Source organism: Cricetulus griseus (assembly GCF_003668045.3).
Source record: "Cricetulus griseus strain 17A/GY chromosome 1 unlocalized genomic scaffold, alternate assembly CriGri-PICRH-1.0 chr1_0, whole genome shotgun sequence".
NCBI lineage: Eukaryota > Metazoa > Chordata > Mammalia > Rodentia > Cricetidae > Cricetulus > Cricetulus griseus.
This window is the reverse complement of record NW_023276806.1, coordinates 261,194,770-261,264,324: the sequence shown is the minus strand read 5'-3', so window position 1 is coordinate 261,264,324 and position 69,555 is coordinate 261,194,770. Positions and strand designations below refer to the sequence as shown.

General features: G+C 49.8%; 3 protein-coding genes across 3 annotated transcripts in view; all 3 read left to right on the top strand.

Moving 5' to 3' along the window:
- The window catches only part of Itgb2 (integrin subunit beta 2), a 21,420-nt gene extending 5,590 nt beyond the window's left edge, over positions 1-15,830 (top strand). Inside the window, exons 4-15 of the mRNA XM_035451913.1 lie at positions 159-329; positions 1,293-1,534; positions 2,477-2,632; positions 3,523-3,618; positions 6,816-6,905; positions 8,081-8,221; positions 8,639-8,826; positions 10,509-10,753; positions 11,221-11,440; positions 12,240-12,442; positions 14,962-15,128; positions 15,483-15,830. Of these exons, the coding sequence (XP_035307804.1) occupies positions 159-329; positions 1,293-1,534; positions 2,477-2,632; positions 3,523-3,618; positions 6,816-6,905; positions 8,081-8,221; positions 8,639-8,826; positions 10,509-10,753; positions 11,221-11,440; positions 12,240-12,442; positions 14,962-15,128; positions 15,483-15,545 (1,982 nt within the window). The 3' untranslated portion in view covers positions 15,546-15,830. The remainder of the gene's footprint in view (positions 1-158; positions 330-1,292; positions 1,535-2,476; positions 2,633-3,522; positions 3,619-6,815; positions 6,906-8,080; positions 8,222-8,638; positions 8,827-10,508; positions 10,754-11,220; positions 11,441-12,239; positions 12,443-14,961; positions 15,129-15,482) is intronic.
- A 9,056-nt stretch (positions 15,831-24,886) lies between these two features.
- On the top strand, positions 24,887-42,620 carry Pttg1ip (PTTG1 interacting protein). The gene is made up of 6 exons (XM_027394300.2): positions 24,887-25,099; positions 30,408-30,460; positions 33,335-33,443; positions 36,387-36,561; positions 37,688-37,734; positions 40,944-42,620. The coding sequence occupies exons 1-6, from the start codon at positions 24,994-24,996 to the stop codon at positions 40,979-40,981; spliced, it is 528 nt and encodes a 175-aa protein (XP_027250101.1). The 5' UTR covers positions 24,887-24,993; the 3' UTR covers positions 40,982-42,620.
- A 12,496-nt stretch (positions 42,621-55,116) lies between these two features.
- Positions 55,117-66,213, top strand: Sumo3 (small ubiquitin like modifier 3). The gene is made up of 4 exons (XM_027394301.2): positions 55,117-55,271; positions 58,539-58,667; positions 63,117-63,188; positions 64,926-66,213. Exons 1-4 carry the CDS (start codon positions 55,251-55,253, stop codon positions 65,034-65,036), a joined length of 333 nt encoding a protein of 110 aa, XP_027250102.1. The 5' UTR covers positions 55,117-55,250; the 3' UTR covers positions 65,037-66,213.
- Positions 66,214-69,555: the final 3,342 nt, after the last annotated feature.

The window sequence follows — 69,555 nt, the reverse complement described above, 5'->3', positions numbered from 1 at the left end:
TTGTTCTTGGAGTGAGCCCACAAACCTGAATCCAGTATCCTGGCCACAGGCCCTGCCAGGTCATAGTAAATGGGGAGGCAATAGGAATTTGGGGACTGCGTGAGGGCTGGCTGACTGCAGCCAGGCTCAAAGTGTCCCCTGCTCCTCTCCTCCAACAGGGCAGGCAGCTGCATTCAATGTGACTTTCCGGCGGGCAAAGGGCTACCCCATTGATCTGTACTACCTCATGGATCTCTCCTACTCCATGCTGGACGACCTCAACAATGTCAAGAAGCTGGGCGGTGACCTGCTCCGGGCCCTCAATGAGATCACTGAGTCTGGCCGCATCGGTGAGAGCCACAGTGCACACATGCATTCCAATCTTGGGAACCCCCTGCCACCACACACCTCCATCCTCACAGACCCTCGGGAGCAGAAGCTGGGGAGCTGCATACACAGTGTTTATGGGAACAGAATCAGCCCTGCATCAATACCATGGGCCACATCTGGGCTGCTAAGACCTGTGGACTCCTCCTCCAACCTTTCTCTCTTTATATTTTGATGTTTAAAAGGCAACAGTCCTGCAGTGTCAATTACTAAGAAGTGTGTCTATCTTATAGTAACCATGCCGTTAGCACGGTAATGGAAGCAAACTGCAGGGCAGGTCTCAGGGTGAAGGTTGCAGCACTGACCAGCTTCAGCATCTTCACCACACACATGGGACAAGGGGACAAGGCACCCCCTACTCAGTCCTGAACAACAGTACTTTGCCCTATCGTCTGTGTGAGGATGCCCACCTGCACACTTGAATGCAGGGTGCAAGCTCATCACAGTCTTGTATGCTCACACACTCATGCTCACATATGTCCAGGATCCCACACTCAAACACATTATTTGCATGTCCGTGTACCTGCCTAGCCACACATGTGTGCCTCTATGTCTGCATACACAAGAACACAAGCACGGCCTCCAAAGCCACAGAGAAACCCTGTCTCGAAACATGCCCCCCCCCAAAAAAAGAGCACACGTGTATATGGACACGTACTCACATGCAAATACTCACAGCCACACATGTACTTGACCGCATACCTATACACGCTCTGTCACACACACACTCATGCTTGTACATGACCTAGCATATACTCACCTACACGTGACACCGCACATGCTGGTACCACATGCTCCCCAACCATCATCTTGCTTTCTTCCTTGTTTGGGAAACTGAGGTTTGGCCCTTACCTCACTGTCCTTCCTGGAGCCCTGCCTTCTGCCTCTGTCTCCGGTCCCCCTGCCTCATGCCATGTAACCCTCAGGCTTTGGGTCCTTCGTGGACAAGACAGTGCTGCCCTTTGTCAACACACATCCTGAGAAGCTGAGAAACCCATGTTCCAACAAGGAGAAGGCCTGCCAGCCCCCATTTGCCTTTCGGCATGTGCTCAAGCTAACCGACAACTCCAACCAGTTTCAGACAGAGGTCGGCAAGCAGTTGATTTCCGGAAACCTGGACGCCCCTGAGGGTGGGCTGGATGCCATAATGCAAGTTGCTGCATGCCCGGTGAGGCCACTGTCCCTGTTCAGATCTCTCAGTTTCCTCAAACTCGGGAGCTCCACCAGTGCTGTGGGGCCACTTGCTCTGGTTGGTGGGCCTGTTCAGGGACTCACCCCATCTGACCCCATTCTGTCACCCTGGATCTTGGAAGGTGGCTCCTGGGTCCACGTCCCAGGTGGCTCCCAGCCTCCCAGATCAGAGAGCAAAGGAAGAGTGGCTGCATCGCTCTGAAAAACACATTTCAGCATTAGCTGATAGCCCTGGCTCTCTGTGAGCCAGGTCGGCATTAGCTGATAGCTCTCACAGCTCTCTGTGAGCCAGGCTGCCCAGCGGCAGTGGGTCTTCAGTGTGAAGATTGTCCTTAGCTCTCATGGCTCCTCAGCCACACCCCTGCCTGTCAGTTTCTGACTGTTTATAATGTCCTCATTGCAGCAAGCCAATCCCACCCTAGTCCGGCTCTCAGATCTCCAACTTTGTTGGGCTCACATTGTGGGCACACACATTTTACATTTGTGTTGGCTCATAGTACAAAGCCTGGGTGCGGCAAGTGTGTGCTCCTTCCATTGTTTCTGGCACTCAACTCCCCCAGGGACATCCTTTGATCCCCATTTTAGTGGTTGGGAGGTGTTTCCATTTTAATGGACACTTCTGCATACTTTTCCTCCTTCACAATTGTGTCATTGGAGTCTAGTTCAAGGTCTGAAGAAGACTATGGAAGATTTATCTCTTTAGATTCAGATGTGTGTCAGTTCTTACCTCACACTCCTGCATGGCATGCTGGGAGCTGTTGGTTTAGATGCTTCCTTCGCACTGGGTAGGCTCCCTCCCTCTCTCTCTCCCCCTCCCTCCTTCCTTCCCTCCTTCCCTCCCTCCCCCACCCCTTTCTCTGTCTCCTGAGGGCCCAGCAGGGAAATGGAGGCAAGTAACCTCTGTCTGCCTTCTTCCCAGGAGGAAATTGGTTGGCGCAATGTTACGAGGCTGCTGGTGTTTGCCACAGATGATGGCTTCCACTTTGCTGGAGATGGGAAGCTTGGTGCCATCCTGACGCCCAATGATGGCCGCTGCCACCTGGAAGATAACATGTACAAGAGGAGCAATGAGTTCGTAAGTTCTCTGCCTGCCTTGGCACATCGCAGTACCAAGACTGGTTAAAGGCCACTCAGGAATGACAAGAGGACAGGATGAGAGCAGGGTCACAGGCCTAGGTCACCCTAGCAGAACCCAGAGTCCTCTTAACACAAATAACAAGTCTCAGAGGAGTCCTCAGTGACCCTGGTGATAACGAGATTCCTGGCACTCACATCTGTCTGGAAGGCTGCTCTGGCTCTGGTCCTCACAGCAGAGGACCTGACCCAGCCCCACTCCCGCCCATCCATCCATCTCCCTGTCTCTATGCATGCCTGCTCCGCCTGTCAGGGCCCTGTCAGAGCTCCAAGGCCTGGACACTCTGGACACTCATTGCCTTTCCAAAGGTACCATGAAGGATTTTTGAGCCCACATCCTGCAGGGACCAACTGAAACCCACTGATTTGGAGTTATTGGCAGATAGAATCTAGGGGTCCAGACCCCAGGCAGAAGCAAGGCTATCATGTCCATTTGCCACCCCCATAATGTTGAATGACATGCCCATTTGCTACACATCATGGTGGTGAGGGGTGGAGTCTAAAATCTAGCCCTAGTGGAAACGCAGGTACTTCCCAGTGCCTATACAGCAGCTCCTCAGAATGCTGTTTGCACTGGGCTGGCTTAGCACCCAGAGTGGTAACTCACAGTAGCTTCCTTTACCTGGCATTGACCAAGAGAACCATCACAATTGTCAGTGGTCTCTTCATGTATTTCAAAGTAATTGGTTTCCTGTCAGTCCTGTCACATGCTTGTAAACCTACTCCAAGTGAGGCCTGCCCTGAGCAAGTGCCGATGCCCTGACAGCATGGACGCTTGCTTCCCCAAGGTGTCCTGGAAGGCTTGTCTGAAAAAATGTCCCCTCTCTCCAGGACTACCCATCGGTGGGCCAGCTGGCACACAAACTTTCCGAGAGCAACATTCAGCCGATCTTTGCGGTGACAAAGAAGATGGTGAAAACATATGAAGTAAGTGGAGCCTTGTGCAATGTGGGCGACAGGCCATCTCAGCTGTGAGTGACAAGCCAGGCCCTGCCCAATATTGCCTCAGTTCTGCTTTTCATGATGGCCTGTGGGTGGCCAGCCTGGCCAGTAGCCACAGTTTTCTGGGTGTGAATATCCTGGTGGAGGAAGCTGAGGCTACCACTGGGCCACACGGTGTCCACGTCTTGAAATTCTATAGTGCTGTTTGCTCTTTCTGTTTCTTCTGAAACGAAGCAGTTTAGAACTACTCCTCTCTCTCTCTCTCTCTCTCTCTCTCTCTCTCTCTCTCTCTCTCTCTCTCTCTCTCTCTCAAAGAGAAGCCCCTTTGGGTAACCAGCATTCCAATGGAGCCAAACTCGACATGTTGCTACTTCCTGAGGAGACCTCAGACCTCAGTTCTGCCCATGGGGGACACCTCCTTTCTCCAAAGCACCTCAACAAGCAAAAGACAAAACCAAAGCAAACAGGATCTTGGGTTTGGCATTGGCTTTGAAACAGTTGTCCATTCTCCTGGGGAGGAAGCAGCCATGCTTGCTCCTTGTAGAGTCAGGCCTGATGACCCCAATGCTTTGCATCCAGAGAGATGAGCCTCGAGGGGAAGGTAAAGTCCCATTCTTGTAGTCAGGAGACCTTTGGGCCCTTCAGTTCATACAGCAAGAATATCACTTCCATCCATTCATCTCTTAAGACAGGAGTAACTGGACCCAATGGTGTGAGAGCAAGGAATAGCTGCTGAGCTAGACAGTGTTTCTGATGGTCGGGTGGCTCTCTTTAGCCCCTTTTTCAAAATGCTACTTGAGGCTCATCCTGTGTTTCACTGCTGTTGTCATGCCATGTGTGTGTCCTGCCTTAGAAAGGAGGAGCAGAGGGAAAATCCTCCAAGGATGAGTTCACACAGGCAAGATTCTCAGGTGTGGTCAGGCTCCCAAGCCTTCTCCGTGGCTTAGTAACTTGCTGGACAGGCCTACAGATCTAAGCAAAGCTACTAGACTCCCAGTCGGTTTGCCACAGTGTCGGGGGTAAAGTCAGTAGATATAAGAAACAGAAAGGGAGAGAGATGGGCCTCAAACTTCCATGGCCCCTCCCCATGCAGGGATAATCTCTCATCTGACCAAGTCCTCCAGCCCCTCCTGAGAATGAGTAGATCTTTCATGGCCTGAAGACACCCACCTGCCAGGAGCTACTTCCCAGGGCCACCTTCCTTTGGAATGTGCAAGTTGTAGGCAGCCCACCTTTACTGGGCAGTGAGGCATCCAGGATTTACTAGAAGCAAGAGTACTACTCCTCCTCTCCTAGAAGAATCTCTACTCTAGGAGCTGCTCAGCATAGGGCCCTGGGCCAGAATGAGATGTGTATGCCTGTCAGGAGACCTGAAGCATGGAAGATGATGGCTGTACTCAATGTCTGATGGCTCATTCTTCAAGGTCAGAGAACCTTAGATCTTAGCCACGCTAGACACATCTAAAGAAGGGGCCCACCTTCCTCCTTGGTGAAGGGCAACGGTGCCCACTTGGGAGGGCCACTACAGAGACACTGAGCTCAGCTACCCAGTGACTTCAGAGAGCACCTGCCACCTCATCTGAGAGAGATCTCAGTTCCTCACAAGTCCCTGCCATCACTCTGTCTTCAAAGACACTAGCAAGTGTGAACCCAGGCTTCTTGTATCACAGCTCTGTGCAGCCATGCTGCTTCCAAACTGGTGGAGTAGAGGTTGGGCTGAGCAAGAAAGTGAAGATAGAAGAAAACACACAATACCTGGGCAGGTGACTTTTGTGGAATGTACCCTGCTGAATGAGAACTGGGGATCAGGTCGCATGGAAGGTCTTAGACAAGCCACGATGGCTAGGCTAATGGCCATACTAGCAGTCCTATTGCCAGGCTCCCAGGCTCCAAAAAGTGCGCAGTAGTTTGAAGAGACATTGGAGAGTAAGCTCCACAGACTGGACATACAAGAGCACAGCTCTCCTGGCCAAGGCTGGTCCCTGTGCCAGGGCAAATGAGGTGGTTTGCAGAGCCAGAGGCGTTAGTGGCTGGGCTATGATGGACTCATGGAAGGGACAGACTTTATTCCAGAGACTCAAGGAAGGGTGCTGAGCCTGAGTGGCTTGGTCATCAGTTATGTGGCGGTGTGTCAGAGGCCAATGAGCATTTCCTGTTCACAAAGTATGGCATGGCTATGAATAACACTAGGAAAGATGTGAGGAAAATGCAGGCTGTCTGTCACTCAGAGGCTCTGTCTGACCCACCTCCTCTGAGCAGCAGGCCTGTAACATCACAGTTTCATAACGTCACTATTAAATTGGAACTCTGAAACCCATTGAAATGGTCAAGGCCTACCACTTCCTGTGATTTTACCACATTTCACTGTTATCTGTGTATCATGCTGATGTGGTAGGAATACTGTCCCGTGGTGAACCAGGCATGTGTTCCCAGGTCAAAGACGCTATCAGGCTGAAATGTCTACTGCGCACATTCACACCCACGAGTGTAAAGTGTAACTTCCACTCAGGGCTTTGGAGCTGGTTTTCCTCCTTCCCTCCTTCCCTCCCTCCCTTCCAACCTCCCTTCCCCTCTCTTTTTCCTTTCTTCCTTCCTTCCTTTTACTTTTTTCGAGAAAGAGTTTCTCTGTGTAGCCCTGGCTGTCCTGGAACTTGCTCTGTAGACCAGGCTGGCCTTGGACTCACAGAGGTCCGCCTGCCTCTGCCTCCCGAGTGCTGGAACTAAAGGCATGCTTCTTTAGTTCCAGCTTTTCCTCCCTTTCCTACTCAGAATTTGAGAGTGAATCCATGCAAGGCAAGTGCTCTGCTGCTGGCCCACACCCTCAGCCCCCTTTTCACTTTTTCTTTTGAGACAGTCTGGATGAGTAACCCAGGCAGGCCCTGAACTTGTCATCCCCCTGCCTCAGACTCCCAAACATCTGGGATGAGAGGCCTGGGACACGAGACCCAGCTCCTAAGGGCTTGCTGCCCTTCCGCAGGGATGAGAGGCTGGGATACAGGTGCCAGCACCGGTCCTGGCTCCTCAGGGTTTGCTCCAAAAAATCTGCTATTGTCACTCAGCAGCACAGCACTGACTTACTGAACAATGTCATGAGGAATGGAGGCCCTGGGCATCCATCACAAGCCTCGTGGCTCTGGAGGGGCCTGTAGCACCACGTGCCAGCTTGAACTTCTCATCAACAGAAACTCACGGAAATCATCCCCAAGTCAGCAGTGGGGGAACTGTCCGATGACTCCAGCAACGTGGTACAGCTCATCAAGAACGCCTATTACGTGAGTCCCCAGCAGAGCCGGGTGGGCTGGCACAGCCCCCATGGGTCAGCAGATGAGTGGCATGGGGGACACCTTGCCACGCCCTACTGGGATCCTCACAGCTTCTGGACAGGCATGGCAGGGAGAAAGGAGGGATGTGCCAGCCCCTTCCCACGGCTTTGTGTCCTTTTGTGGCATGGCTGGCCTGTACCAGACCCTATCTGCTATTTCCTGAAACAGTGGCAGGCCCTTCTTATTGAGGCTCTTCCATGCTGGCTGACATGGAATAGTGGGCAATGGATGGCTGGCAGAGGTAGAATGATGAGAATGATGTGTCTCACGGTAGGAGACCCCAGAAATCATCACAGTGGCCTTGGGCCTTGTGAAGACTCCCTTGAGGTAGAGCACCCCTTGTATGCCAGTCCTCAACCTTATTCTGGGTGAGTCCTCCAAGACCCATCATCCATCATCCTCCCTCCCTCCCCCCTGTTAATGATGGCAGTCTGTCTAAATGCACCCAGATTTGCTTCCCTCAGAGGCCCAGGGTTCTGGTGAACACCAGTGTTCACCAAACACAGCTCAGGGCTCAGACACCATCCAGGCCCCAACCAATAACAGAACTCTACTCCCAGTGACAGGTGTCCCCAAAGTTCTGGCCTGCATCCCTGCTGCTGGATGTCTTGAAGTCTGGAAGCACATACTATCTGGGAGGCCCTTTAATACCACTGTTGCAGACTGGAGTGCAAGCCCAGGGACAGGGTGGGGAGTCCCGTTCCCTTCTCCAGCCTTGTGAGCTCCAGGAGCCCCAAGCAGGCTCCCACGCCTGGCCACTGCCCAGTCATGTCCAGCTCTGTCTTTACCGGGATGACTTGGGCGACGCCATCATGCCCACTCATTGGATGCCACCTGTTCTCCGTCTTTTTCCATCTGTGTCTTGTCTCTCCCATCAGTTCAACAATCCACCATTCCTCTTCCACTAACCCCGGGGTTCAACAGTGAGGGGATAGTCCTCACAGGGTTCATGCCTATGTCTATGCTGGTCTCAGAGCAAACCCGTGCAATCAGCCTGCTGTCCCATCCTGACACAATCACTAAGCTCCCAGCAGGTGTGCACGAGGGGTGTGAGAAGTGAAATGGCCGGGGCTCAGGGATGGCCCGATCTGTCACCCCTGAGCATAACTACTCTCTGTCTACAGAAACTCTCCTCCAGGGTCTTTCTGGACCACTCCACCCTTCCCGACACCCTGAAAGTCACCTATGACTCCTTCTGCAGTAATGGAGCATCAAGTATAGGCAAACCCCGAGGGGACTGTGATGGTGTACAGATCAACATCCCGGTGAGCCTGGCCTGCTGAGGGACCTGGGGTTCCCATACCAGTGTGTTGGAGGGTCCTAGGGAGATCCACAGGGTAAGCAAGGAAGGAATCCACTAGTGGCCAGCAGCCAGCCTCTTTTCCCTTTAAACAGCTGAGAGAGGCCAGATGTGACATCAGGGAAAGGGTACAGGGAAGGTACCTGACTGGTCTCAGCGGCAGGTTCACGCCTATCAACACAATGAATACCTGCAAATCTCTAGAGTGGTCCTGGGTAGACTGATGGGTATGGAATGACAGCGCCCTCTGGGGGCAACTGCTGGTCATGCACAGCTGCGCCAGTATCTGGTTGGGATAGCTGAGACTAGGCAAGGGGATGAGAGCAGGGTCGTTACCCTGTTCACTCACAGTCCTGAACTGAACCTCACCATTCTCCTATAGGTCACCTTCCAGGTAAAGGTCACAGCTTCAGAGTGCATCCAGGAGCAGTCCTTTGTCATCCGGGCACTGGGCTTCACTGACACAGTGACCGTGCAGGTCCTTCCCCAGTGTGAATGCCAGTGCCGGGACCAGAGTCGGGAGAAGGGTCTCTGTGGAGGCAAGGGTGCCATGGAGTGTGGCATCTGCAGGTGAGGAGGGTGCTTGTGACCCATGGCACATCCGTCCTCAGGGAAGGTGTCTGCAGATGAAATGGGCATGGCCAGCCCATAGCGTAGTGAGGCGGGCATGGTGAGGTGAGGTGGGTATGGCCATCCCACAGCATGCCAGCCCATGAAGCAGGTGTCTGCAGGGGGGTATGCCCAGCTCACCCAGGAGGTAGATGGCCTGCAAGTACTCCCATGTCCTAGCTCTCTGACCTCAGCAACTCTGAGCAATCAAGCTGGCAGCATGCAGCTACAGTACCACTAGGACAGGTGACCACTCCTGGCAGCCTGGGCCCTAAAGCCACTCTGTGAACATTTACGCACAGGCCTCAGTGCAGGATGCAATTGGGCTTGGATACTCTACGTCAAGGAGGAGGAAGGGAGCAGTATGCCCAGCAGAGAGACTGTATGTAGTTGGTGGCCTGGGTGCTAGACATCCTCTCCCAATTGCTTCCCTGGTTTCTGATATTTGGGGTGCTCTGTCCATGTCTCAGGCCTGCACTGACTGTATACCTTCTCCTGGGCACTCTGTAATAGTGGTGGTTTCAGTGGCCACCCCCAGCCAGCGGAACTGTGCCCTGGTCCTGAGTGTGCTACCCTAGTGGCCTCTCTACATAGCTGAGCTAACTTGGCTGGAGGATTGGACCATTGGTCAGTGAATTTCGAGGCTCTCTGCCACAGCAGGACATTGCAGGGCGTGACAGGGTTGGCTACTGACCTTCCTGTCTCACTAAGCTATGTCTCGCACCCCCATGTTCTTTTTCTACCTAGTGTAGTGAGTGATGAGGCATTGCTACCATGTCCCCACTGGACCCCTTTCCAGGTCCAGGTCAGCAGGGACAGATACTGGATTCTTAGAACAATCCATTAACACAGTGCTCAGGAAGCTCCCGGATGGGCCTGCAGAGGAATTGTCCTTGTCAGGGCTTCTATTGCTGTGATGAGACACCATGACCAATGGCAACTCTTATAAAGGAAAACATTTAGGCTGGGCGGGGTGGCACACGCCTGTAGTCCTAGCATTCGGGAGAGGCAGAGGTACACGGTTCTCTATGAGTTTGAGGCCAGCCTGGTCTACAGAGTGAATGAGTTCCAGGACAGCCAAGGTTACACAGAGAAACCCTGTCTCGAAAAACCAATGAATGAATGGATGAATGAAAACATTTAATTGGGTGACTTATGGCTTACAGCTCAGAGATTCAGTCCATTATCATCATGGTGGGACATGGTGGCATGCAGGCAGACACGGTGCTGGAGAAGGAGCTGAGAGTTCTACAGCTTGGCCGGCAGGCAACAGGAAGGGGTCTATCTCACTGGGCGTGGCTTTAGCATGTATGAGCCTCAAAGCCCACCTCCACAGTGACAAACTTCCTCCAACAAGACCACACCTACTCCAACAAGACCACACCTCCTAATAGTGCCACTCCCTTTGGGGCCATTTTCTTTCAAACCACCACAGGTGTCATGCTTATAGGACAGTCATCTGTATGCCCCTAGGAACTTCCTTGGCTAGTACATGGCACCTGCTGAGGAGACCTTTGGCAGCCGGTGTGGTGTGCCATACAGTACAGGTGTTTGGATGAGTTCTGGGCCAGCAGGAAGGACAGGAGGTGTCTCTCTCCCAAGGGGAGGACCTAAGCGCACACTCTCCTCCCCCATCACGCCAGGTGTGAATCCGGCTACATTGGGAAAAACTGTGAGTGCCAGACGCAGGGCCGGAGCAGCCAGGAACTGGAAGGAAGCTGCCGGAAGGACAACAGCTCCATTGTGTGTTCGGGGCTGGGGGACTGCATCTGTGGGCAGTGTGTGTGCCACACCAGTGACACCCCCAACAAAGTGATCTTTGGGCAATACTGCGAATGTGACAATATCAACTGTGAAAGATACGACGGCCAAGTCTGTGGTGGCCCAAGTAAGTGTTGGGAGCCACAGGTAGCTGGGGGGACTTTCTTGTCCATTTGTACCAGGAGATGTTAAGTGGGACACTGGGGACAGACAGATGGACAGACTAGCAAGCCTCTCCTGCCCAATCTGTTTCTGGGTCTGCGAGGGTCAGCATTGTCCCGAGAAGGCAATGGATGTGACAGCCATGTCCTGATCCAAGGGATTTTCAGATACAATGTGGAGGTCCCATCTGGCTCAATGGTGGCCCTGTTGCTGGAGGTGCAGGGCAGGAAGGCATCCCTGGTCCCTGTGGTTTTGTCCACTGTCCCTGTATGATGCTCTGCAGCTGTGTGAGGAGGGATAGGTAGAAGCAGAGGAGACCATAAGAACAGTCCTCCTTGCAAGGCACTATCAGGCTAGGGAGCAGGATGGCTGGAGGATGGCTGCCTGTTCCTAGCAGGGAAGTGAGTCATGGTCACCTCGGTTGTTTTCCAGAGAGGGGCTCCTGCTCCTGCGGCCAATGCAGTTGCAAAGAGGGCTTCGAGGGCTCTGCCTGCCAGTGCCGGAGGTCCACTGAGGGCTGTCTGAATACACGGCTGGTAGAGTGCAGTGGCCGCGGCCGGTGTCACTGCAACAGATGCAAGTGTGATGCGGGTTACCAGCCACCGCTGTGTGAAGAATGTCCTGGCTGCCCTTCACCCTGCAGCCTGTACATGTGAGTGTCCCCATTGCCCATACTGGTCTCACTGCTGGACAACCAGGGAGCCCCCAGAGACACAACTGTAGCATAGTTCTTAGTGGGATTCAGCAGGACCAGTGTCCCCGCCACCATCTGTCTCCTTGCAAGCCTGCAGGGTTCGTGGCTTCACAGGGGGTCTAGGCCTATGCCCCTTCAGCCCTTGAACCAGGTTTCTGTTAACACTGACCCTGCCTTCCAGACCCTCTTAGGAACACAATTTGTATTCCCCCATCACTCACATCATTGCGCAGAGTCCTGAGAGCTCCCGGACACTCCGCCTGGGACTACTTGGCAAGCCAATGCCCTTACTGCTTTCACGGCATGCACCAGACACACCTACGTGCCCTGAATCATCCAGGCCACCTTGAATAGCTCTACAGCCTGGTCCAGCCATGCATCCTCTCATCCCGTGTGCCCACACACACCAGGGCATCCTGACACACCCCTGTATGTTCATCTTCACAAACCTTGACACACTAGTGCAACTTTCCACAACCATGCATCTCTGCACACCTGTGCACCCCAGGGTCCTTGTACAGCAACATGCCACTTTGAACCAGGTGATGGTGGTGCACGCCTTTAATCCCAGCACTTGGGAGGCAGAGGCAGGCGGATCTCTATGAGTTCGAGGCCAGCCTGGTCTACAGAGTGAGTGCCAAGTCAGCAAAAGCTACACAGAGAAACCCTATCTTGAAAAAAAAAAAAAAAAAGATGCCATTTCACACCTCATGCCCTAACACCCTCTCAATACCCACTCCACCCTACTCCTCTGCAGCTCTTGTGCTGAGTGCCGGAAATTCGATAGGGGCCCTTTTGAGAAGAACTGCAGTGCGGCGTGCGCCAATGTGACGCTGCAGCTCACCCCTTTGAAGGGAAAACTCTGCAAGGAGCGGGACTCAGAGGGCTGCTGGATGACCTACACCCTGCAGCAGAAGGACGGGAAGGACACTTACGACGTTCACGTGGAGGACAGCAGAGGTGAGGCTCAGTGGTGCCTGACATGTTAACATGATCTGGTATGGGTTGAACATGATGGCATGATAACATGATCTGGTATGGCTTGAACATGGTGAATAGAACTCCGGCCATGAGGCCTTTGCAGACTTTTGCAGTGAGAAGACCACAGAGGAAAGCTCTTTCTTCTGTGGGGCAAGATAGGCCCAGCAGCAGTAAGTAGGAGAGCTATCCAGGGTACCTGGGCATAGCAGCATTTCAGGACAGGCTAGTAGCCATCCACTTTCCCTGCCCATGGCTCTCTTTCACACTGCTCTCCTTACCCGGCCCTGCCTGAGGAGATGAGTAGCAGATGGCTTTTCCTAGTGGTAACCACAATACATATTGGGTGTGATGGCATTGTAGCGCCACACTGCCTAGCCAGGGCATCTCCCATCCGATGGGAGGATCCTGAGGATGGTGTCTGTTGCTTCCTAGAGAGCTTCATAGAAGTGGAGGTGATTCCACCCCAAAGCACTGTTTACTGTCCCTCCACTTGTCTCGGGTCCTTGCCAGGCCCAGTAACACCTGTGAACTTAGAGATTCTGACCTGGTCTCTAGGTTCACATTTAAGGGAAGGGGGGCAGCTGGCTATACTCCAGACATACACCAATGCAGTGTGAGGCTGCAGCCGTCGGTGAGAGGTTCCTGGGGCTGGTTCTCCTAGAGAGGCAGATGAGACCATGAGACAAGGGGAAGCAGAGTGTCTGTGGTTGGAGCAGTTAGAACCCCATGATGCCCCATGAGTCCTGGAGGGATCCAGGCCTGTTCCTGAACATTCCAGGAAACTATTAGAAGTTTCCAGAATGAAAGTGGCCATACTGAGCTATGTTTATTTCCCCCCCCCCATAATTGTTAGTTCTTCATTGTTATTAGTGTGAGCATGTGTGAGTGTATGTGTGCGGATCAGAGGACAACCCCTGGGAGTTGGCTCACCCTTTTAAATTGTGAGATCAAACTCAGGTCACCATGTCTGCACAGCGAACACCTTTACTGGCTGATCCATCTCACTGGCCCCCAGATTGTGTTTTTAAAAGTCCACCTAGCAGCTCCCTTGCTGGGGTATAAGGTCGGCATTATCCTGTTGGAGCATAATGTGGATACCATCCTATTAGGAGGCCAGTGGTCACAGTCCTGTCTGGGAATGAGGTGGACATGGTCTTGTGAGGGTTCAGGTAAACACAGTCTCATCAGGGGATGGGACAGATATGGTCTTATTGTATAAGATGACTACTATCCTGTCATTAACCAAGTAGATACATCATGCAGTAGACACTAACAGAGGACAACTGCTGCTTGGACCTAACAAGAGAGGAGATGAGTGGGCGGGGCAGGTTGGAGTATTGATAGAGCCCCCCTTTGAATGAGACACGGGGGAGCTGCCAGAAACAGGTGCGGGGTACTGGGGTCCCCAACAGAGGGAGCAGGAAGTTGGAGTTGGAACAACTTGGAAGTTTGTTGAATAACAATGATCAAAGATGGTGGGCACGATGGATTTGGACAAAAATATATGACAGGGTTACCCTATAGGCTTAGACGAGCAGCCTTAGGATTCTAGCTATCTACCTCATTCAGACTCAGAGAGCCGAGGGGACCGCTGAGGAGGACATTCAGGGGACCATCAGAAGCTCAGGTCAATAGCATACCATGCTCATACAGGACTGAGCCCTGGAGCCCCTGAGCCCAGGTTCCTCTTCAAATCATGGACCCCATAAGAGGCAGGTAGGATGCCGATGCTATGAAGTACCTGGAGCTCGACCTGTCCTCTGGGTTGGGGGCTGCTGGCTCCAGCCTGCCAGAGCAAGGGCTCCTCCAGGTTACTTCGAGGGGCATGTTTGGGATTATGACCGGTTTTGTGCAACGTTGGCCAAGCTATTTAAGCACTGTGAAGACAATGGAAGGCCTCCCTGAAAAGGCCACAATGATAGGAGAGACTCTATGACAATGTTGTCGGTGACCCAGCAGAAAGAGATCCATGCAGATGGTACCTCCGCCCCACAGTCAGGGTCTGCTCTGTAGCTTACTGCATCCCAAGGCCCACAGCAAGGCAACCCAGCACTGGACCTAAGGGCATTGTCCTTTGCATCCTATGGCTGCCTCAGCCACCTGAGCACAGGCCTCTGGTTCCTGGCGTTGGTCACCATAGAATCCCTTTGCCTGGATGTGCCATCTCAGACTGTACTGCTTGTGCCCAGTCCCATACTGGACAACAACCCCAGCCTGAGCACCAGCAGATGGTGACCAGGGATGTGGACATGTCATCCAGGCTTTCTTCAGGTTGGCCACTGACCTGGCCTCCCCTGCTCTGTGAACAAGAGCCAGGCCAAGTGGCCTTTATGTCATTTGGAAGCCCAGGGCCTGGTCTGATTTCTGGTAGGAGTGAAGCTAGATTCCATCATCATCTACTCATGAGATGTGGCAAAGTGTGAGCCTCCTGTGGCCGGGGTGTGGCACACTGGCCACTGGAGGGAGGGCTGACACTTGGCTGTGTACTTCCTTCTTAGAGTGTGTGGCAGGTCCCAATGTGGCTGCTATCGTAGGAGGCACCTTGCTAAGTGTTGTGCTCATCGGTGTCCTCCTCCTGGTCATCTGGAAGGCCCTGACCCACCTGACTGACCTCAGGGAGTACAGACGCTTTGAGAAGGAGAAGCTCAAGTCTCAGTGGAACAATGTGAGTGGCCTCGCTTGGGGGATCCGCATGGTGCTCATGCTTCCTTTCCTCACTGACCTCTCACAGGGACAGTCTGGTACACTCTCTATCCCAGCCATGCTTGCGAGACCCAAATAGAGAGTCTTTCCCAACTCTGTTACTTCTCACAGCGGGACTGTGGCTGTCCTGGAGTAACGACACCATCCCTCACTCCAGAAGCTTGGCCTCCAGGCTCCCAGAGTGCTGTGGTGTGCAGGCTTAGCCTGAGCCTCAGGCCCTGGGAAGTCTTCCTCAGAGTGACCTCTACTCATCCAGTGGCTTCTTGGTCTTGACGCACTCCCTGTACTGACAAGAGCTTATTTGGTTCCTCTCTAGGACAACCCCCTCTTCAAGTGTGCCACCACAACCGTCATGAACCCTAAGTTTGCTGAAAGCTAGGGCGAGAGCTGTCAGTATCAACCAGATGAGATCCTTAGACCTCGCCTCCTCCCCTCTGCAACCATGATGTGGCTTACAGCTCACCACAGTGCTGCCAAGGACCCAAAGGCCCACTGTTTCTTTCCACCTTATGTCAAGACTGTCAGGTTTGCCATGAACTCATCGTCTGACCTGCACAATCTTGCCACAGAGCCTTAAGAATATCCCAAGGTTCCGCACACATTTCCTTGTTGGTAAAAGTGGCACTAACGTATTTATATTTAAACTTGTCAGGGTATAAAGCTACATCCCATTTTTTTTGTATTGTTAACATTCCAACTGTTGTATTATATATGGGTATAAAACTATATCCCACATATTGTGTTGTAATCATATGTGTAAAAATAATAAAGCTTCTATCCGCGCTGTCCACAGAAGGTGGGCTTGGTAGAGTCCTCTGGGGCAAGGTGGCTGAGCTCCAGGGTGTTTTGTCCCACCTGCCAATGGTCCTTTCACATCCTGAGGGTTCTGGTGGGCTCAGGGCCTTGGATTGGGAGACTTGGTTCTCTTCTTCCCTGCCCGTGACCTGCATATATGGAGCCTTCCCAGACCCAGTGCTAAATCCCATGTGGCTGCATAACGAAGGTGTCAGGTGACAGAAATGGCACCCTCCAGCTCCCAACTTCCTCTGTCAGGTTTAGTACAGGAAGATAGGGTGGTGGCCAGAACACAAACCAGGGGTTGGTTAAGAAGTTACTTTGTCCTAAGCTGCTTTTGGGGGTGACCTGGAAAGCATTGCTGACTCACATTCTAAATGAGTGAGTGAACCCAAGTTGTGCTCAGTGATGATGGTGTCCTTGGACCTCTGAGAGTGATAAGCCAACATACTAGGTAGTTTTTCTGGAAATATTTGTTTTGCCTCATGGTCTCAGACGGTTCCATTGCTGAGCCCCACCTGCTCAGCAGAGCTTTCTGTCCTGGGAGTATGCTGTCCAAACTGCGTACCTCATGGCATCCAGGAGCAGAGAGACAGAGCATAGCTAGTGACAAGCTACCCCAAGGATTGGCCCCCAAGGACCTATGTCTTCCAGCTAAAGTCCTACCTCCTAAAGTTCCCAGAACCTTCCAAAATAGTGACACTAGCTAAGCACCAGGGCCCCAATACAGGAGCTTTTGTAGAGGGACACTTCATATCCAAACCATATCACCCAGCCATGTAAATGGCCACAGCTTGTGTGCCCAAGCCATAGAGTAGGAAGAGCTAGGTGCAGCCAGAGAAGTCCTCAGGGGTTCTCACTTTTAGACAGAGGTACTCTGTTCAATGCTGCTTATTCACATGTGAGTGAAGTGTGCAGGACTGGGTGTCGAGTGTGTCCTGGAGAGTCTTCCCTGTGCTAAATGTATTTTCTTGTAGTTTGGGTTGTGAGCCTAACCTTTAACTGCTCAGCCATCTCTCCAGCCCAGCGAAATGCATTTTCAAATGATACTTTGCACTTATCTTTTCTTAAGAATATAATTGTTAAAAGTCCAGGAAAAAAAACAAAAAACAACTGTTGACGAAACATCCCATTCAGTCAAAAAGCAAATGCTGCATTTCAGGCAGAGTGAATGACACAGTGGATTTCCTCTGGCCTCTGAGATTCCCAGGAACTCAGCCTGCAGGGGAAGCTGGCTTTGTAGTTTGTTAGAGCCTGCATCAACACACAACTGCTGGGCCCTGTTCTAGCGCCACCTACTGGTGATGCTTGCTGCTGTCTGCTGTCCATGGAAACACTTGCTTCCATGGCGGGAGGAAGTCCCTTGCCAGTTCCTTGGGAGCAGCCCTGGCAGCGGCAGTCAGCTTGGGCATTTGTTCCAAGAGGCCTTGGAACATTTCCTGGACAATGTCCACTCCTTCGTGGGGAGTTCTACCTCAGCCAAGGCACCAGTCCTCCTCTTCGGAGCTTGACGCCTTGCTTTCCCGCCATGTTGTGTGTGTGGCTGGGTGGATGGCCAGTCTTTGCCTCCCCCATTCTACCTGGGGGTTTCCACCTTTCTGGCCACCTTTGAACATCACTTCTTGCTTGAGACTCACCCAGTGGTGCTGTGTGAACGTTGATGTCTGTCCCTATTTCACCTGTTGGCACTTACTCCAAAGACAATAGCAGTAGGGAGAAGGACCTTTGGGAGGACATGAGGGAGCTTATGAGAGATAAGGAGCTGTCTTGCAAGCAAAGCTAACCCTCAGCAGTCACCAAATCTACTGATGCCTGGATTCCCAACTCTAGAACTGTGAGCAATGGGTTTGTGTCACATATAAATTGCCCAGCCTCGGGTATTTTGTTAGAGCAAAAGGAATAGATTGAGACATGCTTTACTTTTTTTTATAAGTGTATTTGAAATAGTCACTGAAGATTAATTTTTACTCTCAGTCATGAAGCCTTGTCTTTCCACGTTCAGGAAAAGAATCTGGCTTTATCTTATTTATGTGAAACATTAAAAGGAACTGGAATTGCACATGGGGTGGAGAGATAGCTCAGCAGTTAAAAATGCCTACTGCTTTTGCAGAAGGCCTGGGTTAGGTTCCAGCATCCACATTGCATAATGGCAGTAGGCTGAGCCCTGGGGAGGAAGTTATAAGCAAGGGCACAGTGAAACCACCAAACTGGACTACTCCATGGGCAGAAAGGTTTATTGGGAACCAAATTGCTAAGGGTATCTTGGAGAAATGGGGCAGTGTTGTTTTTCTGTTGGCATAATAGCTGCCTGAATCTACTGATATTTTAACTACCGTCTGCACCCTGAGGGCCTGCAGTCAACACCCCACTATTCAGACCATGGCCTGGCCCCACTGGCACCAGCTTGGCCCGTGGCTGCCAAATGTAGGCTTTAACTAAGTCTCTATCATTTTGTTTACCAATAAAGATCTGGGAGTCAGATGCTGGCCTGAAAACCTGCTAGATCAGAGAAGTCGAAAAGCAACCAGCTGACCTTCCTTTTTGGAGACCCAGCAAGAGAAGCATCTCTCTACTCATCTCAACCCCAAAAGACCACGAATCTCTAAGCCCCTCCCTATTCCTTCCTGTGTGGCTCTCTATCCAGATTCTCAGCTCCTCCGTCCTCTCTATGACTAATTCCTGTCAATGATTCTCTGGCTCTGCCTCCTGATCCAAGGTTAATTTTGTTAACACTCTCTCTCGGAGTTTCGCAGTGCAATCAAATATCCCCAAACAGGGCAGAGAGAGGCAAAATGGTATAAAAGCAAGCATGTATATTTTATGTGTCCACAGGGTGGGGATCTGCCAGATGAAACAGGCTGTAGGACTGACCAGGAACTAGATTGCTTTGCCCAAGGTAGTTCGTCTTTGAGGTTGGATTAAGGGAGGTTTCTGGTAAACAGAAACCCACATTTAGGTTTCTGTTTATCCAGTCAAAGTCTTTCAGTCTAGGACATTGACATTAGCACTGCCATTTGTGAGGGCCACTTTGAACCTAACAGGGGTGAAACTCAAGAACAGCCCTGGGTCCCTGTCCAGCATCATGTCTTTGCTATGTTACTTTGAACAAGTTACAGCTTCCATCTTGTTGAAAGTACAGATGCAGAGGGCCAGAAAGCTGGTGTAAGGGCTAAGGGTACCCATTGCTCTTCCAGAGGACCAGCACCCACATCAGGGTTTATAACTCCAGCTGAAGTCGGGGAAGGAATCTGTGTCTTCTGACCCCTGCCATCATTCCCACACTCTTTGCATGCATTCCCAACGCCCACACACATATAAAAAAATAAAGTAAAAATTAATATTTAAAAACACACAGGTGCAGGGATCACTGAAGGACTGGGAGAAATTGGCTGCTCATCGGGGATGGGGAAACTGCTTTTCTGAATCCTGGAGCCTGAAAGGTCAGACAGCATGACCCAGGTCCTAAACCAGCAGAGCAAACAACCGCTCACCATCCCACCAGGGCCATCCCACATTCCAGAGTAACAGGTTCTTCATCCTTGCTTAATCCAACCATGGAAAATAGGCTTTGTCCCCAGGCACACCCCCTTCCGTGCCCCAGAGCTCCACTGACCTCTATCTCCCACAGACTCCAGCCCAGCTCTTTGCCATCACCCCTCTAGGAGCTCAAAGTCCCAACCCCTCAAGCAAGCAGATTTGTCCTCTCCTTGTGGAGCAACCCCAGTGGAACACCTGGTGACAAAATACGCTGTGACCCTGGAGGACGCTTCCGCAATTTTCACGCAGTCTGGATGGAATTCTGTGGCTAGCTAAGGAATGTCCTTCCACTTATGACAAACCAGTCACACAGATACTAAAATAAAACTGAAAATCCCCAACAGGTGACTCAGGTATCAGAAACCCTGATGTGTGGCTCTGGAAGTCCCATAACTGTTAGGCTGTGGCATCATGCCATGTGGCTGGGCTGGGCTGTGAAGAACTTTTCTGTGGCTGCCACTAACACACTTGCTCAGTGCTGATGCCATTCTGTGTCTTTTGAATTCTTTTTTTTTTTTTTCATTTATTTAACTTTTATTTTATGTGCATTGGCATTGGATTCCCCTGGAGCTGGAGTTACAGACAGTTGTGAGCTGCCACGTGGATGCTGGGAATTGAATCCAGGTCCTCTGGAAGAGCAGTCAGTGCTTTTAACCACTGGGCCATCTCTCCAGCCCCTGTGTCTGTTGACTTCTTTAACCATCTCCTTGGAAAAGCAGGCGCACTTTGACTTCCGATTTCATTGTTTCTCTCAATCATCTTCATTGCTTGTGCTTTCTGAACCACATGCTGTGTGAGTCGTTCCTGGGATGGAAGCTCTTGAACAACTGCAGAGGTACTTGTGAGTGTCAGATGTGTGGTCACATCAGATGCCCTTCTCCCTCTTGACTGCCATGTGGCTAAAGCAGGGATGTGGGCTGTACTTAAGTGTGTGTGTGTGTGTGTGTGTGTGCATGTGCACGTGGTATGTGTTTGCTGTTTCTGCTTCCCCTCCCCCAAAGTGCTGGCACTTAGCACAGCTGGCTTGGCATGCACGGGTCTGGGGATTTGAACTCAGATCTTCCTGCTTGCACATCAAGCAGTCTCACCCATTCAGCCATCTCCCTAGTCCTCAGGCTAGGCTTCTTAAAATATATATATACATTTTTGGGGGGAAGGAGTTCGAGGCAGGGTTTCTCTGTGGCTTTTGGAGGCTGTCCTGGAACTAGCTCTTGTAGACCAGGCTGGTCTGGAACTCACAGAGATCCATTTGCCTCTGCCTCCTGAGTGCTGGGATTAAAGGCACTACGGCCGGCTTAAAAAAAAAAAAATTTAAGCCAGGCATGGTGGCGCATGCCTTTAATCCTAGCACTCGGGAGGCAGAGGCAAGCAGATCTCTGAGTTTGAGGCTAGCCTGATCTTCAGAGTGAATTTAGGACAGCCAGGGCTACATAGAGAAACTACACACAGACACACACACAGACACAGACACAGACACACACACACACACACACACACACACACACACACACACACACACGTGCACGTGCTTGCTCTGGGCCTTCTGTGCCAGCTCATGACTACTGTCCATACAAGTGAGTTTTCAAGCATCTGTTTGCAAACAGAAGATCCCATGAGGGCTGCTTGCCCAGGAACATGTAGAGCAATCACTCCCTACTTGCAGATACACACAACAGAAGGGATTTTCTGCTGCACTAGACGTGAGACCTGCTTGTTAAAAGGTTTCCTAACATACCAACACACCGATGACCTTGTCCTTGAGCAAATGTGTCAAGGACAGACTTCGTGTGAATGCTGTGCCAGGCACTGAGTTAGCTCAGCTTTGGGACGCTGACCCTGGGCACTAATCATCTGACCCAGGGCAGCTGATCCTGTTCTGGTGTTTGTTTGCCGTGGCCACTGCAGCTCACTGGGGCTTTGAAACGTTGGTAGAGGTCATGGAGGCAGGAATGGGAAGAGCTGGGACTTTAACTCCTCATGGCTTCGTGGTGACTCAAAATGCAGACCTCAAAGGTAATGGGACAGTTTATTCTTGAGCCCAATATGAGTGACCATAGCTTAGGAACATAGAGTCAGGTTGTCCTGAATAACATGTCAATAGTTCAATAAGTTCTTAACAAAGTCATAAATCAAGGTATTTTTCAAATATATATTAGAGGAAACATCAAGTAGGTAGGATATAACAAAGCAGGAGAGTCTTCTATAGGTCTCAGGTTATCTATGGCATTCTTAGATTTGGGTTTGATGGAAAAGAATAGTCTGCCATGAATGCATTCCAGAGACTGCACCCGATAGGTCAGAGCCAGGCAGTGATGGTGCTCACTTTTAATCCCAATATGCCAAGGCAGAGGCAGGCAGATCTCTGTGAGAGTTTGAGGCCAGCCCGGTCTACAAAGCAAGTTCCAGGACAGCCAGAGACTCTTTTACACACACACACACACACACACACACACACACACACACACACACACAGAGAGAGAGAGAGAGAGAGAGAGAGAGAGAGAGAGAGAGAGAGAGAGAGAGAGAGAGAAACCCTGTCTTGGAAAAAAAAAGTATTAGGTCAGAGGTGGGCAATGATTGGCTGTTAAGGAAACTAAAAGGCCAAGAAAAATTGCCTCTGGGTCTGTGACAATCCAGTTCCCCAAGATTGTAAATCCTAACCAATCAAGTGACCTTGTAGAATCTTCAGCAAGAATGTGTTTCTTTTCTAGGAATTTTAGTTCACACCAGTCCCCTGTGAGCCCTCCTGGACCACGGGCAATCCATACCCCTTGGGTCTGGTTTCCCATTACTAATCTGATAGGACCTTGGGTTGGTCATTCTGCATAAGGTTTATGTATATTCATGAGGTGGTACCATATTCATAGGCGAATGGTGCTTTTTTTTTCTCTTTCAAATGAGAAGGCAGATCTTCCTTTTAGGGTATTTTCCCCATGATCCTTCTGTTTTAAAAAACCCAGAGATTGGGGCAAGGAGATCAAAACTACAATGCCAATGTCACTGTAACCAAGCCAGGCTCTCATGAGGATGCAGAACAGGATGAGGAGTGCATGACTAGGATGACCCCAATAGATCGTGAAGTTTTTTTTTTTTTAATTCTATTTATTTGTTTGCTTTTATGCATGAGTGCTCTGTCTGCCTGTACATGTGCATTCCAGGAGAGGGGATCAGATCCCATTATAGATGGTTGTGAAACACCATGTGGTTGTTAGGAATTGAACTCAGGATCTCTGAAAGAGAAGCCAGTGCGCTTAAGCATTGAGCCATCTCTCCAGCCCAACCTACCTCCCTTTTAACATTGTCTTTTCTTCTAAACACCTGTCCACAAGAACTTCAGATGATGGCTGTAAGATATGATACACAGGGCTGCAGAAAGGGCTCCATGGATAAGAGTGTTCATCCCATTACTCCAGTTGATGAGACCAGTGCTGGTAAAAGGAAGGTGCTAGCATAAAGGGCTCATGATCCCCATCCATCTTTGGGGCACTGACATTAGCTTTGGTTTACTAGAGGGGGGAATGGAGCAGGGCAAGGGAATTGCATAATTAACCAATCTTGGTCACACTGTATTCTGGCTGTTCACTGTCTCAGTTCTGGTCCTTCAAGGTGATGTCTAAGAAGCCCTAATTGCTTGGGGGACAAGTTAGTTATCTCGAGGTGACTGCTCCTTCTTAGGGGATGGAGCATCTGTCTGCCAATCCCTGTTGCTTTTTATCTCTTGGGAGCCCCTCTCACTCTCTGGAGCTTCCCTCCCTCCCTCCCTCCCTCCCTCCCCCCCTCTCTTTCTTTCTTTCTTTCTCTCTTCCTTCCTTTCTTTGTTTTTGTTTTTTGAGACAGAGTTTCTCTGTGGTTTTGGAGGCTGTCCGGGAGCTAGCTCTTGTAGACCAGGCTGGTCTCGAACTCACATATATCTGCTTGCCTCTGCCTCCCGAGTGCTGGGATTAAAGTGTACCACCACTGCCTGGCTCTCCTGTTTCTTTAATATCTCTTAATAAACCTTTCTCAGTTATTGTTCTGCTGTGGTGAAATACCATGAACATAAGCGACTTGGGAAGAGAAGGGTTTATTTCATTCATAGTTCCATATAACAGTCCATTATCAAAAGCAGTCAGGAAAAGAACTCACACAGGGCAGGAACCTGGAGACAGCAGCTGATGCAGAGGCCATGGAGGGGTGCTGCTTACTGACTTGCTCCTCATGGCTTGCTCAGCCTGCTTTCTTATAGAACCCAGGGCCACCTGCCCACGGATGACACCCCTCCACAACGAGCTGGGCCCTCCCCCAATCACTAATTAAGAAAACACGCTACAGTCCTGCCTCCCACAGTGCACTCTTAAGGAGGCATTTTTCCTGTTGAGATTCCCTCCTCTCAGATGACTCTAGCTTGTGTCAAGTTGACAGAAAACTAGCAGTCTCGAGCTTGTATCCTATTTTGCTAGGTTCGACAACTGCCCAGGTCTTTAGTGAGTCAAAGCACTTGGGAGCCACTGTTTCGCATTGACCTTTGGTGTCCCTCAGCCTTGGTCCCCGGTTCATGCAAAGAAAAGTACCCTCTCACTAAAAGCTCCTCTATGTCTAAGTTCGATTCTCCAACCATCGTGAATCAGGATCGTTTTGTTCTCTTTGAGCCAGGGTCTGACCGGCTGAGGAAGACCTTGAACTTCTGACTTTCTTGACCCCCGCCTCCCAAGTGCTGGGGTGACAGGTGTGCGCCATCACGACTGGTTTGTGAGGTTCTGAGGATGGAACTCGGAGGCCTTGTGCATCGGTTGCTAGGCAAGCAATTTACCATCTAAGCAAGCTACCTCCTCAGCTCTCTTAGGGACTTGAACCGCATTCCGTAACAGGTTCGAGGCAGCGTGGATGCCGTCTTAACGTGCCCTGTGAACACCCACGCGGCTCTGAGAGAGAATCCACAGGACCGGGAGAGGCCCTTCTGGGGGGTCGGGCAGGGTTGTCGAGGGTAGGGTGGGCTACGGAGCAGGAGCAACCCACAATCGATGCTGCCAGCGGCCCTACTCAAGGAGCTTGGCTGCACTTGAGGCCACCGGCTCGCTCCGCGCCGCTCTGCGGTCCCATGTCTCAGAGCCCCTCGGGGTCCCGGGTCTCTTACTGTCCCCAACGGACCTATGCGGAGCAAGCCGAGCTGCCGAGCCTCACACCCGGCCTGAGAGTCCAGCAGCTCCCTTGCTACGCAAGCGCCCCAGCGAGCCCAGCCTTGTAGTCTACTGAGCACGCGCGCTGCTCTGAGGCTCCCGTTAGACCGCCCTCGCGGCCCTTCCCACAGTGCGCAGGCGCACGAAGCCTCAGCGGCGCCCGGAGGCGGGGCGTAGGGCGAGGGGGCGGGGCGAGCCGGAGCCTGCGGCTGCGCACTCGCAGTCCCCCCGCCCCTCGGGTTTGCCCACGGAGCCTCGGCGCTTGGCGGTGCAAACGTCTTAGCTCAGCGTCCGGGTTGAGTCTTCGGAGGTGCTGGCCGCGGACGCCACCGACGCACCATGGCGTCTGCTGCTCTCGGGCTGACGCCGCGCTGGCTGATGCTCCTCGGCGCCGCACTGCTGCTGCTTCTGCCCATGGCCTCCGCGCAGGAGCCTCCGGCAATGGGTAAGGCCCGGGGGTCCCGGAGGAGGGCGGCTGGGTCGGATCCAGGGCGGAGCCCAGCCCAGCGGGCTTCGCCTCCTCTGCGCTCACGCCCTCCCTTGGAGCTGCGGGCGTGGCGGCCGCTCCCGGAGTTACGTCGTGCCCCGAGGCACGACACACAGGCCCAGTCGGAACCGGTGCCTTGGCACCTGCTTAGCAGCCGGCTGATTCGGGGTTCCACTGGCGAGCATCTGCTTTCCTGCCTGTATCAGATGCTGGGGGCCGCCACGATGAGGAGCCGAGCGAAGTCTTGCAAAATGCCTGACTCTAGCCCGGTACTGTTTCTTTCGGGGGAAATCGGGGAGCTGGCAGGTTGTGTCAAGGCCTGAAGCTGAGGGTTGGCTTGGCCAGCTTCCTGACCTTTGCAGCGAGGGCTGATGAGGCCCAGCTAGAAAGAGAGTATTTTTCCAAACCATGTTAGCTCGGTCTCTCTCATGGTGTCTTTATACTCTAGCCTGGCACGGTGTGTTTTCTCTTTGTGACCTTTTGTGTGTTGTCGCAGCTCTGTTTAAGTTTCTTATCTGCTCTCAGGTCTGCCTAGGGTCTGCGACTGCTGCACCCCAGTTATCTCCTCTGACTTGCGCCTCAAGGCTTGCTCAGCCTGCTTTCTTACAGAACCCAGGGCCACCTCCCCACGGATGACACCCCCACAACGAGCTGGGCTCTCCTCCACCAATCACTAATTAAGAAAACGCGCTACAGTCCTGCCTCCTACAGTGCACTCTTAGGGAGGCATTTTTCCTGTTGAGATTCCCTCCTCTCAGATGACTCCAGGGGACTTGGGGTCAGATTCCCCAGGCAGAATGTTGGAGAGCCTGTAGAGACACAGGACCCCTTCCCAGTGGCTCAGGGGTGTCTGCACATTGGTGGGATGCTCTAATGAGGACAGCGCCCACATCCTCCATGTCTTACCACAGAACATGCTGGTTGTGAGATTTCTACTAGCTGACATTCTGTAGGAAGATGACTGATGTTTAAAACAATATGTCTTTTAAGGATACTGCATAAATTTAAAGAATACATCACAGTGGCCCCAAACTCCCCTTTTTGTTATTGTTTGAGACAGGGTCTCAATAGGCCAGGCTGGCCTTGAACTCAGTATTTGCTTGCCTGTGCCTCCCAAGTGCTGAGATTAAAGGTGTGCAACACCAGGTCTGGCAAAACTCACCTTTTAATATATATATATATATATTTTTGTGGGTGTGTGCTTCGTGGGTGGGTTGACATCTGAACCTGTAATGGGCTAAAGGGCCTGAGAGTGAAATTCCTGAAGTTGAGGGCACTTTGGTAGGGCTTTTGTACCCTTCCTAATGGTGTGTGGAGTCACTGTCTCAGAGCTTCGTCTTGGGGAAAACAGTCCCTAGAAGGACTGCAGTTGTCATCCTCCACAGGACTACTCGGGCACAATGCTGGCTGCTGGTGGTCACCAGGTGGTGAGTCCTTACTGAACAATGCAGTTTGCAGAGCAATCTCCTGTCGTCGTCCCCCCCTCCCCCCCCCAGTGAACTGTACTGGATGCTGCTGCATGCATCCCTTTTGTGGTGCCCTGCTCCTCCTCTGCTTTTCTCCTCAAATATCGAGGTGGCCGGGACTACTTTGTCTAAGCGTAACTCTCCTGATATGACAGTAGAGGTGCTCTTTTGAGTTCTGTCACTGGAGTAGGCACTAAGCCCTTCCACATTTATGGGGCGGGGCGGTGCACAGAAGACAGCAGCATGAGGCCTTCAGTATCATAGGTTTATAATAAATAATGTTTGTTTCCTTAGTTTTCAAAGTCACCCCCTTCCCACATGTGTAGGTGTGTCCCTTTGTCCTGGATGCCTTCTGTTGACTCACCTGAAACGTCAGGGACCCACTCAGAAATGAGTCATATTTATTATCTTTCCATTTAATTATTAAAGGGAATGAGTCTGAAAGTTCTTTTAAAAATGAGTAAATAGGGCTGGAGAGATGGCTCAGAGGTTAAGAGCACTGGCTGCTCTTCCGGAGGTCCTGAGTTCAATTCCCAGCAACCACATGGTGGCTCACAACCATCCGTTATGATATCTGGTGCCCTCTTCTGGCCTGCAGGCATGCATGGAGGCAGAGTGTTGTATACATAATAAATAAATAAAATCTTTTAAAAAAATGAGTAAATAGCACCTACACTGAGCTCTTAATTCATAATGCCTCAGAGTCAGGGTGTTGAAGATCAGCACTGAGGAACTGCGAGGACATTGTTCTTATCTCCAGTGTGTGGTTGGCTGTGTCCCGTGATGGGGTGGTGGGGTAAGAGATACTGTGTGTGGCCTCCTGAAATGTGAGCTGTGGGGCAGCAAGTTGTCAGTGTTTCCTGCCTTGTCACATGAGTCTGGGAGTTACTGCAGCCAGGATGCCTGCCACTCATGCTTTCTGATATACAGGATCCACACTAAAGTTGGCCTGTGGAGGAGGAGGGGGGCTGGCCTCTGGGGATTTAGATTTCCTAGTGGTAGAGAGGCCCAGGGTGGCCAGAACTCAGGATGTGTTTCTTGGAGCTCAGTTCTTTCGGTTCTGGACATAGAGATCTGGACATCGTCATTGCTGGGGCCACTGTGTCACCTGATAGGAAGTAAGGCCATCCTTTTTAGTGGATGACTTTGACAAAGAGCTGGAGAGTGGGTGTGTTTGACACACCCTCAGCTGTCACTATAATGAGAAAGGTTTCAGTGGGAGTATAGGAGAGCCGAGGGGCGGTACAGTGAGCTCATGGATGGTACAGCTATCCTGAGTGACTTCATGCTTACTTGCTGAACCACTCCCTCCTTCTCCGTGCTTGCTAGTGTCTTCCTTACCATAAAATAGCTGGTAATTTAAACATTTTTATTGCGAATTTATAATCTTACAGCTTGTTACTGATTTGACCAGATCATGGGACTAAGTGGTTGAGGTGGCTTGTACCCCTAAATTCTCCAAAAGCAATTCCTCCTAAGAAGGGGGATATTCTCCGCTCAACTAGAACATAGTTGCCAAAGCTGGAATGTTAAAATGGAACTCAAATGCTTGGTTACTATACAGTCCACACACAGATTTACCAGTTTATCTAGTGAGGTCCTTTTCTGCTTGACCTCTGAAATCTATTGTCATTTTTAAGTAGTTTCAACTTTTACATTTCTGATCTCCTCAGTCTCCTCTAAGCTCTTCAGTCCATCTTGTCTTCAGAACGCCAGTTTGTAGAAGATCCCAGTTTGGTGCTGCCCTTTCTTTTTCTTTTTTCTTTCTTTCTTCAAGACATAGTCTCAACTATGTAGCTCTGGTTGCCCTGGAACTCGCTCTGTAGACCAGGCTGGCCTCAAACTCACAGAGACCCACCTGCCTCTACCTCCCGAGTGCTGGGATTAAAGGCATTTGCCATTGTGCCCTACTTGGTCTAGTCCTTTCTGGTCTTTGTGGACAGACAGAGCTGGGATCAAGTGTGTAGTAGCACCTGGCTGTCCCTCAGATCTGCCCCAACGGGGAGGCAAGGAGCAGAGCCCAGGAGCCACCCCGCAGTGTATGCCTATGTCCCTACCGCTTAGTTTGTCACCATGTTTTGCTGATGGTCCTGTGCGGCTATCCACCTAGGTGCAGCCTTTCTTGAGTGTACCTCCAGGTCGGTAGCAGACCACCAGAGCCCAAGGATTGTCTTGGTTTCCTTCTGTCTTTTTGAGGCAGGATGTCTGTGTAACCCAGGCTGACCTGGATCTCTGGAACCCCAGGCCTCAACCTTCAAGTGCTGAGCTTGCAGGTATGCTCCACACCAGTTTTCCTCTTTCTTTCTTTTCTTCCTTCCTTCCTTCCTTCCTTCCTTCCTTCCTTCCTTCCTTCCTTCCCTCCCTCCTTCCTTTCAAAGATTTATTGTGTACATAGTGTTCTGCCTGCGTGACAGAAGAGGGCACCAAATCTCATTACAGATGGCTGTGAGCCACCATGTGGTTGCTGGGAATTGAACTCAGGACCTCTGGAAGAGCAGCCAGTGCTCTTAAACACTGAGCCCTCTCTCCAGCCTCTAGTTTTTCTTTTGAGATAAGTTTTTCCTCCTGTGAAATTAGAAGTCTTCAGTGTGCCTCTGGATAAAATTCCTCGTATAACCCAGCTACAGTAGATGCACACTACACCTAGGAAGCCAGTGGATGAACCAAGCATCTTCCAACTCCAGTGTTGGCCCAGAAGCACTGGTTCTCACCCTCGGTGGGCAAGTTCCAGTTGTAGAACTGCTTGGGTTTAAAAGGTGACTTTTGGTATAGACTTCTTTCAGCCTATGTGGTGTTGCTCATTTTCCTTTATTTTCCTTTTCTTTGTGGCTTGAAGTTGCTCCACTGTGTAGACACTCCAGTCTTTCTGTCCGTCCTTCTAGAAGTGAACATCTGGGCTGGTTCCAGCTGGGTCATTATGGATAGAGTTGCGGTGAGCATGCCTGCACAGGGCTTTCTGTGCAGTCTTCTGATGTCTGGAATAAGATACCTCTAATGCACTTGCTAGCCATAGGAGTGGTCATTTCTGAAAATGGCTGAGCCAGCTCCAATTGTGCATTCTTGTTTTCATGTGTCCCTGGTCATTTCTTTAAGTCTAGCCTTTCTTATGCATGCATTTCCTTGCAGTTTTAATTTGCATTTCCCTGGCAACCAGTGGCTTGAGTGCAGTGCTCTTTTCAAAGTGTGCTCGTTTTAAGGGACGGTGGGGAGAAGTAGTGGGCCCTAGTTGGCTAGCATGAGAAACACTTGTTTTATGTGCTGCTTCTGTGCATTTGATTTGCTGGAGTTCCAGGGCTGATAGCCAGATAGACTTTGACCCTTTCCTGAAAACAGTGCTGTGGGCACTGGCAGTGTTTCCCAGGTGCTCTGCATGACTGACTAGAGCAGGCCCATATCCCCTGGCTTCTTGGGTTTGGGGAGTGTCGCCCTGTCTGGGGAAGCTTGCCCAGGCTTCTTGAGATCTAGAGGTAAGTTTGCAAGCTTGGCTTTGCCTGTAGGCATGTCACCTTATGTGCTGATGGCAGTAGGTCTCATCAGGTTAGTGGCAGCACAATTTCATGGTTTACCAATAGAGAACTGTAAAACATGGCTGCTTGTGTTTGGAACCTTCCTTCCCAGAAGGTTCCTTGCAGATAGAGCTGTGTGCAATGGCTCTCCTGGTGACTTGCTTGCAGCAGGAATAAGTTGTTTACATTGAAGCCAGCCAATGCCAGCAGAGTCTTGATTGTTCCTGGTGGAGGTTCACAGCATCAGTGTCTTCTCTGCCCTTCAGTGATGGATACCTTTGTCTCTCCTGGCAGGTTGTTCTCTGTATACAAACAGATCCTGTGAAGAGTGCCTCAGGAATGTCTCGGTAAGTAGTGTGGTTCAGACCCATGCCCTCAAGTCCAGGGCGGCATGTGTCTTTGAAGCACCCTGTCATTTGGAAATTGTTGGGTGCTTTGCATGATGGTTGTTAAATACTGGTCCAGCTTCTCTCAGGCATGCAAAGCCTTCTCATGAGAGGCGCAGGCGCTATCCAGCACAGCCAGTCTCCTTGACTTAGGTAGGCAGTGTGGAGAAACCTTTTCCTGGAGTTGCTTGGGATGGCTGGAAAACAACATCTGGTGTGTTGGCATTAGATGACTAGAACTGCTTGCCTCTGACTAGGTCTTCAGGACCTGTTGGGGGCTGAGATAACAACGTATATTTACAATGACAAGTACTTGACAGGCAATATAGGGTTTGAATGCACATTCAGGAGTGCCAGCATTCTTTTTCCTTCATGTGTGTAGTGCTGTGAGGTCATCTCTGGCCCATGAGAAAGCTCCGGGCCATGTGGTCCACTGGGAAGACTGAGCCAGCATGTTTGCCCTTTGTCCCATTCTTTAATTCCTTGTGTGCCCTTGTGTCAGAAGGCAGCTGCTATCCTGGAGCAGAGTTTTCTAATCTGCCACTCTAAGAAGTCGGCCTAGAACTTCTTAGGCTCATCACAAGGGTACCTTCTGATGGCTCATCCTGGGTTTTGACGGAACAAGAACAGACATTCATCTGCCCTTCGGGGAGAAGCCCACGCACAGTGGGGACTTAGCTTTACAGCACAGATCTCTAGATGTTGCGTGAGGACACTCCCTAATGTGGTGGCCTGCTCCTTGGCCAGTCCCGAAGGCTCCTCTGTGCTGCTCTTTGAGGCTGAGGAGTCTGCTTGGTCATGTTTAGCCCAGTGCTGTGCAGCTTGCCTTGGGAGTCCGCAGGGAGGAACAGAAGTGCAGCAGCAGTTGATCGGAGAACAGTCTTCAGAGGCTTCTCCTGGGGATTCAGGGCGGGAGGGGGTGGGGCTTCATGGCATCCTAGGGCTGCGCAGTTCTGTGTCCCTTTCTGACAGTGGGTTAAGGAAGAACAACAACACAAGTCAGGGTGGTGTTTCCTCTTGGCTTCCTCCACAGGACAATAGAAACATCTTAAAAAACAGCAATACCCAAATAACCAATAAAAGTATTATGAAAAAAACCCAACAGTAGCTTTTTAAAGTGACTTAGTGGGGATCTGAGATGTGTCTTGTCGTTTGGTGAGACTGCAGTGGGCAGTGGGACCAGCTGCTGCTCCTGCCTCAGTGTCAGCATGGCTTGTGCCAAACCTGCTATCCCAGGTGGTAGTGTTCCCTTGACTCTTTAGGTTCTAGGTTTTCCTCTAGGAGGCTATTTCAGCCATAAAAATAGATTATTGTTGTACTAGCCTTATAGCCTCATTGCCCTGGGTTGTGCGTTGAGGACAGAGTCCAGAGAGGAACCTGTCCAGATCACAGGGGGTTGGTCTAGTCGGGTAGAGCATGGGGCCTGACCCTGCTCTGAACCCAGACAGCAAGGCTTCATTCAGCAAGGTAAGATGGAGAAGGCCAGTCAGGCCCAACGGCCTGCCTGGAGACAGGGTTCTGGGAAGAGATAGTTCCCTGTAGGCCTTCAGAGGACCAGTGGGTTAGAGGCTGTGCCATTCCTTGATGCTGCTGAGTTGTTGACGGGCCTCTTACTTTAGTTAAAAAAATACGTTGCGAATGCTGTGTTCTCATTGGAGCTTGGAAGATTAGACCTATGACTTGAGCCCTTTTTAAAGTGGAAGAGTAACCAAAGATAATGCAGGACAGAAACACTGGGATGGTAGATAGATGCTCTTAGTAGCAGGATCTGCAAGGCTCTGCTGCTGTTAGCCATGCAGTGCCTGCCAGGAGCCATTGTGAAGACAACAGTGGACACTGTACAGTAGCCCAGCACATGTTTTCATGTTCTTGTAATAGATGTTCCTCCAAACTGAGACCCAAACCTGGTCTTTATCTTGTTGATGAGCCAATGACACGCTTCCTCTGAAGATGTGTGATCAGAAAGATGTCCTCTTGGCTCTGGCAGGGTTAGTGCTCTTGACAGAGGAATTCCTTTTCCCTGTGATGTGTGTAGTCTTCCCAGGGACACCTTCCTAGGTCAGCTGTGCTGTCTGCTGGCCATCCTCAGCCCTGTCTAGCACGGTGGTGGGTGTGGTGAGTCCTGCTCGGAGTTCTGACATGTTTGGTGCCACAGTACTGTCTCATCACTTCCGTTCCCACCCCGACATTTAAGGGGCTTAGACAAGAGCCCCCTGGAGGTTCTCTCCCACTCTCATCCTTGGTTGCATCATCCTTCAAAACCAGACACTTAGTGCAGTGTAAAGATGGAGGACAAGACTCCTACAGTTATGACTTCCCTGTGTCCCATCATCTGTTCAGGAAATACCTAAGGAGCATCTCCCGTTGGATGCTGAGGTTGCCCTGTCCTGTGTCTCTGTGTGCCACAGTTATCTGGCTTCCTGCACAGTGTGGACAATGTACTGTGCAGTATGAAGAGGCATTGCTGTGGAAGGAAGCAGCAGTGTTGTTGGTCAGGGAATGGGGGTCTGGGTGGTTGGTGGAACGGCAAGCTTCCTTGAAGATCTGAGGGAACCATCTCAGGCTTGAGGAAGAGGAGGCCAGAGAAAATAAGCAGGTTTCAAAGGCCCTGAAAGCAGGTCAGCTTTCAGGATAGTATGTCACTGTGGGGTGGACAGGAATGCCAGCCACTGTGTTGGACATTGGCCAGAGGGCAGCAAGGAGGAGTTAGGAGTATCTGGAGGATGCATTCCTAGATCCATCCATCCTAGAGATGGTGGCGTGGGTAGCAGTGGAGACAGGGAAGTGGTCTTGCCCTGGTCTGTTGAGGGGTCTTCTGATGCTGGTCTCTTTCAGTGTCTGTGGTGCAACGAGAACAAGGCATGCTTGGACTACCCAGTGAGAAAAATCTTGCCCCCTGCTTCTCTTTGTAAATTGAGTTCTGCTCGCTGGGGCGTATGCTGGGGTAAGTTGTTTTCATTTACTTCTTGCAAAATCAGTGGGTTTTGGTGATTCTGGGACTTGTGCTCAATCAGCATAAGTTACTAGGAAGTTACAAGGAATGCTGCAGTACTGTGACTCCCAAGGGAAGAAGCAAGGAGTCCTGTGATGGTCTGCTGTTTGGCAGGCAGCCAGGGACCTGGTGTTCTCCTGCAGAATCATTAACCACGGCACTGCACAACCCACATCATGGGAGGTGGGGAAAGCGCATGTGTAAAAGCCTGTTTTTATGTTCCTATGTATGCCGTGTGTCACCTGGGAGCAGCCAGTAATCCCCAACCAAGGACCCTGTTAGCCCAGATACGTACGTGTGTGTGTGTGTGTGTGTGTGTGTGTGTGTGTGTGTGTGTGTGAGAGAGAGAGAGAGAGAGAGAGAGAGAGAGAGAGAGAGAGAGAGATTAATTTTCTTCCAGGCAAGGAATTAGGCCTGTGTGGTTCGGCTTGCTCTTTAACACATTTGTGCTGTATTTTGCTGCCTGGAACTGATTTTCCTGTAGGAAGCTGTTTACCTTTGGTGGTGTTAGGTTTGGGGCTGCACAGGCCTCCTCCAGCCTGGTGAAGGAGCTGTATGGTTGTCACTGTTGTCCTGACACAGGAAAGCCTCTGAGGTCTCAGTACTGACCCCCATCCCTACCCCCACCCCCACTGTCCCCTCCTGGTAGTGCTCCTTCCTGGACTGGGAGTGTTGGCTTTGGAGCACCAATTGCCACTCAGGTATCTCCCATCAGTGTGTGAATCTGTATTACCTTATGATCCATGGATTCTCAGGGGAACAAGGAGGACAATTGTAGAGCTTCTGGAAGTCTCCGTCCGTCCCCTGTTCCCTGTCATGTCTTGTGTCCCCGTCTGTCTCCCCCTCCCCCCCTTTCCCAGAAGGATGTGCTGCTTTTTCTACCTCTCCACTAAGACTGCCCAGGCTTAAATGCTTTACCCTGCATACAGCAATGTCACCTCATCTGTTTGCATCCCTCCAAGCACTGGCAACATCTGTCTGTTTCAGGTCCTTTAGCATAGTGGGCGTTTACTTGTTTTAGTTGACTCACTGGGTGGTGTGTGGAGAACTGTGAGCTGTCGATCTGACTGATGACTGAAGGTGTAGAGCTGTGTCAGGTGGTAGGTACTCTTGGTAATTGTCTTGTGCAATGCGGTTCCCACCCAGGTTATGGGATGGTTAAACAGCACCCCCAGCTCAGGGCAGATGAAGTTGCTATAGCTCATCGGCATGTGTTGTCACTGTGTGCTGCCAGCAGAGTTCTGGCAGAAGACTAGGTCTGCCTGTGATTCCCAGTGAGCACAGCGTTGGTTACTGTAAGGGACTGGCTCCTGCTTCATGGGAATACAAGCAGTTGGGCCTGGTCTTCCGATAAGGGGGTTAATGGACAGGGTTCATAATCCCTTGAGCAGAGTAGCACCTGAGGTTGGGCCTCTTAGCCTCCTGGTGTCACCATAGGTCGGGTGGCTGTGGACAGTCAGTTCTTACAAATAACTTTACAGTCATTGTTTTACGAGGGAAATTGCTATAATTTTTACTCAGAGTTTTAATCGAAATGACTTAAAAGTGTTATTATATTTGCAGAAATATGATCTTTACATGTTGATCTTTTGCATTGAGCAAGGAGACCTATTTACATGAGTACAAGTTTCCCTGGAGGGTTAACAGAGGAGCCCACAGACTATTTTCTGTTTTCATCTGTAACTCACTTGAGTTGCTCGTCAGAGAAGCTGTGGGAGTAGATTGAATCTAGTTAGATCCAGCTATCTCAGTGTTCTCATTTCTAGGTTGAGTTTGACAGAATGCTGTAGTCAGAAACTGTACCACCTACTGATGGCAATGACAGTCTTCTTTCTAACCACACAAGTTGCTCCTTTTTGCGCCTCTGCACTTTAAGGCTAGGCCTGTGTAGACAGAGCACAGGGCTTGGAGCTCAAAGGCACCTGAGCAGTTGTAGTGCCCATTTTGGATTTTAACATGTTTAGAAAGTGAAAAGGAGTCTGGTAAATGAACACAGTCCCCTGTGCTGAGGCTGACTGGGGGATCCCAGGAGCTGCCCTCATCCTGCCTCCTCCTGGTGCCCAGCAGAACCTGTAGCTAACAGCTGTATGTTTGCAACTCCCCTTAACACATCTTGGACTGTCAGCATCCCTGTGGCTAGGGACTTTTTTTGCTTGTGAAGTACCTTGGTGCAGAGTTGACTGGGTGACTGGGGCGTGTTGGCAAAAGCAGTGCGGGCTCCTGAACTGGCTCTGCTTTGAGTGGAATAGGAGAAAAACCTTGACCGGTTTTATTTTTATTATTCGGTTTTTTGAGACAAGGTTTCTCTGTGTAGTCCTGGCTGTCCTGGAACTCCTTCTGTAGACCAGGCTGGCCTTGAACTCAGTGATCTGTCTGCCTCTGCCTTGAGTGCTGGAATTAAAGGCGTGCACTAGCAAACCTAGCCAGACTTCTTTGACTGGTTTCTATTTAAAGATCTTTAAGAGAAATTCACAAGAACCTTAAAATTTATTTTCAGTTTGTATCTGTTCCTGTAGGTTGACTGTACATGCACTTCATGTCACTGAGTGACACTGGTCAGCCATTTTCAAATACCAGGGCTTCTGTAATGCTCGTAATGCACTGTAATACAGGGCGCTTCCCCTTCTATAGGTGGCGCTAAGGAGTCAGGAGGTCTTGGGAACAGACACAGGTGACATCTTTCCTTTCTGTCTTAAGTGGGGGAAAAGGGCTGTTTTGTCTTACTTAGTTTGTTGTGGTTTATATGGAAATTTTAAGCTGTAGGCATTGGCTGAGAGGAACCATGTGCACGGGCCCTATGTTTAGGACTGCCCCTGTGTCCCATGACAAGTGGTACCCTCGGGGTGGAGGCAGGTCATATGTGCTGAGGTCTCAACTTTGTGCCTGGACTTGCAGTGAACTTTGAGGCCCTGATCATCACCATGTCAGTGCTTGGGGGCTCTGTGCTCCTGGGTATTACCGTGTGCTGCTGCTGCTGCTGTCGCCGCCGTAACAGGAGCCGGAAGCCAGACAGGAGCGATGAGCGGGCCATCAGAGAGCAGGAGGAGAGGAGAGTGCGGCAGGAGGAGAGGTGAGGCTGGGCCCTTTGCTCGGGAGCTTGCCTCTGAGTGTGCAGCACGAAGGCCATGGTAAACAAGGGGTATAAGTCACATGCTTTCTCCATGTCTCAAAATGTAGCATGTGTTTGTTGTCCAACATTTCCTGGGCTGTAGTTAAAAGTGAAGCTGACAGGAGTCTCTTAGGGGTCACTGGCTATGTCTCAGCCCTTGGGCTGCCTGGCCTACCTCTTCCACTGGTGGAGGAGGCTGTCAGAGCCTGTGTGTGCTACAGTGCTCCTGCACTGGCCATGGCCTAGCCTTGAGTACTGCCGTTCTAGCCCCAGCCCCAGCCCCTAATGGTGAAGTAACCTGACTGCTGTTATAGACACTGGCTTGTGCCCGCTAGTTCCCAGAGCACTGAATTCTCTTAATGTGTGCTGTGGTCCTTGGGCAGTCCTTGGAAGCATGCTCTCAGCTCTGAATTGGGGTACCACTAAGCAAATGTTAACAGTTGCCTTTTCCTGGTCACCTGATGCAAGGCTTACACCCATCTGCATTTTCTTTATGACAACTTGAAAAGATCACAGTGTTAGACATTTGAACTCATTTTTTGGTTTCTTCTTTTGGGAGGAGGGTCTCACTCCATAGCTCAGCCTGGCTTTGAACTCTGCACCCTCCTGTCCTCAGTCTTGTGAGTGCTGGGATAACAGGTGGTTACCACCGTGTCCAGTTAGAACTGGGACAGAATAGAAGGGCCATCAGAGCAGCCTCAGCAGACTGGCTGTGAGTCACCCTGCTGGTCAAGTGGTACGTGTGGCCTAGTGGCCACAGTCATCCCCACTTTCTTTTGGGGAAGCTTGTAGAAAGTGCTGCAGGAGGCGGCGCACGCCTTTAATCCCAGCAGTTAGGAGGCAGAGGCAGGCAAATCTCTTGAGTTCGAGGCCAGCCTGGTCTACAAGAACTAGTTTCAGGACAGGCTCCAAAGCTACAGAGAAACCCTGTCTCAAAAAAGCAAAAAAAAAAAAAAAAAAAAAAAAAAAAAGAAAGTGCTGCAGAAGCCCCTCGCATCTGCTCAAGGAAATGAAAGGCCTGAGAGGTTGAGGTGACCTTGCTTGTCTGTCGTAATTTGACGCAACTTGGTTTTTCTGTATTTTTTAGGAGAGCAGAGATGAAGTCAAGACACGATGAAATCAGGAAAAAATACGGTAAGAATGAGAAGTGTCTCTCTTAACTGGTTAGGGTCTGGGCAGCTGCTGCTTTTCCAGAGAACTGCCCTCCAGTGAAGACAGTAGCTGTGTGGTTCCCAGGATGACACCAAAGACTAAAATATACTGTGTGCCTCAAAGGAGGAAAACTCAGAAGGGTTTTCATCTCAGCTATACCTCTTCTTTGGTACACATGAAGAGTAAAAACTTCAGGAGGGTTGTTCATAGCTGTTTGCCTGTTCGCCTTAAAGTGGGATCTGCCTGTGTAACTGGCCTTGGTTCTGTGAGCTGAACCATCTCTGCAACCCTTCCTTCCCCCTGTGTGTGTCTCTTCTGTCTTCTGACGGGTCAGACCACCCTCCTTTATCAGAGAGCTGACTGAGATTGAGGCATGCCATCCCTCCCTCGCCGCTTTCTGGCTGTGTCATCTTGTTTGGAAAGACTCTGGGCAGTGACTATGAAGGAGCCAGCCTGATCATAGGTGCCAAGTGTAAGCCTGTTTGGTTCACTTGAGTGAGTCAGAGACCCAGCATGATGTGATGGGTAGTCCCTGACTCCAGCATTACATAACATTCTGTCTTTGGGTCTTGGTTGGTTGCTGTTCCCAGCTGTTTCTGAGCTGGTTTTAAAGCTCAGGAGGGCACTAGAACTTTCTGCCTGGACTCTATGGCCACAGAGGTTGGGTGCTGCAGAAGCTAACCCCTCAACCACCTAGACATGGGGCCAGAGGGCCGCGTGAGGACTCCCAAGCGTGAACCCACTTTTTTGGCCTTGAACCACTGTCTTTCTTTTGGGCGGGTAGGGTAGGGGTTCAAGACAGTGTTTCTCTGTGTAGCTCTGGCTATCCTGGGACTCATTTTCTAGACCAGGCTGGCCTCAGACTCACAGAGCTCCACCTGCCTCTGCCTCCCGAGTGCTTCCCAGCTTCAGTCACTATCTTAACAGGAGAAATCTGATGAAGAAAATTTTAAAATCTTTCCTAAAAATATGCATTAAAATGATTTCATTTATTTTATGCATATGTGTGCGTGTGCATGCACCAACATGCTGTCAGGCACATATAGAGGTCAGGGGATGACTTCTGGGAGCCAGTTCTCTCCTCCTGCCCTGTGGGTCCTGTGGTCGTCAAGCTTGGTGGCAAGCGTTTTGCCTGTTGAGCCCATCTCACCAACTTCTAAGGAATGCAATGTTTGGTCATTTTTTATGTAAGGAGATAGCATTTTTGTGATGCTTCAATATCTAGCCCACCGGGAACATTCTTACACCACTGTGTGCGTTAGCTTTTCAGTGCTGAGATGAAATGCCTGAGTTAAACATCTTAGGGAGCAAGGCTTTGTTTTGGCTCAGGGTGTCACAAGTTTCTGTCCAGGGTCCACTGCTGTGAGCCTGTGGTGAGGCAGAGCATAGAGGAGGAAAGCTGCTCACCTTCTGGCAGCCATGAAGGAGTGTGGGGAGACAGCAGCCAGAACAAGGAGGACCCTTTCAGGACCTTTGTCCTCCAACCAGGTCCTTTCTCCTGATACTGCCATCAGTTTAAGAATCCATGAATGGAACCTGGGCATGGTAGCACATGCCTTCAAGCCTAGCACTAGAAACAGAAAGAAGTGGATCTCTTAAGAGTTAGAGGCCAGCCTGTTCTACATAGTAAGTTCCAGGCCAGCCAAGGCTGTGTAGTGAGACCCTGTCTTAAACAACAAACAGAAAAGAATCCATGAATGGATGAGACCTGTGACTAACTTGGCAGTTATGACCCTATCACATAGCTCACATCTGAACATTTGCTTCATTGACTAAAAGATGACTTCATGACCAAGTCATGACACCAGTTAGTTTCTGTTATTTGTATGTGGGGGGTGCTATCGCAAAGTCCAGTTGCCCCAGCACAGCACCCCTTCTCTGGGTTTGAGTTGTTCAGGTATTAAATATGCAGGTTTTCGGTCCTCTTCCAGGGGCTGTGGAGATCCGATTGCTGCTGGCTTCAGGATCTGGTCGCACTATGCGCTGGGAACTGAGGAGGCACTGTAGCCGTGGAGCCTCCTTCCTCAGAGCTCCTGCTGCATGCTGTGGCCTAGGTTTGGGTTTGGGCTTCTCTGATGTCAGAGCTGCTGCACTGGACCCTGGCTAGCCTTGTCTCCTTCTATTGATTTCTCTTTTTGTTTGTTTTTTGTTTTTTCAAGACAGGGTTTCTCTGTATTATTGTTTGGAGCCTGTCCTGGAACTCGCTCTGTAGACCAGGCTGGCCTCAAACTCACAGAGATCCGCCTGCCTCTGCCTCCCGAATGTTGAGATTAAAGGCGTGCACCACCACCGCCTGGCCCTTTCTGTTGATTTCTATCCTGCTGATTTGGCCTTGCTTCATCTTTATGGTTCCCTGGGTTCTAGGTGAGTGTGGAACACACAGATACTAATATCTACCCTAACAAAGTCCTAGTAGGTAGGTTACTACACTGGCCCCAAGACAGTCTTGTCATACAAGTATGATAAGGGGGTTGGGACAATGAGGGAGTATGAGACAAAGGATGAGAGATTGCCGGGTGATAGAAGAAAGATGAAAATAAATGAGGGGGTAGAAATAAGGAGAAGAGCGGTGGGTACCACAGTTGATGATTAAGTCCATATTTTTTCTCAGGCCTACTATAATACTTGATTGTCAACTTGATGGTGTGTTCTTTTTATATAAAGTCTTAATTTTCCAACACAGGCTGTGGAAAGAAACACATGCAGGAACTTCCCTGAGTTCCTGTGATCTCAGCTGTGGTTTGTTTTTAGGAACTGTTGGGATTTCTGTTCCTGGTGGGTTTTACTTCAGTTTTAAAGTCACCTGTGGCTCAGCTTCAGTGAAGGTCAAGGAGCGTATGGGAACCTGCTTCGAACTGAAGTTAAATCTCGATGTGAAACTTAGCTGAGGCGCACTACCTTTGTTGCTGGTTGCAGGAGTAGAGTGGACAGTTTTGTTTCTTTTTGTCTTTTTCTTTGTTTGGTGTGGAGTTTTTGGGAGGTGGTCTCACTATGTAACTCTGGTTGGCCTGGAACTGCACTGGTAGATCTGGCTGACCTCTAACTCACAGCGGTCCTCCTGCCTTAGCTTTCCCAGTACTAGGATTATGGGTATAGTCCAGAACACCCAAGGCCATACATTGCCTTTGTGAGTTTTGTTTCCAGTTGAGTGGGTGAAGTTGTGAGTCAAGTTATTTTTTTCCCTCCCTCAGGTCTGTTTAAAGAACAAAACCCATACGAGAAGTTCTAAAGCAGCTGGCACCCACTGCGGCAGATCTTGCAGTTCCAAAGTTTCCTGGGAGTGCCCTCGTCAGCATAGCCTGCGGAGACCTTACTGCAGCCACCCTTGACCTGAGTCATCCCTCCAGCCTCAGCATGGGCACCAGAGTGGCCTTGAGAGGACAATCCTGCCCTTGTTCCCTCTATCTCTGTATGTAATCACCTGAGACATTAATCTTGTTGACATCCTTTTATGGGGGGAGGAAACGTACTTGGTCCCCACACTCTACAAAGCCGGCAGCCTGGGGTGCTGACTGGCTGCTGAGTGGCCTTGCTGCGAGATTCACATTGTAACAAATGAAGTCATATTTACTTTGTTATGGCAAGAATTGACCCACCATCCTTGCTTTCCCAAGGCTGTGTTGTGACTGCAAGCCCATTTCTGTGACATGTCACTGCTTTAGTTCTGGTGGCTTTTGGGAAGGCACTGTCCCCACAGTCTGGTACCCAGCTGTATCCTGTAACACAGGAGCATATAAAGTCCCTCAGGAAACAGTCTCACCAAGACATTTCATGAGAAGTCTGGGCCTCTTCTTGGATGGCATTTTTCAGTTGTCTTTAATAGACCGGGAATCTTTCCCCCATGGGAAAAGTTGTGAATTCAGTTTGAGTGCTGAGACGTCTGCCTCAGGTTTCTCCTGCTGTGGTAATGCACGAAGTCACATGTCCTCAGAAGGTCTTTTATGCAGATCTTAGACATCTCCCCTCTACCTGACAGGCTGTCCTGTGTGTATCATGGAGGATGAACAGCTTGTCTGTCCCCTGGCCAGCCCCATTTTGGAAGCTGAGTATGTAGGAAGCTAGGAGAACCCCACCCCATACTGCCAACCAGAAAACGTGCCTGAGCAGACACACACGCCCACCTCACTTCCCACCCTGCTTCCAGCCATGTCTCAGCTCACTGTGTCTGAGACATCATCATGGGCCCTTGGAAAGCTTGTCAAGGGACACTAAGGTCCCCATGATTCTGTCCACAATGTACATTTCTCTATAGTCCTGAATGTCACTAGTAAGCAGATCGCAAGCTTGATGGTAGGGTAATGAGCAAAGCTACCCTCCTGGGAGAGCAGCCGCCAGCAGATGAGGTGACCTTACGCCTGGCTCCTTCATGCCTGGACACCTCATCTAGCTGTTCAGTAACCCTTTCAACTCCGTCGGTCTGTCTAGGGATCAACATTTCTCCCCTCCAGTTTTCATAAACTAAGGGAATGACCTTCACCAGTCTGGAGTTTTACCATTTTTCTGCCTTGTTAGGCATTTGATACAATTTAAAGCATTGTCAAACATCTCATATTATAGCAGCCATTGAGATTTGCCTTTCTACTGTCAGTTGATAAAGGAGCCCTCCTCAGCAGGCCTTAATGAACTTTGTATTAATATGTAGCATGTATACATCATACCTGTTAGGTTGCTGAGCTGATGTTAGAGTGACCAACTGCTAAATGCAGAGTATTTAAATCTCCAGTGTAGAAATGCAGCAGGTGCTCACTGAACTGGTGGTCTGTGCCGGCCTCTGAGCAGCATGGAGAGCAGCCACAGACCTGCGCCCAAGACCGTGACACCCAGTGCCTTACTTTTTAACCACTTTCCAATAAAATGGTTGAATATGGCTTTGATTTCTTTTCTCTCTGCTGCCTCAAGGGTGGGCTGGGGCTGTGAGATTTCCAGATAAGTTGAGCTCCTGGGCATTGTGAAGAGTACCATGTCCCACAGGGGCTGAGTAGGCCAGTCCTAGAGCGGTCAGCACTCCTGCCTTCAGTGTAGAAAGGTCCCCTTTGTCACCCACCCTGTCCAGTCCCACCTCACCATGCTCAGCGTTCTGCTTTTGTCTTGGTACAATGAAGTCAGAAGTTGCTCTGCATAACTGCTAGCTGACACTGGCACCCGGACGCCCTCTCCTGGCATGTGGCACCTGGCTCCTTCAGCCCTGGAGTCTGAAGTGGACAGGCTGGTGATGCAGTATGGATAAGGGATGGGTGTCACTGAGCTTGCCTGTGACAGGCTGTTGGCTCTCAGGGTCTTCAGCTCCAGAGCTCATGCTGGCTACTTGAACCTGTTATCTATTGTGGTAGAGGAAAAAGAGACATGGGGCTGGGGATAGAACCTGACTCTGTGCTTTCAGGTTAACACTAGAGTAAGGGACACTGGCCTGAAAGTCCAGGAACCAGAGAATAATGATCTGAAAGCTGCAGCAAAAAGGCCGTCAACAGCCTGTTTGCCCAGGGTTCAGGCCTCAGTAAAAGTCTGCCCTCTTCAGGCTTATGCCTGGACTGACCTGTTTCCAGGAAATACAAGCCCAGCCTGGGACAGGTACACCCATGGAAACTCCTAAGTGTCGACATGCAAATGTCACCCTGCCCAGGCTGCAGACCACAAGAAGTGAGGACAGGTCACTGAGCAGGTGGGAGGCCACTCACCCAGCCTGGTCCTGGAACCACAGGCCGTGGTAGGTCACCCTGGGCAAATGTTAGCAATTGTGCCCATAAGTGATAACAGGCTAGGAAATTCTGGGAGACTGTGGGAAAGCCAATGGGAGTTCTGGGGGTCCAGTTGGCAAAGATGTTAGATGTGTGGAATCTTTAAGTGTTCCACAGGGACTACTTGGGATTCAGGTCCAAGAACATCCTTGACTTGGGCTTTTAGATTCACTCTTGGAAAAATAGCACAGGGGCTGAGAGATGGCTCAGAGATTAAGAGCACTGGCTGCTCTTCTAGAGGTCCTGAGTTCAATTCCCAGCAACCACATGGTGGCTCACAACCATCCGTAATGAGATCTGGTGCCCTCTTCTGGCCTGCAGGGATACATGCAGACAGAACACTGTGTACATAATAAATAAATCTTAAAAGAAAAAGAAAAGAAAAATAGCACAATGTAGTTGGGTTGAAGGAAGGTTTACTCAGCAGTTTCCTTTGTCTGCAGAGGGAGCATGCTGGGGTAGGGGCAGGTACATCAATGCAATGATGCTGTCAGCTGGCTATGTGTCAGGACCTCACCTGTCACCTGTAATCACCCCTCAGTCCTATAAGAGGGACTCACAGAGCAAGCAGTCTTGCACTGTGTAGAAGAGTCCCTGAGTTCTGGTCCCACCTTGCACTGTGTGGGAGAGTCACCTGAGCTTTGAGTTCTGGTCCCACCTTTGGAGCTCACGAGGGAGGCAGGGTAGGCTCACAGCTGGGGCTCAGACAGGCTCGATCCAGGCTGCCATTGTATACTGCTCCACCTCAGTTTTCTGGGAAAGGTCTCTCACAGACATCAGTGCCATCCACTGATGAGAGAGAGTGGAGACATTACAGGGAGCTGTGCATCCAGAGAGAATCAGCAATGGGCTGCTTGGCATCAGTCAATAGGATCCACACCGCAATGACCAGCGATGCCAGTATGACCCACCCAGCACTCTGTCCTGGCTCCTCGGGAGAAGCCATTGGGTCTCAGCATGCTAGCTCAGGTTCTCAGACATTCTGCCATTTCTTCCTTTTCTGCCTCCTGTCCCTACTTCACACACTACACCCTTGAGGGACTCTCCACCCTAAAGACTACCTCTGAGGCCTTGTCCCAGCATCTGCTTCCTTTGAACTGTCTCAAAAAGTTACCTTCTCCATCTCCTCTTCCAGATGGTCCTGAATTCAATTCCCAGCAACCACATGGTGGCTCACAACCATCTGTAATAAGATCTGGTGCCCTCTTCTGGCCTGCAGGGATACATGCAGGCAGAACACTATACTTAATACATAAACTTAAAAAAAAAAATTACCACCTGACCCAGGGAACGTGCAAACTGCAGTGAGGTGGGGATTGTCAGGTTGACTTTTATTCCCCACCTCTGAGTGGGTAAGAGATGGCCACGGCCACACATCTGTCAAGCAAAACAGTGCTTGCTCCAGGGAGAGTAGGGATAGTTTATTCTGAGCCAGGTATGTGTGGCCATGGCCCAGGAGCATGGATTGAGTTTGCCCTGAAGGACATGTTCCACCTTGGAAGTGGTTGTGTGAATAGTCACAGTCTCTCAGATACTATCAGTGACATTCTTAGCCTTTAGGGCTGGTAGAAGCCAGAGGTATGCTAAGTCAACACTTCCAAACGTTTTCTATAATAGTCTCAAAGATGTTAGGGGATAAACAGCATGAATGCTAAAGGCAGGATGGTTTGGGCTGTGGACCTGCAGCATCCCATCCACCAATCAGGAGGATCTGCACAGACCTAGCTTCCTCAAGGAGCATCACAGAATCACATACCCGGGTAAGCACTCCTGCTAGATGAAACTGGACTTCGGGTTGGAGCACTGAGCAGAACCCTAACCCTCCCAGTTTGGGCGGAGGTGGCCTGAATGTGATACCTGCGTGTCATGACGCTGCTGAATTTGATCTGAGTTTTCAAATGTGTCTGAAGTCATGAGAGTAGGGGTACATTGTGCTGTGCTCATGGGTTTGGGTGTTGCGGGTTACACTACACTATAGTTGAAGTCTAGGTCTGCTGGCAGTCCCTTTGTCCAGAGAGCCATGGTGGACTGGGGCTCTGCCCTTCATTTTGTCAAGGGCCTCCCGACCAGCCATGGTCTTCCCTGGCACTACCCTGCCTGGTGGGGGATGTAGAAAAGTCTCCCATTACACTGCCCAGTTTTTCAGGCGAGTGCCCCATGATGGTATTGTTAGACCCCCCCGGAAAACTCAAGTATCCGGGGTCCCAGGCCACGACTGCGGTCACCCCAATCACCAGGCGGATTCGAGAGCTTGCTGCAAGGCTTTATTGTACGAGGCTGCACGAGGCTTTATTGTAATTTAACGAGCTAACCCCATGTTAGCTCAGGTCTTTCACCCACCAGCCATGGCGGATGGCTAGAAAAGACAGCTCGAACCCGCTGCATACAGATCTTGTAGGGCAGCGTAAGGGGAGTGTCTAGGGGTACTCACAGGCTCACGGTTGGTGTGCCTCCAGGCTTGGAGGGCTTGCCCTGTGTTGATCGGTCAACTGGTTGTTATGGCCCATAGGCCCTCCCAGGGTGGTTGTTATGCTCTGTGCGTCATTGCTGTGCGCTTGTCCGTAAAGCACACCCAGGGTCTAAAGCATAGCGCCACCAGCTGACTTCTGATTGGTTCCTTGTCACGAGGCAGGCATCTGACTTTCTAGTGTCTAGGACAAGGTCATAGAAGCACGTGTTCGGCCGTTATGGCTGCCAAAAGGGAAGCTGGGCCCTTCAGTATATGCAGGAGTGTAACGTATAGGTGGTGTCTGCATGGCATGCTCAGCTCCCAGGGCTCTGTGTGCTCACATCAGCCCACAACTGCCTTTTAGCAGTGATCTGCCAATACCTACTTTATCTCAAACCTTCTAGCTTGCTTTCATAGAAAACCATCCCCTCCTCTCCTCCCTTTACCTTTCCTCCCCTTCCTCTCCCATTCTCCCTCTCCCCTCCCCTCTTTCCTTCCTTCCTTCCCCACTTCTGTCCACCCCCCTACCCCAAGCGTGCACATGGTGCTCACATCTGGCCTGTGTTGTTTGGGTTCAACTGGCTGACCACCCTGCTGATCCCAACTCTGTGATGGGTTTGACAGCCCTGGCTCTGCAAATCATTAGTTCTTCCTCTTTGAAGGAGGGCGATGCTCTCTTAGTTTGCATGGCCTGGGTAGGACACCCAGCGTTTGCATCATCTTGTCCTTGTCTGTAAACAGCATGGATGGTAACTGCTTCACACCATGGACCCAAGAGAAGGCTGGGGAGCTGCAGTTCATGGCACAGCTGTGGAAACACCGTTTGCTGCGACTTCCAGAACTCCCTTATACCGTTTCTACAAACTAGTTAAATGGGTTGACTTTGTTTGTTTGTACCATTGTGGTATCCTTCGTGGTTTGAAAGCTATTTCTAATTTTCTTGAGCTGATCCTACTTTTTTTTTTTTTTTTTTTTTTTGGCCAAACTCTTTTTTCATTGAAACTGAATATTGACACCCCTAAGCACATTCGTAACAAATATTTTTATGTATTTAAATGCCCATAATTCTATTAGTACCTGTCTAATGCCTGTGTTTACATCTTGAGCCAGGCAAGGGCTGTTTGTGATTATCTGGGATGTCAATCTCAGGGGTTGATTTTTTTTTTTTTTTTTTACACTGTGCACCAGATGTTAAGCGTTAAATGTAAATTTTACTGGCTTCATTACTTGCTATCTATTTTTGCCAGGAAATACATCACAAAACTTGCCCTTCTGCCTAAGAGTGATGACTTCACATTTTTTTGCAGTATGCAGCCTCCCCAACAACACACAGGTTCTTGCCCGATTTCCTAGTCATGAGTTTCATTTGTCACTGGGCAGTAAATTGTCAATGGTGCTCGTGCGTGCTTGAGAGTGTGTGTGTGTGTGTGTGTGTGTGTGTGTGTGTATGTGAGAGAGAGAGAGAGATAGATTATGGGTGTGTGTGTGTGTGTGATTATGGGTATGCCTATGCCATGATGGTCATAAGACAACTTTTAGGAGTCAGTTCTCTCCTTCCATCATGGGCTTCCGGGATCAAGCTCTGGCTGTCAGGTTTGTGGGGCAAATGCGTTTACTTGCTAGACCATCTCATGGCCTTTTGCTGAGCATCTGTGGGTGCTCATGAGTATTTGGATTTCTGAAAATGTCTAGAAGCTTATCTGCCCTACCCTTCACCACTTCCCACACCACAGGAACTTCAATTGCCCCTGCTTTGGGTAGGTACTGCACTAGTTTGAATTCTGCTTTTGTTTAGGATTCCTGACATGACTATTGTCTATGTCATTGTCACTTCCCTTCAAAAGTACTCTCTGTGGTTCTGGCTGTACTTCTAGGCTTCCCCTGCTGAAGAAATCCTGTCATCAATTTCCTTTAGCATATTCTTATGACAGTGAATTCGCCCACCGTCCTGAAGCAGCTCCACCCACTGCTGCCTACAGTGCTTTCATTGGCGGGAGCTTCTCTCAGCACTATGGGATGTTACTCAGATGGAAGTCCTTTATTTCCTCTGGATGCACAGTCTTGACTTGCTGTGTGAACAATGGACACCCAAGCTGTTGGGCCATTGCTGGGCAAATGGCCACTGGAATGTCTTTGGGTTTACTCTTCTTTTTTTAAAAAAGATTTTATTTATTATGTATACATACATTCTGCTTCTAGATCTCATAATGGATGGTTGTGAGCCACCATGTGGTTGCTGGGAATTGAACTCAGGACCTCTGGAAGAGCAGTTGGTGCTCTTAACCTCTGAGCCATCTCTCTAGCACAGGTTTACTCTTCTAATAAGAGCTGTTGGTGATGTGTGTGTGTGTGTGTGGGGGCTTTCCTATTGGATGGATGCTATTTCTGTAATCATGGTTTCTCTTTGGTCAGTTGTAACAGCATCTTGCCAGTGAACCTGTTAACGGCGGCCACACCCCTTGTGCGTGGCTTCTGGCAGAAGCTGAAAGAGGGAAGTGTAAGGCATGGTCTCACTTGCTAGCTTGCATGGTCTCTTTCTCTTGGGTCAGCAGAACTAATAGGAAGGGCAGAGAAGCGCTACCAAGGTTCTTTATTATTATCCGTGTAAGTGTTCCCCAATAAACACCCATTTATCATTTATATTGGGTCTAGTAAGATCAATTACACCCTTGCCTTCAGTCAGTTTTGAAAAATGTTCTTTTATTATGACTTCAAATATTCCTCCGCCCCCCCCCCTTTTTTTTTTTTTTTTTTTTTTTTTTTGGTTTTTCGAGACAGGGTTTCTCTGTGTAGCTTTGGAGCCTATCCTGGCACTCGATCTGGAGACCAGGCTGGCCTCGAACTTAAAGAGATTTGCCTGCCTCTGCCTCTCGTGTGCTGGGATTGAAGGCGTGCGCTACCAACGCTCGGCCTCCCTTTTGTTTTTTGAGGTAAGGTTTTTCTCTCTCTAAGCAATCCTGGCTGTCCTGGAACTTGCTCTGCAGAGCAGGCTGGCCTTGAACTCAGAGATCTGCCTGCCTCTGCCTCCAAGTGCTAGGATTAAAGGTATGTGCTGCCACCACTGCCCAGACAAATATTACTTCTTTCCCATTATTTCCTCTCCCTCAGAGGTTTATTTTGCCAAAGTTAGTGCCATGGGCTCATGCCACAGGCCTCTCGCTACGTGATTCACAGTCTTCCTGCTGCTCTCTGAAGATCCCCCCCACCCCACCCCCCACCGCCTTCCAGTTCACCAATCATCTCTTCAACTTCGTCTAACCTGTTATTAAACTCATCCAGTGAATTCAAGTTTAATTTCTGCTTTGGATTTTTCAGCTGGATTCTGAAATATGTCCCACTTCGCTGTGCAAAGTTTCTGTCTTCAAATCCATTTCCTGGACATACCAATCTCATCTGCTTTCCTGTCTGGTCAAGTCCACACCCTCCCCTGTGGGGTTATTTCCTGGACTGGGGCATGTGGTTTCCCATGTAAACTTTAGTTCTGGATGCTGTGGATGAGAACATATTCTCTAAACGGGGTCCTTGCACAGCATCTCTACATGGTGGCTCTGCCCAGATCTTTCTGTTTTAGGTTGGTGGGAAGCAGGTCAGACAAGCTTTTGCCCCAGTTGCAATTTGACTGCCTGGGCTGGTCTTGGGGCCGTGAAGGCTGAGCCCACAGCTACCCAGCCTCTTTCCTAAGTTGTAGCTCTAGTTCCCTCAGGTTTGTCCCAGTTTCCTTTCCCGTTGCTGTGGCAAAATACCCTGATGAAAAGGAAGCAACTTAGGGAAGGAAGGGTTTGTTTGGTTCTCTGTTCCAGGTCCTGTCACTGTGGGGACATCAAGGCGGCATCCTTCCTTGAGCTTTTGTCCCTTAAAGTCACCTTGTTGGTAGCTACCTGGTATCTTCAAGAAAAATTTGAGCTGGTCATTGGTGGCACACACCTATAATCCCATCACTCGGGAGGCAGAGGCAGGCGGATCTCTGTGAGTTCGAGGCCAGCCTGGTCTCCAGAGCGAGTGCCAGGATAGGCTCCAAAGCTACACAGAGAAACCCTGTCTCGAAAAACCAAAAAAAAAAAAAAAAAAAAAAAAAAAGGAAAAGAAAGAAAAATTTGATTTTTAATTAAAAATTTTAATTTAATATTTACTTGTAGAGGTTGGGGTGTGTGGCAGGTACCTTTAATCCCAGCACTCAGAAGGCAGAGGCAGGTGGATCTTTATGAGTTGGAGGTCAGCCTGGGTACAGAGCAAGCTCCAGGACAGCCCAGGCTACAAAGAGAAACCCTGTCTCAAATAAAAAAAAATTTTTTTTTGAAATATGGACGCTGTCTATAGTGCAGGCTGGCCTCTAAACTCTTGATTTTCCTGCCTCTGTCCCAAGTGCTAGGGGCACTATGTGCACCACCATGTCCAGTAGGTGTTGGAAGCCGCAGGGGGTCCTTCACAGAAAGGAACCTTTGGAATCCATCCTTACGCCAAGTACCTTAGCTAGCGCCAACCTTCCCCTCTGGCTGTTTGGTACTGAAAGTCACGATCCATTTGTGCAAACATGTTTCTTTAGTCTAGAGAAGTGTCTTCAGTTGTGTCCTGCCTCCTTGTTCTATTTCCTTTCTCTGAAACTGCTCTCAGATGGATACATACTTACATTGGTTCCATAGTGCTTCAACTTCCTTGTGTCCCTCTCTCTGTGTGATCCCAGAAAGTGCCTCAGTCATGACCCTCATGCTATTCAGTGATGCTACTTCTGACTTTCTACTTCTTCATCTTCTCTGGATGGTGTTGATGGGGAATGTACTGTGTATGTTTATCTTATTGTTAAATAAAATACTGTTGGGCCAATGAGACAGCAAATTAGATGGGACTAGGAGTCAAAGAGGATTCTGGGAAATGTAGTAGAGAAGTGGTGATCCAGGCAGGAAGTGACATAGAAAGGAGACTCACATTTAAGCGAAGGAGAAACAGGAAGCATCCCCTTTTTTCCCTTCCTCCTCCAGCAGCACAATGTGATCCACTGGCAAGGAGGGATGCCAATAAGGCGTCTGATAAATCTTAGAAAATATATAGATTTATGATAATTAAGACTGAGCTAACAGATGAGGAATCCTAGTCATTGGCCAAGCAGCATTGTTCCTAATACAAGTTTCTATGTATTAATTTGGGCCCTAACCAGGGCGGGCGGCTGGCGTAAAGCTCACACGTGGCCATGGGGCTCAGGCGGCTTTTGAAAGAAAGATTTATCATAACATGGTGTTCTTTCCCTTTAGCTGCCTCCTTGGAGGGGTGTGGCCAGGTGTGTGATGGAGGATGCCCTTCTGTATATATGTCTTTCTTGGTTGATGAATAAAACACTGATTGGCCAGGCAGGAAGTATAGGCAGGGCTAGGAGATGAGAATTCTGGGAAAGGCAGGCAGAGTGAGCCACCAAAAGAGTTGCCATGTAGGCCGCCAAAGGAATAACAGGTCCAGACCCTTCTCTGGTAAGATAAGACCACGTGGAAATACTTAGATTAATAGAGATGAGTTAATAATTAAAACAGAGCTAGCTAATAAGAAGCCCTAGTCATTGGCCAACAGTTTTACAATTATTATAAGTCTTTGTGTGCTTATTTGGGGCTAAGAAGGGCAGTGGGACCAGGACCTCCACAACAGGTAGGTGTGTGTGTGTGTGTGTGTGTGTGTGTGTGTGTGTGTGTGTGTGTGTGTATGTATGTATGTATGTATGTGTGTGCGCGCGCGCGTGCACCCTCAACTTATAATGGGATATCTGGGTTTGCTGTATGAAGGCAGGCTAGGATGCCCTACACCAGGCAAGCCACTATTCTCAAGTAACTAAAATCATGCTACAGCTCCATCAATGTCCAAGGAACCTCCTTGGGCCAATGGTTTTTATGTGTATATATGTTTATTTGTGTGTGAATAAGAATGTGTGACTGCAGTGCTCCTGGAGGCCAGAAGAGGGCGCCAATTTCCTGGAGCAGGGGTAACAAGTACTAGTGAGCTGCCTGACATTGGTGCTGAGAGCCAAACTCAGGTTCTTTGGAAAAACTGTGTTCTGTTAATTGCTGAGGCATCTCTCCATTGCCTTGATCACTTGAGAACGAGCAGGCTTTGAAAAACACTCACAGGAGTGTCTTCCTTCTATCAGTTGCCAACTTTCCACTACAGTAGGTTTTCAGTGGGTGTGAATGCTCACAGTGCGGCCGTTTAGTCCATAGCCATAGCCCACTTAGATTCTGGTGTCATCCATTCTAAGGTGCACATGTTGCATTCTGGTAACTTGGCAACAGATGCCCTCAGCAACAGACCACACAGTTCAAGTCCTGTATCCTGCTAACAGTAAAGCAACACTTTTTTCTCCTCGTCCCCCCCCCCCAGTTTGAGATAGAGTTTCTCTGTGTAGCCTTGGCTATCCTGGAACTCACTCTGTGACCAGGCTGGCCTTGAATTCAGAGATCTGTGTTGTTGGATATTCGAGAAAACTGTGTAAAGATGTGTTGCTGTTTTTCCTTGCCTTGCCTGCCTAAAGCACCTGATTAGTTTAATAAAGAGAGTGATGGCCAATAAAGAGCTCTAGGCAGGAAAGGTTAGACAGGACTTCTGGGTAGAGAGAGGAACTCAGGGGGAATCTAGGTGCACAAGAGAGAGACACCAGTGAGATACAGAGGGTGTTGGACATACAGAGTGGAGGAGAGGTAAAAAGCCACATAACAAAAAGTAGATTAATAGGAACAGGTTAATCTCAGTTGTAAGAGCTAGTCGGAAACAACTGGCTAAAGGCCAAACACTGCATAATTAGTAATAAATCTCCACGTCATTCGGGAGAGGCCAACTTTTTATAATAACAAGTCTCCATGCCATTTGGGGGTTGGCGGTTCCAAAAGAAAGACCTACAACAGACCTGCCTGCCTTTGCCTCTTGAATGTTGGGATTAAAGGCCTGTGCCACCACCGCACAGCAATGCAATACTTTATAATACATGGTGTCCTGGAGCTGATGGTACACTGTCGTCTGAACCCTGCCTGCCCTGAGTCACGCATAGCCATCAGCGGAGGGGAAGTGTGCTTTGATTTCCAGCAACTGCTTCGGCTGGGCTGGTTTCTGTCTCCCACACGCAGCGTGAGCTGGACATTCCAGAGATAGGCTGTTACCTTTGACCATGGTCTGTCTATATTTGAGGAAGATCCAAACATTGGTCTGGCAGGGTGAGGGATAAGTTCCAAATGGACCTTTATAGAAAGACCTTAACAGACCTCCTGAGGAAGGTCATGTGTACAGGGGAAGGAGGCTGGAAAGTCTGGCCTCACAGATGCTCGGCTCTGCAGGGTAAGCAGGCAATGGAGATACTTGTCTGCCAGCCCTTCCTTGGAACAGAAACATACTTCTGTCAAATCCAGACTGCCCGTTCTCTGGGCTGCTGTCTGGTTCTGGAACATGGCCACCAACATCCTCTTGGGACTACTGTGGGTGACTGTGCCAGTCTTGACTGGTCTGTTTTGAGGGTGTTAGCATGTAGACACACAGGGAAGTGGACTGCATTCTAAGAACACATTCTGAGATACATTCCCTGGCTGCTCTACCGGCATGTTGCCCAGGCTCCCAGTCAGTGCTCCCTGACTGGTCAACCAGCGTCAGTGCTCCCTATCTGTTCAACCAGCATGCCACTGAAGCTCCTGCAAGTGCTCCCTGACTGCTCTACCAGCATGTTGCTCAAGCTTCCAGTCAGTGCTCCCTGACTGGTCAACTAGCATGCTGCTCAAGCTCCTGCGAGTGCTCCCTGAGTGTTCTACCAGCATGCTGCTCAAGCTCCTGTGAGTGCTCCCTGACTGGTCAACCAGCATGCTGTTCAAGTTCCTGCGAGTGCTCCTTGACTGTTTTACCAGCATGCTGCTCAAGCTCCCAGTTAGTGCTCCCTGACTGCTCTACCAGCATGTTGCTCAAGCTCCCAGTTAGTGCTCCCTGACTGTTCTACCAGCATGCCGCTCAAGCTCCCAGTTAGTGCCCCTGACTGGTCAACCAGCATGCTGCTCAAGCTCCCAGTCAGTGCTCCCTGACTGCTCTACTAGCATGCTGCTCAAGCTCCTGTGAGTGCTCCCTGACTGGTCAACCAGCATGCTGTTCAAGCTCCTGTGAGTGCTCCCTGTTTTACCAGCATGCTGCTCAAGCTCCCAGTTTGTGCCCCTGACTGGTCAACCAGCATGCTGCTCAAGCTCCCAGTTTGTGCTCCCTGACTGGTCAACCAGCATGCTGCTCAACCTCCTGCGAGTGCTCCCAGCTTCACTTGTCCTGCGGTAATTACCAAGTTGGCTCCTTGGACATGTTATTAAACCTCGAGGTATCTTAGTGTTCTCCTGTGTAAAATGGGCTTTTAGTGTCTACAGCAGCATCCCAGAAAACGAGCAAATGGAAGACCAAAATGGAGGCCTCTTGTGCCACTATCGTCCACCCCAGTGGTCTGGTGGTTACTTTGGGACTATGTGAGGAGGGAGAAGGGTAGACACAGAGAATCCAGGGGAAGGGACAGGTACTTCCTGGAGCCATCTTGGGAATGCCCTTCTGGAGGCTGATCCACCCACCTGGAAAGTCAGGCGGGAAAAGATGAACCAGGGGTATGTGCTGGCTCTCTGGGCCAACAGAGGCCATCCTCCGTGTCCTCAAAGGATGCCTTTTCCAGACATGAGCTCCCCTGTGACATTCAAACTCAAGGCCACAGACTTGTCCCAGGAGTATGTGTGTGGTCCTTAAAGCATGCCTGGTAACCTCTTGTTGGTCTTCCTGAAGGGGGGGGGTGGCCCGATGGCCCTGATTTTCTTCCCCGTCCCTTCCCCAAAGGCAGCCTGCGGACAGAAAAAGTGGCCAAACGCGGATGGCAAAGTGGTTGCTTGAAGACACCTGGGTCGGTTGGGCCAAAGCATTCTCCGGCTGCTGTCTCAGCACACAGGCGCCCCCGGTCCTCCCCGTCCTCCCAGTGCCCGCGCCCTTGGCGGGCCCCTTGGCAGTCTTGTCCCCACATCCGGGGTCTCCGTGCCCAGGACCTTGGGCCGCGCGTCCCCGGGGCTCTGCGCGCGCCCAGGTGCCTGACCCGCCCCGTGACGCATTTGCAACCGTCCGGGATCGCGGCCGGCCCAGCGCGCGCCCGAGGCGCGGGGCACGCGCCTCGTGCACGCGCGCCACCACGTGACTCCGCGCGGCCAACCGGCGCGCCGGGATTTGGGGATAAAGCGCGGCCCCGCGACAGTTGCGGCGGGAGAGCGGCGGGGCAGAGAGCGTGACTCGCCCGCTCCAGTGCCACCGGTTCTCCTTGCGCTTCCCGCCGCCGCCGCCGTCGCGCAACCATGTCGGAAGAGAAGCCCAAGGTAAGCCTGGGACGCAAGGCGCTGCAGAGTCCGCAGGACGCAGGCCGGGCCGCGCGCAGACCGGGGCCCGCGGGCCCGCGCTCCGGCCTCCGCGCCCCTCCCCCGCCACGGCCGCGCGCGCCCCTCCCCCACCGGCGTCGCACCCCGCCCGAGCTTCGCCCCGGCCCGCCCCTCCCCTTGGCCCCGCCCCCGGTCTGCCTCCCGCCACGCCAGGGCTCCGCCCCCGGTGTAGCTCCGCCCCCCGATGTAGTTACGCCCCGAGTCTAGCCACGCCCCGCGGCCCGAGAACCCGGAACTTGGACGTCCCGCGGGGTGCTGGCTCTCGGTTATCCAGTCTTCCTCTCAGTCCTCCCTCCTCGACGTGGCCATCCCTCTTGTGCCGTGTGCAGAGGCCCACGCGTGAGGCCCCCGTGGGCGCTCCGAGAGCTGCAGCGGTGCAGGAGCCAAGCTGGCCGCTCCGAGCTTCTCACTGTTGGCCGGGTCCGGTGCTCTCCCACCCCCCCATTGCGGTCCCCCTTACTTAGTCTCGGCAGTTAGTGCGTGGGAAGACCCGCATGGCCCAATCTCAATTAAAAGTTTTTCCACCCTCGACCTGTCCTGCTGGGAGCCTGGCATTCTGTGTTCACCGCCCTGGGCCCAGAGATGACCGCTCTCTTGGTTCGGATGAGAGACCCCAGGAGCAGGGCAAACCTCTGGAATGCTATGGTACCCCGCTGTGAATTCACCAGTTGATCCCAGCATCATCTTGGCTGCAGGGCTCTGACTTTTAATTCCAACTCAGCCTTGGGTGCTGCCTACACCAACAGGGACAACAGGGACGTTGAATGAGAGCACCTGTTTGTACTGGACTAAGAGTAAACACTTTGTTTTGTAGTTGGTTTCCTCTTTATGAGGTTAGGCAGGAAGTGAGTGCCGGGTGTGGTACTGGAAAGACCACACCTGCCGTTCTAGGTTAGTGGAGGCAGGGGTTTATACTTTTATTTATATTTTGCAGCACTGGTGATCCAACCCAGGAGCTTTTGTACACTAGGCAGGTGCTCTGCCAGTGAGCTATCCCCCCACCCCCTTTTTAAAGGCAAGGTCTCTATGTAGATCAGGCTAGCCTTGAACTCACAGATCCTCTGGCCTCTGCTTTCTGAGTGCTGTGATTAATGGAGTGTGCCACCACACCTGGCCAGCCTTTGTTTTGTTTTGAGACAGGGTCTCCCTGTGTCACGCTAGCTGGTCTTTACCTATACCCAGGAGTGCTGGGGTTACAGGTATTCGAAGTCATCGTGCTAAGCCTCATTTTTCTTTCTTTCTTTCTTTTTTTTTTTTTTGTTTGTTTGTTTTTTCGAGACAGGGTTTCTCTGTGTAGCTTTGGAGCCTATCCTGGCACTCGCTCTGGAGATCAGGCTGGCCTCGAACTCACAGAGATCCGCCTACCTCTGCCTTCCCAGTACTGGGATTAAAGGCGTGGGCCACCAATGCCTGGCAAGCCTCATTTTTCTTAACCTCTGAGTTTGCTTGCTAATCAGAGAACTACTGGACTGTGCCAGCTATCCTGCTGTTAGAGGGGAGCGTGCCTTGGGCCCTTTCACCTCTGCTGGCATTTCTGTTTAGGCCCTGGTTCCTGTGTCTGATTTGAACACAGCATTTTTTTTTTTTTTTTCCTGATAGAAGTCAGTGCATCTTGGGGGCCTGGAGTTGTTCACTTTTTCTCACAGTGGAGCCCACAGTTTGGAGCAGTAGCCAAGCTCTCTGAGAAGTGCTACTGTGTCACTGGTGTCCTGTGACTGAATGCTGGGAATTCTCTCACAGGAGGGAATGGAAGGAGGGTGCTCAGGTGTTTGTTCTCTCAGGTCCCTGCAGGACCCTCTCACCTGGGAACTGTTTCTCAGGCTAGAAAAAGCTCTTAGCCAAGGCTTTTAGGATCCAGCACAGGGCAGGCTCCTTTCCAGACACTGTTCTACCCAAGGCCTTTTGTACCAAGCTCAGAGCAGGTTGCTTCCTGATGCTGTTCTGCCCCTTTCTCCAGGAATAAAAAAGTGGCAGAGGCCATCCAAGGGAAGCAGGGAGTTACTCAGTTAAGCTGTGGGAAAAAACTGGTGTGAGGACAGGGAGAAAATGCGGTCTGCAGATGGACCAAGGGATCTATGTCCTTAAAAAGTAAACGGTTCCCAAGGCTGGAGAGATGGCTCAGGGGTTAGAAGCACTGGCTGCTCTTTGAGAGGACACAGTTCAGTTCCCAGCACCCAGGTGACTGCTAACAAGCATCTGTTAACTGCAGTCCTAGAGCATCTGACGCCCTCTTCTGGCCTCCATGGGCACTGCCTGCGTGTGATACACAAAATAGTCAGACACATTCAAAAATAATAAAGGTTAAAAAGCTCCTATGGGCTTTTGATATACTGTGTGAGTCACTCATGCCCTGAACAACAAAAGTAGTTCCTTCCCAGATCGAACAGCCCCAAAGTTGGCTCTGTTCAAAGTGTGTTTCCAGCAACTGACAAGTACTGACTTCGCCTTTGTCCAGCTCTCGTGTGTACCACGATGTATAAAAACTAGTGCTGTTCAATAGGGACCCAGGGCCTGTGCAGGCTGAGCATACTCATTCCTTGGAGCCACACCCAGCCACAGAAGAGCACAGTCTAAGACCAGAGGGTCCAGGGAACTACAGTTTTCACCCTGCTGACTCCAGCGGATCCCTCAGAGTCCCCCAGTGTTCCTCTGGTTCTCCACTCTTGGTTTTATGTGGCTTTTCTTACCAGTCTTATAAAACCATGCAAATGTGTTTACCAGTCTCATAAGTCTTGTTTGTTTGTTTGTTTTTGTTTTTCGAGACAGGGTTTCTCTGTATTTTGGTGCCTGTCCTGGAACTTGCTCTGTAGACCAGGCCGGTCTCGAACTCATATACGCCTGCCTCTGCATTCCGAGTGCTGGGATTAAAGGCGTGTGCCACCAACACCCGGCCTCATAAGTCATTTTTAAAATAAAGATGGGTTTTCTTTGGCTTCCTAGATCTAATGAGTAGATTTTTGTCTTTGAATTGGTTGTCTGTGAGGACACTGGCTTTGTACCACTGTTTCTGTCACGGTGCTTAACAAATGTAGGTTAAAAATAAATTCTGTGTAAAAATAAGACAATCACACGAGCAGTGCTGCTGGGGGAGTCTTAAGAATTAGGTAGGTTTTAAAGACTTGAAACAACAACTCTTACCTAAGGACTTACGTTTTAAACCCTGGTGGTTCTGAGCTGGCTTTGAGTCCCAATTCCTGTGTCTTTCAGGAGGGAGTGAAGACAGAGAATGACCATATCAACCTGAAAGTTGCGGGGCAGGATGGCTCAGTGGTACAGTTCAAGATCAAGAGGCACACCCCACTGAGCAAGCTGATGAAGGCCTACTGTGAGAGGCAGGTAGGTAGAGCCCCATTCGGGGTGGGGAAGTCCTGTGGGGTCTGCTTGTGTTGCAGGTGTGCCCTTGCTGCCCTGGGTTTTGCTAGCTGCATGTCTCTTATAGTGTGTCTTCTCCCCGGCCGGTTTCCTGCAAATGGCAAGGTGGAGTTTGAGGCTTGAGCAGGCTCCAGTGTGGGTTTGCTTCCTCATAGACACCATCATGGTGGTGGTAATTACAGTCCATCAGCCAGCACATGGGTCCCACCTGGGTCTGGTGGTGATGTTCTGTGGTGTGTGCAGATAAGGATCAGTGCTGATTCCAATTCCTCCCTCTGATATCCATGCAATTACGCTTGTTTGTGCCGACCTCATGGGCAATTTGATTTTCTGTCTTATTTAGGGAATCGAGGAAACACTTTATCTTCTCCCTAATTACCATTTCAAAATAGCATGCTGACTGACCTTTGTCCCCAACAGTGACCAGCTGGGTTGGTCATTTCTGCTCGCTGTTGTCAGTGTCGGTGTGGACTCATGGCTCTGGCACACATGATGCTTGGGTTCATCCATCTAGTTCATTCTCACTAAGGACCTTTTGGCATGTGGGTATGCTCCAGCCCACCGGGAGCCCTTGGATTCCTGGTCTTGCTCCTCTGTTGTCTGCCCCAGTGGCTGCCTGGCCTGCTGCACATAGACCTACGTGCCAGTTCCTGTCTGAGCCCTGCCATCTGGTAGGGGGTCCTGCCCTTTGGTGTGGGCAGTGGCATCTCAATATGGTGGTTCAAGGTTGCCCTTAAGTGCTTGCAAACACAGCTGTTTGCTGCCCTTTATCTACTGCCCTGATAGCCACATTCCTGCCTTGGGACTTTGTTGAACGTGCTCTGCCAGGCAATACTGTGCTTTTCCTTCCTGGCTCTCAAGCCCTGCAGACAGTGCACCTGCCCTCTTGTCTTCTAGGTTTTGACCTTGGGTACTTTTCTCACCTGTGAAAGGTGAGACAGAACTTTCTGAGGACGCTGTGTCCCCTGTGCCCTCCCAGCTGAGTCAGCTGCTTGTGCTGTGTGCCACTACTTAGACTGTGCCAGTGTGCAGGGCCCTTCCTTGCCTGTGTTCTGCTCAGTCTGCTTGCTCTCATGTATGTTTCCTTGTACCCTAATCTTCTGCTGAGGCCCCCACATTCAGGGGTGGGAGGCACACTAGATCAGCTGCCTCAATGTTTGGAGCCTCCTGCTGGCCCCACCTAAACCATTGCTTTGGAGTGAGGGTGTCTGCATGATTGCCATCCCATAGCCTTTTGAGAATCATTCTGGAGACTCACGTAGCCTTCCTACTGTATCTGTGTGTGTGTGTGTGTGTGTGAATTCCCCCTCTTTGTGTGGAACATCATCCCTTGTATCTGACAGGGACTTGCATGCTTGGCTGCATGGAGTATTTTCGGCTGAGGTGCACTGCTTTGGGAGGTGCCATAATTCACTGTCATCTCGGCAGGGGCTCTGGAGGTGATTCTTATCCCTCTGGGGAGGTGCTTTCCGGACCCTTTCCAGCTATAACCCTGACTCTGACTGTCCTCACTACTCTGTAGGCAGACATCTGCCTCTGCCGTGTTTCATGTTTGGAGTGCTCGGTCCTCCCGCAGTCAGCCATGCTTGCCTCTGACCATTGTCTTTCCCCTTTGCACTGGGTGCTACTGTTGCTGTCTCTTTGACTTTTCCCTCTCCTTATCTTCCCACTTTATAGGCCATTCTTGCTCGTCATGATTTTTAGTTTCCACAAATTCTGTCTTTTCCTGTTTTGTGTTTTTTTCCCCTAGTAGCAACTTTCTAGAGTGTTCTTGTGTGTGTGTGTGTGTGTGTGTGTGTGTGTGTGTGTGTGTGTGAGAGAGAGAGAGAGAGAGAGAGAGAGAGAGAGAGAGAGAGAGCATGTATAAGTATGTTTTTAGCTTTATTGAAGCTTTAAGTTTTAACTGCTCCACCCCCTTCCTTTTTTTTCTGCCTCATGATATTGAAGAAAAGCAAAATGATGTTACAAAGCCTTTACTAGTAGATTTGCTTAGGAGACATGAAGTCATACAAAGTAGAATTCAGCTAAAGGAGCACTGCCTCCAAAATACCCCAAAGATAAGTAGTATTCTAACCAGGCCTGTTGGATAAGAGAAATGTAGGATGCTAGGATGTAACTGCTGATTCATCAGGATTGACCATTGGGCTCTATTCCCTCAACAAAGGAGACAACCTGACTTAGAACCAGCTTGTTAGTCCAATCCCCATATCAAATACCATGCTTCTACAATGCAGCACAAGGGGCCCAGCACGGCCACAACCGTGTTAAGTCTTAGCCTGCCATAATGCCCCCAGTTCTCACTGGAAAATGTATAATCTGTCTGGTGGACAAGACCACCCCAGGTAACAACTATTTGAAAGAACTGCACTGACATGCTTAAAGTAATTCTGGCAATGTGCAGCACCTTTGCTGTGTAAGCCTCACATCTGCCTGAGTGTCCAGACTGAATCTCCTGTCTGTTTATGTTGTTCAAAGTGTGACCTGGTGACCTGACAGAGATTTGAGGATGACATCATATGTGAAATCCATAAGCCTCGGGTGTATATGAGTTAGTAAAATCTTCTATATGAGGCCTCCCCTTTGGGCATTAGCCAGAGCCAGACACATGCTATTTTATTAAAGAGCTTTTCCCTCACCTCTAAGTGTGTGGAGTGATTCTTCACTGGGAAAGCATGTCACTTCTGTAACATGCTCTTCCCCTGGTCTGTTTTCACATGTTAGGGTCTTTTTTTCCCCTTCTTTTTGTTTGTTTTTTTTTAAAGACTTATTTATTATGTACACAGTGCTCTGTCTGCATGTATCCCTGCAGGCCAGAAGAGGGCACCAGATCTCATTACAGATGGTTGTGAGCTACCATGTGTTTGCTGGGAATTGAACTCAGGATCTTTGGAAGCACAGGCAGTACTCTCAACCCCTGAGCCATCTCTCCAGCCCCATAGGGTCTTTTCTTAAATGTCCCCAGCTTCTGCTTGTATTTTAAGAGTGAAGCAGTGAACCACCGCAGGAAAGAGAGTATGGCGGAGGCTGCACGTCCACAGGGCGCTGTGTTAGAACTGGGAGCTCTGGAGGGTCCCAGATGCTGATCTGAAAGGCACTAGGTTTCCTGGGAAAGAATACCTCCAGGCTCTACCCTGCACCTGGGAATGCACCTGGAAGACTGAGGGGGGTCTCTGAGGCACATGGGGAATGCTGGCTTTTATTAGCCTGTCCTGGACACCCATTTGCCAACATGTCTTTTTTTGTTTTTTTGAGACAGGGTTTCTCTGTGTAGTCCTGGCTGTCCTGGAACACACTCTGTAGATTTGCAAAGGCATGCATCACCACCACCTGGCACCATACTTGACAGAGCTCTGAGTCCACATCTCCAGAGAGTCCTTCTTACTGATGTGGAAGAGATACTTACTTGGCCTTTGAGAGTTCTGGAGGACTTTGAACCCTTAGAAATTTATGTGTGAACTCTCTTTATTTTTTAAAAAGCTTATGTGTGTGGGTGTTTTTGCCCGCATGTATGTCTGTGCCCCGTATAAATGACTGGTGTTTGTTTACAAAGACCAAAAGGGGACATCAGACCCCCTGGAACTGGAGTTACAGACAGTTGTGAGCTGCCATGTGGGTGCTGGGAATTGAACCTGGACCTCTGTAAGAGCATCAAGTACTCTTGACCTCGGAGCCATCTCTTTAGCCCCTGTGTGTGAACTTTCAAAAAAAATTCACCAGCTTCCCTGGCCCAGAGTGGGGAGGGGCGTTCCTAGTCTCACCATCCCTGGGTACAGCACCCATGAGACTCCAGTGTCCTTGGCTTGTGGCTTCAGACTCCCAACCAGCAGAGACCAACTGTCCACTGGCTCTTCCTCAAGGCCTTGCCTTTCATTCATGTCATTTCAGGGAGGCTTCAGGACCGCATAAACAGCCAAAGTTTATCCCGTCTGTCCTGTTTCAGGGACAGCAAAGTTGCTGAGTGTTGTTCACCTGGGTGTTGTTCACCTGCTCCCTAGACAAGCAGAGGCAGACTGCTGCCCTCCTTTCAGGATGGAAAACGCCTTGTCTCTGCTGTGCTCTTCCCAGCCTTCCTGACTATGGCCCTCACGCTCGCTTGACTTGTTTCTCTCTGGGAACTTTCTAGAGGAGGAAATGGTACTGCTGTACAGAAGTTCTGGGAGGAACTTAGCTCAGTTTAGCTTCTAGGAGGAAGTAAGGGGCAGGCTTAGGGTGGGCCGGGTGTCTGAATGGGATGGAGACTTCTGAATGGGTCAGTTTGGGGCAGCATGTGCTGTAGATTGTGGACCACCAGTGATCTTTCTCCTCAGCTGATGTGTGCATACACAGAATGCTAACATTGTTGCTGGTTCTAGAAATCTTGAGGTTAATCTGCGTTGTCTGGGAACATCTAATTCATTTCCTCATTTTCCCCAGGGCTTGTCAATGAGGCAGATTCGATTCCGGTTTGATGGACAACCAATCAACGAAACAGACACTCCAGCCCAGGTATGAAGTAGCCCTATGTGCTAGGGTCTGTGCCTTTGGAACACTGTCGTTTGAGAATAAAATAGGTGCAAACAAAATGACTTGTTCCCGAAATGATTTTAATTATGAGACTTTGAATTTTGATATTTTGAGATTAGTTTCTCAGATGAAGTGGTACCGCCAAGCCTAACTTTGCTGTTTCGAGACAGAGTCCAAGTGTAGGAGCCATACCTTTGGGGGCCATGGCCAACACTTGACAATTGCCCACACATCCACATGTACTGGGTGTTGTGGCGTGACCGCCCCTGTGGTCCTGACGGCTTAGCGACAACCACTTGCTCTTTGTTGGAGTCAGAACCTGGATATTTGTCTTACTTTATTTATTTATTTATTATTTATTTATTTATTTATTTATTTATTTGAGACAAGGTTTCAAAATCTGTGTAGCTTGGAGTCTGTCCTGGAACTTGCTTTGTAAAGGCATGCACCACCACTGTCTGGCTTACTTTTAAATTTTTGTTTTTGTTTTGTTTTTTGAGACAGGGTTTCTCTGTAGCTTTGGAGCCTGTCCTGGAACTAGCTCTTGTAGACCAGGCTGGTCTTGAACTCACAGAGATCCACCTGCCTCTGCCTCCTGAGTGCTGGGATTAAAGTTGTGCACCATCACTACCTGGCCTTTTAAATTTTTTAATTAAAAATATTTTTGTGGGGACTGGAGAGATGACTCATCACTTAAGAACACAGGCTGCTCTTTCAGAGAACCAGAGCTTGACTCCCAGCACCCACATGGCAGCTTACACCTGCCTGTAACTCCAGTTCCAGGGATCTGATGCCCTCTTCTGGCCTCTGGGCATCAGACACACATGTGGTACACAGATATACATTCACATAAAATCAAATTAATTAGAGAAGTTATTTTGGGGTTTAGTGGTAGTGATGCATGCTTAATCCTAGCACTCAGGACGCAGAGGCATATAGATCTCTGAGTTCAAGGCTAGCCTGGTTTACAGAGAGAGTTCTAGAATAGCCAGGGCTATACAGAGAGCCATGTCTCAGAAAAAAAGAACGTTTTTTTTTGGGGGGGTGGTCCTGGAGAGGTAGTTTAGGGGTGAAGGGCACTGGCTGCTCTTCCAGAGGACCTGGGTTCAATTCCCAGCACGCATATGGCAGCTCATGGCTGCAACTCCAGTGCCGGGGGATCTGACTTTCTCTTCTGAATCCTCGATGTATGTGAGGCACATACGCTCACATAACCACACACACAGAACACATAAAAACTAAAGATAAGAGAATGATAGGCAAAATTTTTTGTGGATATAAAATGTTTATCTACAAACTGGGGCTGGTGAGATGGCTTGGTGGGCGAGATGCTTGTCACCAAACCTGATGATCTGAGTTCATGTGAGTGCCCCCTCTCCATTAAAAATGTATAAAAATGCTTTAAAATGCAATATGTAAAGTAGACATTGTAAGTGCACATAATGTATTCTGTGGCCCATTAGTCTGTTTTTAGTGACCCATTTTTCTCTCTGTTCTTAGCTGTGACTATTCTATGAATCTTGTCAGAAGTTGGGTGGATAGTGGTTATTACTCTGACCCCACTGGAGGGGCCCTTTTTCCCTGCATGCTGCACTCCAGCCAAAGTGACTGGGCTGTGTCTAGTGTGGGGAGGCTGTTTGGGAGCATGCAATTGTTGTGTATTCACCTCTCTGACATTTCCTGTTCCTTTCCCTGGGCCTGCCTCGGCAACTCGGATAGCTGGAGATGGAGGACGAGGACACCATTGACGTATTCCAGCAGCAGACAGGAGGAACAGCTTCCCGAGGGACCATCCCCACACCCAACCATTGTCCTGACATTTGCTATTGAATGGTGAACATGCAGCCACGCCCACCACTCACAGAAGAGTCAGCAGAAGCCAGAGTCACTGAAGGAGTCTCCTTTTCCGATGGGCTTGGAGTGAAGACAGACCATAATGCAGGGATGAGAGTATTAGGGAACTTGGCCAACAAAAGTGTTTGCTTATGGGAAATGAGATGTGAGCTCTTGGGATTTGTTTTTGTTTTCATTTCTGTTTCCTCCCATCCCTAAAATATTTTTCCCCCAAAGCTTGGGGCTGGATGTAGACTCCTGGCCTATGTCCCCACTCTAACCCCCAAAACTGTAGTTACCTCTGGTTTGACTTGTCCTAATCAAGTAGAGCTTGTGGTCACATTACTCAGTGGGCATGCCTACGGATGTTGAGAGAGAGGAGAGGAACAGAATTCCACCTATTTGTTGTGGGCATCGATTGTTAAAATGTGAAATACTGTAAATTTGAGCTTTGTCAAAGATATGGTAAAGTTAAAGGGAGAAGACCAATGCTTTTTAAAGATGAAAGGAGTCCTTAGTCCTTGACCCAGCCACTCCTGCACGTGCCCCTTTGTACTTGGTACCTGGTCATGCATACATGGGAAGGCTGGTACAGTGAGACCCACTCTCTTCCCTCCATATAATGTAGAAGAAAGTAATTGCCATGTCTCATTTGGAAACTGAATGTGGCCTCAGATATTTTCTAGTACTTGGTTCCGATACACAATTATGGTTTCTGTATAAGAAGGTAATTGGTTAAGTATCAAGTTTACAGTGACGTTGTGGAAAAGACCTGCTTTAAAGTGTGGTTGCAAAAGAAAGCCAGGGAAAGGTGACCTCATTCTCATGGATTATGCTCTGCCGCTTTCCACATGTGTATTAAAGTGATGCACCAGTGGGTGACATTGGTCCTGCATCGTGGGGTCTGTACCAGTTAAATGTTCGTAGTTCTGCCTGTCATCCTTCTGTAAGGATTCATTGCTGCTTGGTGGCCATCTCTGCCTTTTATAGTCACCCGACACTGACCTACCGTCTCTCGCTTGCTTAAAATCCTGAGGAAAATGTTCTTGTTTCCTGTTTTGCTGCGTGGGCTTGGGTGGGATGTCTGTTGGCTCTGTTGTGTTTATTCACCAGTTTGTACATTATTTGTTGTCCTTTACTACTGTAAACAGTAAATATAGTTTGGTATTCTGTCTCTTGGCTTATGTTAAACACTGTATTTGGAGACTGCATATGTTACAACTCACTACTGACAGTCTGTCCAGTGAGGTCACTCAGACATGGACAGAAAAGCTGTTCCTGGAAATTTGTAGGTCCTGACAGCTCATGTGCCCCATGCTGCTCCGTGTTGCCTGCCCTAGGTGTCTTGTGTGAGAACAAGGTGGGTTTTAGAGGCAGGGTCTTAGTGTTGGGAGTCTGTCTTTTTGCTGTTTGAATAGGTCATCCCTTGTGAAGCTGATGACCTACTAATCTGTTTTGAAAATGAAGTGATGCTAATTTGGCCTTGAGGAGTTTCAGTACTTATGTGAAACAAAACCAGAGTTGTCCTTACCCAAGCTATTCTAGTGTACCAGTTGAGCAGAAACGCCAAGCACTTAATCATCCAGCAGCAGGAGCGTGCGGATTAAAGCACATACAGACACAGAGCCATTTTGTAGGTCCCTAAGATGGTGCAGCGGAAGAAGAGCTGGTTAAATGCAGTAGATAGAAGAGCCCCTAAGGGGAGGGAGATGGCTGTGGTGCTATGTTAGTTACTTTCTCATTACTGTCACAAAATGCCTGGCAAGAAGCAAGCTAAGGAGGAAGCAGGGTGGACCAGAAAGCAGAGAGATGAGCACAGGTACTTGGCTCCCACTGGTTTACTTTTTATTTAGTCCAGACTGTAGCCCTTGAAATAATGTGGCCCATATTTAGGGTGAGTTGTGTCCTGACCACCCCCTCCCACCTTCTCACAGCCCTTAAGGCATACTAAAGGGTGAGCTTCATTAATGTTCTAGGTATTTCTTTTTGATAAATCCACTGTTTGTCAACTAAACACCCAAATACATGACTTTATAATCTACTTGGCACTTAAAATTGTTGACCTCATATACAAAATGCATTTAGTCTATTTCTTAGTGTTATCTCTCCACCCCCCCACACACAACCCTCTTCCATCTTAAGAACTCCCACAGTTTACTGTCGTAAGTTCAAAGTTTGCTCTGAGACTCGAGACAATTTCTGAATTGTGAACCCCTGTAAAATAAGTTACTTCCAACATACAATAGCACAGAGTAAACATGCCTGTTTCAAAAGGGCAGAATTAGAGCATAGCAAAGAGAGATTAGGCCAAAGCAAGATTAATGAACTCCAGCAGGGCAGAAGACAAACCCTGCTGCTCCCTTATGGGGTCAGAGGTGCTTGGTATCATTTGGGCCCTAGTGGTCTCGGGCAGTCCCACCCCACAATTCTGTTTCCTTGGTGCCTGCAGCTTTCCTCGGTGAGCATCCAACATCCCACTTTGCTGGCATCTAATGTTCGGGGGTCTGTTACACTATAGCCTCCCACCTTCTCAACTTCTGAAGGCCTTCGGGCACGGAATCTGCTATTGCCACCCATTGTTTGGTTTCAGTGGCTTTCTGGAATCTTGGCACAGATGTCCATGATTCTTCCCCCTTACATCTTGTAAATGTGGATGCCATCACCACATTTGGCTGCCGGCTCCAGGGAAAGCCTGGCACACTTAGACCATTGTTACATCCACCTCTGTGTGCTCTTGCGGCTGAGCCTGGGAAAACATCTCCCTGTGTGCTGTTTTCCATCAGTAGACCCTGAAGGGTCTCTTTTCAAGCATTGTCCTTAAGGATGGATTTGCATTTTTATAACACTAAGTTCTCATTTCAATTGGTGAGACATTGCCTTCTAGGAACCTTAACCTATTATCCCAGAGCAAGGTCTCAGACATCTCTTCAATGGCACTAAATTCCTTTAACAACTATGGCCGGTTTATCCCACATCTGCCCTACCCTCAACTTGGTCCAATCTCCATTTTCCATATTTCTCTGCACCACTTTCTACTTGTTCTGACTGTAAATCTGGATGTTAGGCTTCCTTGAAATTTCCTCTGCCTAACAATTTAGCCCATTACTTTTGAAATTCAGCCTCACCCAAGTTTTCAGGATGCAGATAAAACTATCTAGAATTGTTATAGGGAGTACACCAGAGAAGACCACTCAGACACAGTCTGTAGTCAACTGATGGTCTTTATTCCATCCAGCTAGGACTATACTCAGGTATTTGGGACTCAGATGGAGCTCCGAGTGTTTAGAGCAGTAGTTCTCAGCCTGTGAGTCGTGACCCCATTGGGGGTTGAAAAACCCTTGCACAGGGGTCACATACCAGATATCCTGTGTTACAATTCATAACAGTAGCAAAATTATAGTTAATGAAGTAGCAATGAAAATTTTATAGTTGGAGGCCACCACAACATGAGGAACTGTATTAAAGGGTCACAACATTAGGAAGGTTGAGAACCACTGGTTTAGAGTAAGGTTTTTTGTTTTGTTTTGTTTTGTTCTGTGTAACAGCCCTGGCTGTCCTGAAACTCAGTTTGTAGACCAGGCTGGCTCGGACTCATAAGAGATTCACCTGCCACCGCCTCCTGAGTGGAGTAAGATGTTTTTAAAATACAAAACCGCATTCTGATATCTCAGCCAGCAGCTACAGAGGGAAGTTTTGTGCAAGCAAACAGATTAAAAGCAGTTAGCTGGAACACAGGCTTCAACAGAAGCTAAGTTAGCTGGGGCATCTTCACCTCGGGTTCCTAGAATAGAGTAATGGTCCATAGGGCTGCCTATCAAGGAGATCAGATTCCAGTTAAACCTAAAATGATCTCAGCAAGAATACAAAATGAGGCAGGGAGTGGTGGTGCATGCCTTTAATCCTGGCACTCGGGAGGCAGAGGCAGATGAATGTCAGTGAGTTTGAGGCCAGAATGTTCTACAGAGTGAGTTCCTGGGCAGGCTCCAAAAGCTACACGAAGAAAACCCTGTCTTGAAAGACAAAACAAAAAAATACAAGATGGAGGAAACTGCACTGTTTTGTCCCATCACAGAGTATGACATGAGTGGTTGCCAGCCCAGTTTCTGACAGGGTCCTTTTGTTCGCCTCTGAAATAAAATATTGTGAGCCATCTTTAGTGGCTGTGTTTCTCAGCCTTCTCACCTTCTGGATCCCACCAGGATGGTCCCCATAGGTGTGCTTATAGCACCCTAGAGCTAGTCTAGCTCACAGCTCTGAGCTCTTGCACTTCTCTCCTAGGACTAGTTCTGAAGACCTGAACCACAGGGTTAGGTCTATTGCAGCACCGCTTCACGGCTCTACTTTTCCATTCTGTTTTCCTGATGATGTGATCAGTGCTCGAAAAGAAGCAACTTAAGGGAACTTTATGTTGTCTCAGGGTTTGAGGGGTAACAGTCAATCATGGTAGGGAAGCAGGGTGGTGGGCGGCGGTGGTGTGTGGCAGCTGCTTGTTGGCACCTCAGCTGAACAGGAAGCA

What these genes read in the sequence shown, in the direction of transcription:
- Pttg1ip (XM_027394300.2), top strand. Translation starts at nt 24,994, where the DNA reads ATGGCGTCTGCTGCTCTCGGGCTGACGCCGCGCTGGCTGATGCTCCTC. An exon ending in TCGCTGGGGCGTATGCTGGG is followed by an intron (nt 33,444 to 36,386) that starts GTAAGTTGTTTT and finishes CTGGACTTGCAG; the next exon opens with TGAACTTTGAGGCCCTGATC. An exon ending in TGAAATCAGGAAAAAATACG is followed by an intron (nt 37,735 to 40,943) that starts GTAAGAATGAGA and finishes TCCCTCCCTCAG; the next exon opens with GTCTGTTTAAAGAACAAAAC.
- Sumo3 (XM_027394301.2), top strand. Translation starts at nt 55,251, where the DNA reads ATGTCGGAAGAGAAGCCCAAG. An exon ending in TGTCGGAAGAGAAGCCCAAG is followed by an intron (nt 55,272 to 58,538) that starts GTAAGCCTGGGA and finishes TGTGTCTTTCAG; the next exon opens with GAGGGAGTGAAGACAGAGAA. An exon ending in AAACAGACACTCCAGCCCAG is followed by an intron (nt 63,189 to 64,925) that starts GTATGAAGTAGC and finishes CAACTCGGATAG; the next exon opens with CTGGAGATGGAGGACGAGGA.